Source organism: Nicotiana tomentosiformis, chromosome 3 (genome assembly GCF_000390325.3).
Source record: "Nicotiana tomentosiformis chromosome 3, ASM39032v3, whole genome shotgun sequence".
In the NCBI taxonomy this organism is placed as follows: Eukaryota; Viridiplantae; Streptophyta; class Magnoliopsida; order Solanales; family Solanaceae; genus Nicotiana; species Nicotiana tomentosiformis.
The window spans coordinates 80,994,826-81,066,914 of NC_090814.1; the positions used below are offsets into that span (position 1 = coordinate 80,994,826).

Genomic DNA, 72,089 nt, shown 5'->3' on the forward strand with positions numbered 1-72,089 from the left:
AAAAGAATTTACCCACTTTGATCACTTTTTATATGCACCTAGTTATTCATATATATAATCGAGGATATGAATTAGGACAATGTAACACCCCCAACTTTTATAAAATATTATATACATTATTTGGCAATATTTTTATTTAAAATAAAATAAAATAATAATAATTCATTCTCTTTGTTTAATTCATATGTATATGTGTAGACACTTTGATTTAGTGAGTTGTAGAGATTTCTAATAGCCAAATAAGAAGTTTGAAAAAATTATCTTGTGGTACTATTGTGTAATTAAGAGACTAATGACTATTCTTTGCACATTCTAGATAATTTGGGTTTATAGTGTAAATTTACAATATTCTTCTATCCTACCTTTTAGGTTTGACAACCTTTTCTTTTTCCCCAAAGCCTACCTTTTTTATTCTTTCCTCTAACTCTCCATTGAAGAAGCTCAATACCCGTACTCAGATTGTAGTGCTTCAAAATTCTGTAGAAAAATAAGACATAGACCTACAATTATTATGAATACCAAAATGTCCAGTTCTGCTGTCTACTATATCAAAAGAAGGCTAAAATACAGTGCAAGATTATTTTTATTAGAATAGTTGTAATCCATTTAATCCCCTTTTGATAATCATCATGATTTGCTTTAAACATCTTTAAATTTCAGACCTTAAGTGAGTGTTGATTACATGTTTAAGATACAAGAGACATTTGTTCAAGCTAAGCAGCACACCTTAGGAAAATAGCTCTTTTCTTGGCTTAGAAGATCTTAAATCCCTTATTGACGTTTGAGCTTTAGAAACACTAAAACTCAAAGGTTTGCACATAAACTTGAGTGTTCCTTTCAATTTAGTTTGTTGAGATATTGTGAGTGATTAAGGTTTGGTAAAATTTTATCTTATTTAAATTTGTTGTCATATTGACTTTGTCGCTACTTTAATAGTTTACTTGATTTGTTGCTTGAGAAAGAATATCTTGAGACACCTTGATATATTAGTTGTCATTGAGGGTATAATTTTGTAATTGAGTTATGAATATGTTAAAATCAAATGGGTGTCATATAAAGTAATTTTGAAAGATAATTTAACTCCCCCATATATACGGATTACTTGAGCATCATTGCATTCTTGTTGGAATTTTGTCCCTCTTATGATGGTGACGTTGTCACTTATATTGGCATGGATTTTGTTTGAATCTTGATCCATCTTGACTTTGGATTTACATTCCATCTTAATCATGGACTTTGTCCATTTTGAGTATGGATTGGAAAATCACTTTCAATATGGCCCTTGATTCTCTTGATAATTGGGTGACGACCCTGCTTGATCTAGGACTCCGGTCCTTCTTGTTACTTGATTATGCTTTGATTTAATTGCATGACATATGTGTTGGGTGAATCAACTAATCGGTGGACTTTCTTGGATTATATTTTGAAGTCTTCTTGACATTTAAGATTTTGAATAATGGTATCTTGAACTATTTTGTGATTTGATATTTAGCCCTCTTGAAATAATTGTACCTTCATTAAGTACTTGATGTTGATTTTGATAAGCTCATATCTAGAATTTATTCCATGTATTCATTACATAGTTTACCTTTCTTTTATTATGAAATGTTAGTTACGTTTATGTGCCACTAAGCTTTATGCTTAGCGATAGTTTGTTATTATTGTAGGCGATGTGCGGGGAGATGCTTGAGGATATTATTTGAAGCAGACTCTTTGAAAGATTAGATGAAGATCAAACTTGCATAAGCATATGTATTTTTTTTTGTTTTTGTAGACTTTTGGGGACTTGCACATGATCCACATGATACACTTAGATATGCATTCTTGAATGATTATTGGGTCATAAAACTATTATTTGGTAACTTATTCTTGGTGAGTGACTTGACTATTTTGGAGTGTTTATGCCCAAATCTTATAATTTATTAAATTTGGTATCTAAATTGAACTTGGAAATTTTTTGAAGACTTAACTAGCTTGTATTTGATTGAGAGTTGGACTTTTTGCTTGGTGTATAAAAAAGATATTCTTCTACTAAGTGTTTGATAAATTTTAAAGTATTGATTAACTTAACTAGATGTTGCTATTCATGGGCCATTTTTTTCCTAGTTTATTTTATTAAAAGAATATTTAAATTTATAAGTATTACATTAGTGTTTATTTGTGGCATCCTCCTGGGGGTTGCTACATGTAATCCCATAATTGACGATATATTGACTTTAAAGAGATTTATCTTTTGCCTACTCCCCTAGATTAACCACAATATCTAATCCTTGATCTTCGCATATTATAGATCATAAATGGGGATATTTAAATAAGAGGACGTGCGTTTTTCTTTTCTTTCTCCCTTTTATCTCTTTTTTTGATAACTAACTTAATTTTTTTAATCACTAAAGAAATATTTATATTTTCATAGCTAAGATCACACAGCTAGCCATCTCATTAAGTGATTACAGGATACTACATAGCCATTCAACTAAGTTTTAACCACTATCTACTAAAGAAATGCCAGAAAGACAAAACAGTCTATTCAAACTGAAGACTATGTAGATAGGTTCTGGATCCAGGTAGAACTCGTGCGTTGTATATATAAGCAACCTCCTTCACAATAATTTCCCATTGTTTGCTTCTCTGTTCAAATACGTTGAGGTTCCTTTCAATCCAAATCTGATACACAGCTTCTACAAATACTATCTTAAACACTTGTGCCTGCTGAGATTTGCCTTTAGAACATGTGATGATCCACTGGTTATGTTGTTGCCAATCTCTGGTTCTAGGGCATTGAAGTTGCATCCATTGAAGTAGTTTATTCCAAACACTTTTAGTGTACTCACACTTCATAAATAAGTGTTCTCTATTTTCCTCCTTCCTTTGACAAAACACACATTGTGTATCCACATCGAGTCCCCATTTACACAACCTATCAGAAGTTAATAGCTTTCCATGCATCATGATCTACATTGAGAATTTAGCTTTGGGTTACGCTGCATTGCTAAAAAATAAACTTTTCCATTCCAATCGACTGTAATCACCAAGCAGGGTCAAGTATATTTGCATGATTAAACTTTTCTTGTGTGACTGCATATACTGTTGATTCTCTAGAACTTTCTTGGCCTCAAAACTTTCCTAACCATCCAACAAGCTTGTTGTGGTGTTGTCCAATTGGTGAACTTCTTCCCCTTGATATAGTATGTGTGAATCCGTCGAATCCAGAGTTTATCCTGCTTATGTGCCAAATCCTAGTAAGTTTTGACTATTGCTGCACGATTCCAAATCCTTAGATCTGTATATTCCTTCAATTAACTTGACTACCTTGGTAGGTATCACAAATAACTGCGCGTAGAAAGCCTGAATTCCAAATAATACACTATGTACTAACTGCACCCTCCCTGTATAGGATAATGTCTTTGCAGTCCAAGAAGTGATCCTTGTAGTCAATTTTGTCTATAAGGGGTTGTCACTGCAGTATACTGAGTTTCTTTATAGAAAATGAAACTCCAAGATACTTAAAGGGTAATTCTCCAGCTGTGAATCCTAAGTGCTGAAAAATCTACTGCTTATGCTCTGCAGGAACTCCACCAAAATAGACTTTACTCTTGTTCATGTTTGCCTGCAGTCCAGATACCCGAGTGAATTGTAGAAATTTCTATTGCATTGCTTTTATAGAATTGATATCACCTCTGGTAAATAGTAGTAGGTCATCAACAAAGCTAAGGTGAGTTATTCCCAGCTTAGCACATCTAAGGTGATATTTGATCTCTCTAACTTCCTTAAGACAGTTATGATTCTGCTCAGGAACTCCATTGCAATCGCAAATAAGAAAGGTGACATTATATCACCTTGTCTTAATCCTTTAACAGCATTAAAGGGAGTTGTTGGCTCACCATTAACAATGATAAAGTAGTTGACAGTTTGAATTCATTCAATTATCGATGAGGTAAATAATTGAGGGATCCCCATCTCTTCCATGACTTGTCTTATATATGGCCATTCCACAGAATCATAAGCTTTTTGAAAGTCTATCTTGATCATGCATCGAGGTGAGATATGTTTTTAGAGTAGGCCTTCACTAGTTCATGAGCTAGGATTATACTGTCTACAATTCTTCTCCCTGGAATGAATCCAGCCTGAGCTTCATTGATAACAGTGGGAATGACAATTTGTAGTCGAGCTGCCAGAACCTTAGAGATGATCTTGTATAGCACAGTGCAACAAATAATTGGTCGAAACTCCTTTACAGTTTTAGGCCTGGCAGTCTTGGGCACTAATGTGATGGCAGTGCAGTTGATAGCTCTGTACATCCTGCTTGTAGCAAGGAAATTTAACACAACTTCTATGACTTCCTCTTTGATAACATGCCATGCCTTCTTGAAAAAAAACATGCATTGTAGCCATCTATTCTAGGTACTTTATCTTCTCCAATGGAGCATAGTCCTTCATAGATCTCTTCCTCAGTTACATCTTTACAAAGTTTCATTCTCTGTTGTTGTGAAAGCCTTGGTCCCTTTTGCATTACCAACTTGTCTATTGCAGGTAGTGAGTGAGCAGCAGTCTCCATTAGTGATTTATAGAAATCAACAATCTCTACTTTTATAGCTTCCGGATCAGTTAGTCTTTTAAGTGAATGTAGTTCCTGGATCTACTTCCTGTGGACCCTTTCCTTTATCACAAATGTAAAATACCTTGTATTAGAGTAACCTAATTTTATCCATTTAGCTCTAGTTTTTTGTCTTAAGGCTCCTTCTTATAGCATATTCTATTTTTTTAGGCTTTGGATAAGATTCTTCTCCTTCTCAGTCAGCTCATCAGTACAACTAGCATTAATGCTTTTTTAAACTATGAGAAGCTCAGTCATAGCAGTATCAATCTTTTGTTTGATGAATTTAAACTCTTCAATATTAAGTTTCCTGAGTAATGGTCTGAGTTTCTTCAATTTCACCCAGATGTCCTGCATTGTCCACCTGTACACTCTCTGGTTCCAAACTTGATGTACAATACTTAGGAAGGTTTCATGTTCAGCCCACACATTGAAGAACTTAAAAGAAATTCTCTTGTTGCCCTGGTCTACTGTGAGATTCAAGCTCATAGGAGCATGATCAGATATGAAAGGAACATCATATACAATAGTGATATGTCCATATTGCATTATCCATTCATTGTTGCCAAACAATCTATCGATTCTGCTCCAGATTCTATCCATTCCATCTTGTTTGTTAGGCCAAGTGTAGTAATCCCCTTCCCATGCCAATTCATTAATACCTAAATCTTGAACACACTTTGTGAAGTCATAAACCTCATACAAGTGTCCTGGATTTTCGTTGATCCTGTCTTGAAGCTGCAATACATAGTTGAAATTTCCTCTAAGGATCCATGGTTTGTTGGCCCCATGTCCAATCTTAATCAGGTTATCCCACAATTGTTTCCTTTGCTCAATAGTGTTGTATCCATAGACCACTGTAAGTAGACATTCCTGATCTCCTATGATTCCATTGACTAGGCAATGAACAACTTGTGCTTCTGAGATCCAATATTAGCCAAATTCTCCCATTAGTTGCACATGTGTAATTGTGCAAAATTTCCCAGTCTTGGACAATAAGGAAGCACACTTTCTTCATATTATGTTCCTTAACTCGAGTTTCTATGATACCAGCAAGCATTATGTTTTTAGCTTTTTGATAGTTCTTCAGCTCTTTCTACTTGTACCACTTATTGATGCCCCTGACATTCCCTATTAGCCAACTCATAGAGTCTTGTGAGTATCCCCACCTCTATCATGAGGTAGAGAGGAGCTCATACTGGTACTCGTAGAACCTTTATGGAGATTATTCCTATTTAATGGAGATGATAGTAAAGAAAAATTTTCTAAGTTCATCATTGGGCTTTCCACCCCTCTGCCTTTACCTGCTGATCTCATTCTTGTAGCCTCATGTCCAGAAATCTCATGACTCTTTCTAGTCTCATATGACAAGTTAGCTTCATGTGTCACCACTGCTAAGCTAACATGTTCTTGTTGTTGTGCTATGGGAGTTTTTATCGATTCACTTTGTTGGTAGTTTCAACCCCCACTGGTCCTTTATATCTCCATTCATATGTTACTTTCTTTTGTTCTCTTCTTCGTTTTGGCTTCTCATTCTTCTGCATTTTAGGCCCTTTCTGAGCAGGGCATATGTGCCCAATCATCTGGCATTTGTCACAATAGTTAGGTTTCCAATCATACGCCAACTGCTGTTGGAGTTTTCTGCCTCTAGGATCCATAACAGTTATCTCTGTAGGCAGGGTCTTTGTTATATTGACTTCTATCAGCATCCTCGCATAGGAGATTCTTGTTTGCTTGGTAGTGCATTCATCTGCAAATAAAAGTTTTCCAATTGCACTGGCGATCTTACTTAGAGATTCACTACCCCAGCAACTCATAGGTAGTTTAGGGAGTATAACCCATAGAGGGATATCAGCTAGGAATTCCTGGCTTAAATCAAAATCAGGTGTCCATATCTTTACAATTATTGGTCTATTGTTGATGGTGTGTGGACCATCATAGAACACTTTGTGCATATCCACCATTGATTGGAACTTAATCATATAATAACCCTCATCATGTAAGAACAAGTCAGGTTCAGTAATATCTAGCCAATGCAGTGCAATATATCTCTTCATTGTATTATAACCAGGATTTTCTCCAATTATATACGCAATCATCGCCACATTCCATTTCCCCTCTTCTTCCACCACATCCTGAAGTTCTAGTTGCACTACTGGTTGCCTATCAACAACTTGAGGAGGTATGTATCGAAGTGTCATACCATGTGTAGTTACTCGATTCTACTGAAACAAGTTCACCTAGGTTTTTGGCCCTTCTCTGCTATACGAGGGGATTGCTGCTGGAATTGTCTGTTCATGGAGTTTGAAGTAGCAATGTTTGGTACAGTGGCCTCGATTCTGTCGGTAGTATTAGTCTGCTCCTTAAGGATTTCAGTACCAATTTTAGGATATTTGGTCTCATTTCTATGTTTGTTAAGCTCCTTTGTATTTCCCCTTTCTTTGCTACATTACTGTTAGCATTACTCTATTTAGGGTTAGCCATGGCTACTGTTCCATTGGTTTTCTCCCCATATCTAGCTATAACAACATTATCAACTTGCCATATTATCTCCGCTGCACTAAGATTCAATTTCCTGCTCGCTCCAGTGGCAATTGAAGATGATCCTTCTTCACTCATAATCATCTGCGCCATTTGTTGCTCCGGTGGTATTGTCTCTTTTGCTTGGGGTGGAATTGATTTCCTAGGTTGATAACTAGTACTTACTGAGCTGCCAAAAGCAATAATAGGTGATTTCTTTGTCCTTCCTCGTCCGCGACCTCGGCCTCTCCCCATGGAAGTCGCGACCAGCGTACGTTAGCTAACGGGCGCCGAGAGCATGAGAGAGAAAGCCCTTTTACTCTATCAACCTGTTGCCTATCTGTAACAGCATTTCAGTAAAGCCAACATAAAATTTTTATCTCTCTTTCTCTTTCCTTATTTTGTTCTTTGTCTCCCCTTAACTTGTTACTTCTCCATCACTAAGATAAACTCTTTTTATTTTTTCCTCCTAATTTGTCTTGATAATAAAATTTTGATTAAATATGCACATGATACTATTCCATGTAAATATACACGGCCATTATATATATATATATATATATATATATATATTTGACGCATATCCATCTCACCTTTTACTTCTATACTCTCATCCTCTTAGTTATTAATGATTTTGCTCACAAAAACTTTTCCCCTTCCGTGTCAACTTTCTCATATTAATATATCTTGCATGATTCAAATGATAATATGAAACTAAGCATTAAAATACAAGTTAGCATGCTAGAGCTAGAGATCTATAAAAAAAAAAATTAATAAATAGAGATATTATAGATCTTAACAAATGTGAGAAGCATGTTAATTACAGTTGAGCTACATCCACACATCTGAAATAAGGCCTTTCTAAATTAAAGCTACAACGTCAAGAATTTCACTGTCCTAGCGCCCAAATATTAGGATGTAATTGTGGGGTCCATCCTCATAAATGAAAGAAAGAAAAAAAAAAAAGGAAAGGGGTCCATCCCTATAAATGAAAGAAGGAAAATAAGAAAAGGGGTCTATCCCCAAAAATGAAAGAAAGAAAAAGAAGGAAAAGTATGTGCAAATCGTCAAATATGGTAGGCTCCAGAGAGTGAGGCTTCGCCTATAAAAAGAGAGCCTTGTTTCGTAGTGAATTTATGGATTTGAATACTTCTAACACTGAATTCTCTTTTGTAAATTCAACTTGACTTGTACCTGGAACAGAGAAAAAGGGTATCCAATTGAAATCTAGATTTTTCTATTTTTCACTTAGATGTGCTCGGCAGATGCTAAAGCCAGAGCGTGATGGCAAGAATTGATCGAGCGAAGAATCACAGTTCTTAGCTATCACATTCAGAAAGACTACTGACCTAATTTCACTCAATTAACTAAACTATACCCTTACAAAACTTATTAGTACTCCTACACAGTTGTTCAATTTTAATGTCATTCTCAACTCTATTCCTAACTGGGTCTTTGATTTAAGGCCCTTTTGAGGAGGGTATCTTTTTGGTTAATATCAGCCCGGCTCGTATGGAATTCCGGTCTTTCTTAGTTGATAACTTTATTGCAATTTTCAGTACTCTAGTTACTCCTGCACAAGCAACAACAACTATGGATTTGATTGAGGAGCGCTGGGAAGAATGGATCGGGGAGATGCCCTTGAAGATCACTTACCCAACTTTGGAAGGGCATGAGTGGAAAATTGTCACTGATTTGATCCAAAATACACAGGGTGGAGTTACCTTATTGGTGAGTCTTGGCCGAGTTAGTGTTTAAGGAATAAAACCTTATTGTAGGTTCTTTATTATTTAAATAGTGCCAAATTCAAAAATAAAAGGAAAAAGATGCTTGTATGCTCATTAGATTTGCTAACTCAATTGATCTTATTGTGTCTAGATCAGGGTTCCCGAGATTCGGTTCTCATTTCTACACACCAACAAAGAGAAAGAAAGAGTGAGGTTTCACAGACAGGGTATAAGAAAATAATTTGTGAGAAAAATAAAAAGTGAGTGATATTGTAGTGAGTTGGAAATATCAAAAGAGGGTTATTTCTTTTGAGTGTTGTAGTGGTCTTTGGAGTATTTTACTCGGACCTACAAAGTATAAAATTCCTTGCTATAGTAATATCAATTGCTCCTCTCGGGGTCATGGTTTTTTTCCTTATTCAAAAGGGTTTTTCACGTAAAAATTATTGTGTTCTTGTTGTTCTTTTTATTTTTGTTGATTACCATATCTCGGTGCTACGATATTATTCCGCTTTTATTACTAACTCAACGGAAAAAAAATATCCGGAGTAAAGTACGAGGTAGAAAAATTCAACGAAGATAATGGTTTCTCAACATGGCAAAGAATGATGAGGGATCTGGTCATTCAACAAGGATTACACAAGGTACTAGATGTTGATGCCAAAAAACTTAATACTATGAAAGCTGAGGATTGGGCTGACTTGGATGAAAGGGATGCTAGTGCAATCAAGTTGCACTTATTAAATGATGTGGTAAATAACATCATTGATGAAGACACCGCACGTGGCATTTGGACAAGGTTGGAAAGCCTATACATGTCCAAAATGCTGATAAATAAATTGTACGTGAAGAAGCAATTATAGGCCCTACACATAGGTGAAGGTACAATTTTTATATCATATTTAAATGTGTTTAACGGACTAATCACATAGCTCACCAACCTCGGAGTGAAAATCGAGGAAGAAGATAAAGCCATATTGTTATTGAACTTGTTGCCATCATCGTACGATAATTTGGCAATACCCATCCTGCACGGTAAGACTACCATTGAGTTGAAAGACATCATATCGACTCTTCTATTTAATGAGAAGACGAGAAAAATGCTTGAAAATCAAGGACATGCTCTTATCACAGAAGGTAGATGCAGGGGTTATCAAAGGAGTTCGAGCAACTATGGTAGATTCGGAGCTCGTGGGAAGTCTAAGAACCGATCCAAATCAAAAGCCAGAAATTGCTACAATTGTGATCAACCAGGTCACTTCAAAAGAGATTTCCCAAATCCAAGGAAGGGCTAATGTAAAAGAGTGGCCAAAAGAACGACGACAACACAATTGCCATGGTCAAAACAATGATAATGTTGTTCTCTTTATAAATGAGGAAGAGAAATGCATACACTTGTTAGGTCCAAAGTCAGAATGGGTGGTTGATACAACAACATCTTACCATGCCACACCGGTAAGAGATCTTCTTTGTAGATATGTAGCAGGTGATTTCGGCACTGTGATAATGGGTAACACAAGTTAATCAAAGATTGCAGGGATTGGTGACATTTGTATCAAGACGAATGTCAGATGTATATTGGTTCTAAAGGACATGTGACATGTACCTGATTTGCGGATGAACTTGATCTCGGGAATTGGTTTAGACCGAGATGGATACGAGAACTATTTTGCAAATCAAAAGTGGAGACTCACCAAGAGATCATTGGTGATTGCAAAAGGAGTTGCTCGTGGCATGTTGTACAGGACAAATGCAGAAATATGCCAAGGTGAATTGAACGCAGCACAAGATGAGATTTCTGCAGATTTGTGGCACAAAAGAGTATGTCATATGAGTGAGAAGGGATTGCAGATTCTTGCCAAGAAATCACTCATTTTTTATGCCAAAGGTACAAAGGTAAAACCTTATGGCTACTGTTTATTTGGTAAGCAACATAGAGTCTCATTTCAGATATCGTCTGAAAGAAAATTAAATATACTTGATTTGGTATATTCTGATGTTTGTGGTCCAATGAAAACTGAATCGATGGGCGGTAAAAAATATTTTTTTACTTTTATTGATGATGTTTCACGAAAATTATGGGTTTGTATTTTGAAAACCAAAAATCAGGTGTTTCAAGTTTTCCAAAAGTTTCATGCCTTGGTGGAAAGGGAGACATGCCAAAAGCTAAAGCGTCTCCGAAGTGACAATGGAGGTGAGTACACTTCAAGAGAATTTGAAGTGTACTGTTTGAGCCATGGGATCAGACATGAAAAGAGAGTTCCTGGAACCCCACAACACAATGGCATAGTCGCGAGGATGAACCGCACCATTGTTGAGAAGGTGAGAAGCATGCTCAAAATAGCTAGACTAGACTGCCTAAGTCATTCTAGGGTGAAGCAGTTCAGACAACCTGTTACCTAAACAATAGGAGTCCATCAGTTCTATTCGAGTTTTACATCCCAGAGAGAGTTTGGACCAACAAGGAAGTGTCATACTCACATCTAAAGGTGTTCAGTTGTAGAGCTTTTACACATTTACCAAAGGAGCAGAGAACAAAGCTGGATGATAAATATTTTCCCTGCATATTCATCGGATATGGAGATGAAGAGTTCGGGTATAAATTGTGGGATCCTATAAAGAAGAAGTTCATCAGAAGTAGAGATGTAGTCTTCCGAGAAAGTAAAGTTGGAACTGTAGATGACCAGCCAGAGAAGACAACAAATGGTATAATCCCTAACCTTATTACCATTCCTTCTTCTTCTAACTATCCCACAAGTGCATAAAGTACGACCGACGAGGTTGCTGAGCAGGGGGAGCAACCTGGTGAGGTTATTGAGCAGGGGGAGAAACTTGATGATGATGTCGAGCAAGTGGAACACCCCACTCAGGGAGAAGAACAACCTCAACCTCTGAGGAGATCAGAAAATCCAAGGGTAGAGTTATGCAGGTACCCTTCTATAGAGTATGTCCTCATCAATGATGAGGGGGAGCCAGAAAATCTTAAAGAGGTGTTGTCCCATCCAGAAAGGAACCAGTGGATGAAAGCCATGCAAGAAGATATGGAATCTCTACAAAATAATGACACGTACAAGCTGGTTGAACTTCCAAAGGGTAAAAGTCACGCAAATGTAAGTGGGTCTTTAAACTCAAGAAAGATGGAAATGGCAAGCTGGTCAGATACAAAGCTCGATTGGTGGTTATAGGCTTCGAACAGAAGAAAGGTATCGATTTTGATGAAATTTTCTCACCTGTTGTCAAAATGACTTATATTCGAATAATTTTGAGCTTAACAGCTAGCCTAGATCTTGTAGTGGAGCAGTTAGACGTGAAAACTGCATTTCTTCATGGAGATTTGGAATGAGAGATTTATATGGAGCAGCCAGAAGGATTTGAAGTATATAGAAAGAAACACATGGTGTGCAAATTGACTAAGAGTTTTTATGGGTTGAAGCAATCACCAAACAGTGGTACAAGAAGTTTGACTCATTCATGAAAAGTCAAACTTACATAAAAGACATATTATGATCCATGTGTATATTTCAAAAGATTTTCTGATAATAATTTTATTATTTTGTTGTTGTATGTGGATGACATGTTAATTATAGGAAAAGACTAGGAGTTGATCGCAAAGTTGAAGGGAGATTTGTCCAAGTCATTTGATATGAAGGACTTGGGCCCATCACAATAAATTTTGGGTATGAAGATAGTTCGAGAGCGAACAAATAGAAAGTTGCGGCTATCTCAGGAGAAGTACATTGAACGTGTACTGGAACGCTTCAACATAAAGAATGCTAAGCCAGTCAACACACCTCTTGCTAGTCATATGAAGTTAAGCAAGAAGACGTGTCCTACAACAATGGAGAAAAAGGAAAGCATGACCAAAGTTCTTTATTCCTCTGCCGTCGGAAGTTTGATGTATTCAATGGTATGCACAAGACCTGATATTGCTCACGCGGTTGATATTGTCAGCAGGTTTCTTGAAAATCATAGAAGAGGACATTGGGAAGCAGTCAAGTGGATACTCGGGTACTTGAGAGGTACCGCGGGAGATTGTTTGTGCTTTGGAGGATCTGATCCAATCTTGAAGGGCTATACAGATGCTGATATGGCAGGTGACATTGATAATAGAAAATACACTACTGGATATTTGTTTACATTTTTAGGGGGAGCTATATCATGACAGTCGAGGTTGCAGAAGTATGTCGTACTCTCTACAACTGAAGTGGAGTATATTGCCGCTACTGAAGCTGGCAAGGAGATGATATGGTTGAAACCGTTCCTTCAAGAGCTTGGATTGCATCAGAAGGAGTATGTCATCTATTGTGACAGTCAAAGTGCAATAGACCTTAGCAAGAACTCCATGTACCATGCAAGGACCAAACACATCGACGTGAGATATCACTAGATTCGAGAAATGGTAGAGAATGAATCTCTAAAATTCTTGAAGATTTCTACAAGTGAGAATCCCGCTGATATGTTGATCAAGGTGGTACAAAGAGACAAGTTCGAAATGTGCAATGAACTTGTCGGCATGCACTCAAACTAGAAGTCTGGTGTTACCTCTTCCAGGTGAATGAGTGTGGAGTGGAGATTTGTGGGGTCCATCCCCATAAATAAAAGAAAGAAAAAGAAGAAAAGGGGTACATCCCCGTAAATGAAAGAAAGAAAAAGAAGGATGTGGCAAAATAGCAAGTACATTTTTAAAATATTAGTCAAAGTTTATTAATAATAATATTGGAAGGCGAAAAATGTTGAATACTCCAAAATAGATTAAATACGTCCTAGATTAATTACTTGGCCACTTATTGTTATTCCCGCCAATATTGCTGTATTTGTAAATAATAATTCTGCAAAATATAAGTTAACGTAATAAAACAATAATAAATTCGAGCCCACTAAATTCACAATGTTTCCTTAAGAAATTTAATCCCCTCCTAGTACCCAAGGTAATGGATTATTTTCTCCCAGGATAGAACGAATAACACACTGGTGTAGCAGTACTTCAAACCCAGTGTTTCAGCGAACACAAAGTTCGGTAGCAAATCACACTTACAGTTGCTTTGTTTGAAGTTAAAAACAATGCAGAACGAAGGAGTATAAACTCAGAAAATCGTATGGAAATGCTGAGAGGAAGGAGTGCAATGTATAGCCAATTTGTTGAGCGAATTGTGTGTTGTGTGTTGAGTGTTGAGTGTCTTTCTTCAACATCTGCTGCACATATATATAGCAGCCAGTGTTGAAGAAGACCAAACGTCCACCCTCCATGGTGGAGCAAGCATTAGCTTGTTTGTGGAGCAAGCACTTCATGTTTGTGGAGCAAGCACATTCATGGTGGGAAGAGCATTAGGCGGCTGCCAAATGGTCAATACACGGATTGGAAAATATCCGTTACAAATGCGGATAATCTTACGTTAATATTTACTATTAACAAATAAATTTGGTCCAAAAAATTAATCAATCAATCGATCATTTGACCAAATCCAAATCCAAATCCAAATCCGAAGCCGAAGCCGAAGCCGAAGCCGTAGCCGTAGCCGAAGCCGAGCCGAGCGAGCGACGACGACGACGGTGCGAGGCTTACTTTCTTCTTAACTCTTTAAGAGTTACAAGAAGAGCAATTATATATATACCCACCAAAAATTTCTTCCTCTTCCAATATGGGACAATATCTCATTGTCAAGAGGGGGAAACTTAAAATTTTACTCAAAATTTTATTTTCCCTCTATTTCCTATTCACCCTCATTTTAAGAATATTTCATCTTAAAAATAAAACCTCAACAATCCCCCACATGAATGGGGAATGGCTATATCACGGAAGTATGCATAAAAAAATTGTGTGATTTACAAGTAAGGATTAATCGCATCTGGATAAGTAAGTTTCCCTTTGAACTTTCCGTAGTAAACTTATGTCGGATATACTCGGTCAATCGGTAGATTTGATATCTTTGAACCATCGATCTTTAGTGTATACCTAGACAACCATAAGTTACACAATCAACCCTTAACCGTCTTTGGTTCTCATTGTTGTGTTCGTTTCAGCCATGAACACCGCCTGGTTTCATAAGTGCGTAGAGAACTGGCCTTACAAAGTTCTCCTTGAAGCGGCTAACACTTTACACTTACATAGGTGATTCCTAAATGTGTCATCCTGTAGATACACTATTTGATATACCCCGTATCAAATTTAGAAATCATTAAAAAGCCTTAATGCTTTATCCTTGGTACTGAACATTGTCTCATCACGAGAATGGACTAAAATTTTATTTGACAATGTTGAACCGTCATTAATGACTTTGTTTGATCTCCTTGAACCTAGATCTTGGGATCTCCAGTCTTCTAGGTAGAGTTACCGCCACAATGACTTGTTCTCGGCCATAGCCCCATTCCCCTTGATGATTTCTCAACTACCTCTCTAGTTAGGCCTTTTGTAAGTGGATCCGACACATTATCACTTGACTTTACATAGTCAATCGTGATAATTCCTCTAGAGAGTAATTGCCTAACGGTTTTATGTCTTCGTCGTATATGACGAGATTTACCGTTATACATAACGCTCCCAGCCCTTCCAATTGCCGCTTGACTATCACAATGTATGCATATTGGTGCCAACGGTTTGGGCCAAAATGGAATGTCTTCCAAGAAATTCCGGAGCCATTCAGCTTCTTCACCGGCTTTATCTAAGGCTATGAATTCAGCCTCCATTGTAGAGCGGGCAATACATGTTTGTTTGGACGACTTCCAAGATACCGCTCCTCCACCAATAGTGAATACATATCCACTTGTGGACTTAGAATCAGTTGAACCGGTGATCCAATTTGCATCACAGTATCCCTCAATCACCACAGGGAAATTACTGTAGTGCAATTCAAAGTTCTGGGTATGTTCTAAATATCCCAAAACTCGTTTCATTGCCATCCAATAAGATTGGCCTGGATTGCTCGTATATCGACTCAGTTTACTTATAGCACAAGCTATATCTGGTCGTGTACAATTCATGATATACATTAAGCATCCCAACACACGAGCATAATCCAATTGTGATATGCTTTGGCCTTTATTCTTTGCTAATGCAAGATTCACGTCAATTGGAGTCTTTGCAATTTTAAAGCCCAAGTGATTGAATTTTTCAAGTACTGTCTTAATATAATGAGATTGTGACAATGCCAGACCTTGAGGAGTCTTATGGATCTTAATTCTCAGAATTAAATCAGCAACTCCCAAGTCTTTCATATCAAACTTGCTATTGAGCATACGCTTAGTAGCATTTATGTTGGCAATGTCATTACTCATTATCAGCATATCATCCACATATAGGCAAACAATGACTATGTGATTTGGAACATTTTTAATGTACACACATTTATCACATTCATTTATTTTAAAACCATTTGACAACATTGTTTGGTCAAATTTCGCATGCCATTGTTTGGGTGCTTGTTTTAGTCCGTAAAGAGACTTAACAAGTCTACATACCTTCTTTTCTTTACCTGGAACCACAAACCCTTCAGGTTGTTCCATGTAAATTTCTTCCTCCAACTCTCCATTTAAGAAGGCCGTCTTAACATCCATTTGATGAATTTCAAGACCATACACTGCAGCTAATGTTACTAACATCCGTATGGACGTAATTCTTGTAACTGGAGAGTATGTATCAAAGTAGTTTAGACCTTCTCGTTGTCTATACCCTTTGACTACGAGCCTTACCTTGAATTTATCAATAGTGCCATCATCTTTGATTTTTCTTTTAAAAATCCATTTAGAACCCAAAGGTTTATTTTCAGGAGGAAGATCAACCAATTCCCATGTATGGTTGTTCAATATGGATTCTATTTCACTATTGACTGCCTCTTTCCAAAACAATGATTCCGAAGAAGTCATAGCTTCTTTAAATGTTTGAGGCTCATTCTCCAATAAGAAAGTCACAAAATCTGGTCCAAATGAAGTAGACGTCCTTTGACGTTTACTGCGTCTTGGATCCTCCTGATTATATGTACTTTCTTTTGTTTCTTCCCGAGATCGTTTAGATCCTTCACCAAACGACTCACATTCCTTTTTATACGGATATATATTTTCAAAGAACTCAGCATTATCTGATTCTATAACCGTATTATTATGAATGTCGGGATTTTCTGATTTATGAACCAGAAATCGATATGCTTTACTATTTGTCGCATATCCTATGAAAACACAATCAACGGTTTTCGGTCCTATCTTTACCCTTTTGGGTTTAGGAACTTGCACTTTTGCCAAACACCCCCACACTTTAAAGTAATTCAAGTTGGGCTTCCTTCCTTTCCATTTTTCATATGGAATGGATTGTGTTTTGCTATGGGGTACTCGATTTAATATTCGATTAGCCGTAAGAATGGCTTCCCCCACAAGTTCTGTGGCAAACCAGAACTTATCAACAACGCATTCATCATCTCCTTTAATGTGCGATTCTTTCTTTCCGCAATCTCATTAGATTGGGGCGTGTAAGGGGCTGTTGTTTGATGAATAATTCCATATTCTAAACATATTTCTTCAAAAGGAGATTCATATTCACCACCCCTATCACTTCTTATCATTTTTACTTTCTTGTTAAGTTGCGTTTCAACTTCATTTTTGTATTGCCTGAATGCGTCTATTGCTTCATCTTTACTATTCAGTAAGTAAACATAGCAATATCGAGTACCATCGTCAATAAAAGTTATGAAATACTTCTTTCCACCGCGAGATGGTATTGACTTCATGTCACAAATATCTGTGTGAATTAAGTCTAAAGGATTTGAATTCCTTTCAACTGACTTATAAGGATGTTTAACATACTTAGATTCCACACATGTTTGACATTTTGATTTTTCGCATTCAAACTTGGGCAGTACTTCCAAGTTAATCATTTTTCGCAAGGTTTTATAATTGACATGACCCAAACGTACATGCCATAAATCATTTGACTCAAGTAAGTAAGAAGAAGCTGAAATATTATTATTATTTTCAACAACCATTACATTTAGATTGAAAAGGCCCTCGGTGAGGTAACCTTTTCCTACAAATATTTCATTCTTACTAATGACAACTTTATTGGACACAAAAACGCACTTAAAACTGTGCTTAACAAGAAGTCCAGTAGAGACTAAATTCTTTCTCATTTCGGGAACATGAAGGACATTGTTCAAAGTCATGACCTTGCCAGAAGTCATTTTCAGAAATATCTTTCCATATCCTTCAACTTTTGCTGTTGAAGCATTTCCCATATAAACTGTCTCTCCGGGTTCAGCAAGAGCATAAGTAGCAAAAGCCTCTCTAACTGCACAAACATGGCGAGTGGCTCCTGAATCAAACCACCACAGTTTGGGATTTTCCACCAAGTTACATTCAGAAAGTATGGCACATAAGTTATCAACATCATCATGGTTTACTACCATGTTTGCTTGACCTCTTTTCTTGTCTTTCTTCGGAGCACGACACTCCGTAGACTTGTGTCCAGTTTTTTCACAGTTGTAGCAGTTTCCACTGAACCGCTTCTTGCTTGGGTTGTATTTCGGACCAGAAGCCTTCTTCCTCTTTTTGTTAGCTTCAACAATATTTGCTCCCATTATTGTTGAATTTCCACGGCCTCTCCTTTCAGCAGCTTTATTGTCCTCTTCGATTCTCAACCGAACAATGAGATCTTCAAGGGACATTTCCTTTCGTTTGTGTTTCAAATAATTTTTGAAGTCCTTCCACAACGGAGGCAACTTCTCAATCATTGCTGCTACTTGGAATGCTTCGTTGATGACAAGACCTTCAGCAAGTAGATCATGAATAATCACTTGCAATTCCTGGACTTGGGTAATAACAGACTTGCTATCTACCATTTTGTAGTCCAAAATTTTGCGGCAACAAATTTCTTCATCCCGGCATCTTCAGTTTTATATTTCTTTTCAAGCGCATTCCACAATTCTTTTGACGTCTCCATGCTACTGTATACATTATACAGATTATCATCCAGTCCGCTAAGAATATAATTCTTGCATAAAAAATCAGAATGCTTCCACGCTTCAATCACGAGAAAGCGTTCATTCTCTGGAGTTTTATCTGGCAGATCAGGAACATCTTCCTTGATGAACTTCTGTAGACATAACGTAGTTAGATAGAAGAACATCTTCTGCTGCCAGCGCTTGAAATCAATCCCGGAAAATTTTTCGGGTTTTTCTGCCGGTGCCAACGCCGGTGTTCGGCTTGTCGATGTGTTGGCAGTTACCATCGGAACAGCTTGGTTTTCGTTTTCAGTCATCATCTTTTCTGTAAAAGAATGACACAAACAAACGTTTAATACACGTTTTCAAACTGGAGTAAAAATCACGTAGATTTTAATATCCAACAAAACGCCACGAAGGCTTAACTCTCCAAAACGGGAGTACACAAACCACAAAGGTTTTAGTTTGCAGAATAATAAGAATAACACAAATACAGAAATAAATAATAAATTCCTTAAGATTGTTATTCCCGCCAATATTGTTGTATTTGTAAATAATAATTCTGCAAAATATAAGTTAACGTAATGAAACAATAATAAATTCGAGCCCACTGAATTCACAGCCGAAGCCGAAGCCGAGCGAGCGACGACGACGGCGCGAGGCTTGCTTTCTTCTTAACTCTTTAAGAGCTGCAAGAAGAGCAATTATATATATACCCACCAAAAATGTCTTCCTCTTCCAATATGGGACAATGTCTCATTGTCAAGAGGGGGAACTTAAAATTTTACTCAAAATTTTATTTTTCCTCCATTTCCCATTCACCCTCATTTTAAGAATATTTCATCTTAAAAACAAAACCTCAACACTTATTTCATTCAAATACAATGGCATGAAAATAACAAAGATTTTTGTTTCTCACTTGCCTAACCAAATATTTACAACGCTATTGTAAATTCGTACCTTCCAAATATTTGAGTACGAAACTACCGGTATATATCTCCTAACTAAATCCTAATTTAAGGAACCTCGAGCATTCTAATTGCATATTGACTATATATACTTATAGGGAAGATGATATAGATATATATAGATTGTTCGAAAGAGACAATATAACCAGAAGTATTTTAAATAGTATAACTCCATAGATGCATGTCAGCAGCTTCCACATAATCTCCAACTTCTACGAAGTGAGGTGGAGGCAGCATTAATCCTTCCGCCATACTCGCTAGAAATCCCGGCATACAAAAAAGAGCTTCCTCATCCATAAAAAACTTATCATTTTCTAGCGTTTCAGGAGTAGTGCCAGCACATGATTCTCCTGAAATTGTTTCTGACTCAGATGGCCGGAAAGCCTCGGCAGCCTCCGCCGCCGCTCTCTGAATATCCTTAGCGTCGGTAGAAGCTGGGATAGGCAACTTCCAAACAGAGTCTGCAAAGTTCAAGCAAGCAGAACGACTCCTCAATGCAATAGCTGCCACGTCATGAGCTCTGGCCGCCATTTCTGCAATGGGGTAAGTTCCAAGCCATATTCTTGATTTCTTATTTGGTAGTCTCATTTCACAAACCCATTTGTCTGAGTTCCTCTTCCTCACTCCCCTGTATACTGGGTGTCTAGTTTCGTGAAACTTCTTCCTCCCTGCTCGCTTCTTGGGGTTATTTGAAGCTAACAAAACTTCCTCATCAGAAAGATTAGCTCTATTACATGGGGAGCTGCTGTTATCAGAAAGTGATGAAGATTCAGTAAGTGAGTCGGAGTAATAACTTCGAAAGATATCCATTCTTGATCACTGATATATATATATTCAGAGAGTAAAGAGTACAGTCTAGTAGTGTTGGATGTTTGGTCAGTTGGAGGTTTTTTCTTTTCTGGTCAATATGAAAGGCGAGCGTCTATATATAGGGGAAGTAAGCTATGATAACTGAAACAATAATAAAGCTAAAAAAGGTTGATGACGCGGGCGAAAGAACACGGTAGGTAATTGGAGGGGACAGGCTGGATATTTTTAGAAATGTCCTAAGCCCAGCGTTTTTGGGACAAGTGGATTGGTTTGAGAGAAAAGTAAATTCCAAGTCTTAAGTGTGTCCAACTCCAGTGGGTTTTTGCTGATGTGGCAACTTCTCAATCTTTCTACTTTCTGCTTCTGTTCCTTCCTTCCTTCCTTTTTTGGAATAATATTGCTTATATAGAGTATTAGGATTACTTACGCTGCTACCGACAAATCTTTGACATTTGAAAATGATAAAACTGAAGTAATTGTTTGTTTAAAATAATTAGATTTAAATCATATGCACCTATAATATAAATTCTTTTTAGTATTATTAGTGAATTTTAACTTATTTTAGAATATTACTAGTTACTATATTTACCAAATTACTAATTAATGCTTTGAGATTTATAGATAATTATAGTAAATGACAATGATTCTGTAAATATTATTTTTAAACAATGATTCTCTAAATATTATTTTTAAAAGTGTGTAACCACACGCACTTTATCAAACTAAGCAAAGCAAATGTCACGTATATATAAGTTTAGTGAACGATCACATATATTTAAAATATTATTAGTTTTGAGTAGGTTCAAGTGTCTAGAAAAAACCGCTGGAAACCCAATCTCGAACTTCAAGTATCTATTTGTAAATCGGCCAAAGAAAAACTAACATTTCTTAGCCCAATTCATCATCTTCTTTTTTTTCCTTCTAATTGTGTATCCATTCCACGATAAAGTATACCAAATGAAGGTTTACTGAATGATAAATAATAGATCAAAAAGTATATACATCTTAATTAACCTACATGTGTAGAGTTTATTTTCTAGCTAAGGGCACATGCATGTTGAACTCCACTTGTCAAACACGTGTCGAATCAAAGTAAGATGCTCAATTATATATTGTATATAAACTAGTTGTAACTTGAAATATAATATGTTGTTATTTTGACATCGAAAAAGGGTCAAAAATGCTCCTTAAATAATGAAAATAGCTCAATTTTGCCCTCATTTCACCTATTGGGCCATAAATGTCCTTAACGTTAGTTTTTGGACTCAAAATTACATCTATATCTAACAGAAGGGCCAACAATACCCCTAACGTATTGAAAATGGCTCAAAAATATTCTCCGTTAACCTTTTGGTCCGCAAATGCCCCTAACATTTGTTTTTGGGCTCAATCTTACCCTTATATATAACAGAACTAACCTGGTCAATTTTTTGACTTTAACTTCGCCATGTGACAGTTTCTTAATCCGTCACGTATATTATTTGTATTAAATAAACCCAACTGTATCTTTTAAAATATTCAACGACCCTGACCCGCTCCTATATATATGGACGGTCGGCTAAAAATAATTACATTCGCTAGTTAAATATATAAAAAAATATACATTGATTATATATAAAAATATGTATATTATACATTAATATTTTAATATATATTTTACATGATATTATTTTTAGGAGAAATCATACGGTGTACTTTTTCCTATTAATTATGATCTATAACTCGAATTTATTAAGCAAATCTGACAATGGAACGACAATTTTTGCTAATATTTTAGCTCTATCGTTATATATTAAAACACTATTAGTTCTCATTGAAAAGATCATGTGAAGTCCATTAATGTGCTAAGCAGTTGGATATGTATATAATTAAAGGTTTTAAATAATTTTCTTTTCATATGTTTCTTTGTTTCTCCTTTAGAATCATATAAATAAAACATTATCATTTTTATGTTTGCAAATTAAAATTTATATTTGTTAAACTTATTAAGATTTGCAAAATTTGAAGGGAAAGCTACACCGTATAATTTCTCCTAAAAATAATATCATGCAAAATATATATTAAAATATTAATGTATAATATACATATTTTTATATATAATCACTGTATATTTTTTTATATATTTAACTAGCGAACGTAATTATTTTTATCCGACCGTCCAAATATATAGGAGCGGGTCAAGATCGTTGAATATTTTAAAAGATACATGTGAGTTTATTTAATAAAATAATACACGTGGCAGATTAAGAAAATGTCGCATAGCGAAGTTAAAGTCAAAAAATTGACCAGGTTAGTTCTGTTATATATATGGGTAAGTTTGAGCCCAAAAACAAACGTTAGGGACATTTGCGGACCAAAAGGTTAACGGAAGGTATTTCTGAGCCATTTTCAATACGTTAGGGGTATTGTTGGCCCTTCTGTTAGATATAGGGGTAAGTTTGAGTCCAAAAACTAATGTTAAGGGCATTTATGACCCAATAGGTGGAAGGAAGGCAAAATTGAGCCATTTTCAATACCTTAGGGACATTTTTGGTCCTTTTCCTCTTTGATATTGTGATAATAAATAGGAGGAAGTAATATTCGAAGTCAAGATCAAGAACGGACATGAGCTGAAAGCTACGTAAACATTCAAATTCTTCGAGAAGAAGATAGTAGAAGGTGAAGCATTAATTCCTTTTGGAGTTGTTTGGTAGGACTAAATGACAAATCTTAGTTGTATCCTAGGAGAGTCCGAATGTATTCATGTTTGAAGGTTAAAGTTAGAAAACTGACCTTTCAAATATTTGAAGCCATCTATGTTTACTGACCTACACCCAATCATTCACTCGCACTAACACACGGTTTTGACAGTTTATATCATTTGCAACTCCACCTTTGCAAGAAATGAAAGAAACGAGTGGACCACGTGTAACAGTTTTAGGAAATAGGAATCTTGTTGTTCCCCTCATTTTCTTCTACTGGACTAGGAAATAGGATATTAATATTATTGTACTAACCTACAAATTTGGATTCTTCCGTAAGCAAGAAAAAAAGCTAGTACCAACTTCGACCCAGAAGAAGAATGAAATGATAGTTGCTTTACCAGATCCATGATTTTATGGCCAAATATATGGGGTAAGTAAATTCATGATTTATTCGCCAAACTAGTTATTATATATATATATATATATATATATATAATTGGTCCAATATTATTTGTCGGAACCCATGCTTCAAAAAGACTAAATGGTGTACTTAGTTGAATGCTGAGTTATTTACCTAGAGGAGCAACGATCAAATTCCATTTAATACACTCCCAACAATCTCCCCTTGAACTAGGTTTCACATGACCCATCGCCGTTTATGGGCTAATTTGAAGATTAACTATGTGTCACCCACATGATCCGAGTATTTACGGTCACCGAAGTCCAATGAGAGATTGTGTATGCTTCTTTGAAGCTATGGGTAAAGGTAGTGAACCGGTCCATAAACGGGCAAAGACACTAAGCCGGGCCCTATGCCATATCCATACTCGTCTCGCGAAACCATTGGCTCTTATACTAGTTATTAGGCTAAAACGGTCCAAAAATACTTTTAACATGGTATGATATTATCTACTTTGGGCCAAGCCTGCACGGTTTTCCCCAAAAGGTCTCACACCATTAAGAGTATCCAACTTCTTATACATATCTTATTTTTCTTTTCTACTTTTTACGTGATACTTTGTTCATACACTCCCAACACTCAAAGGGGAGAACATAGATTGTCCGAAAGAAGCAATAATCAGAACTATTTATATAGTATAACTCCATAGAGTCATGTCGGCAACAACTTCCACATTATCTCCAACTTCTAAGTAATGAGGTGGAGATAACATTAGTCCTTTCGCCATACTCGCTAGCAATCCCGGCATGCAGAAGAGCGTTTCCTCATCCATAAAAAAACTTATTACTTTCTAGTATTTCAGCAGATTCTCCTGAAACTCTTTCTGACTGTTCAGATGTCTGAAAAGTCTCGGCTGTTGCTAGAAGCGGACCCAGAATTTATAGGTGGCGGGGCACCACTAAGGCAAAAAAAAAAGAAATGGGCAACTGGGTAGTAGCTGAATATGGGCCTTTGGGCTGACCATATTCTCCAACTAAAATATGGGTCATTGGGCTATCATATCAAATTGTCCAACTGAAAAACATAGTAAAAAAACATGGGAAGCAGAAATGTGTAGTAGCTGAGAATCGAACTCAGGTATTTGGCTTTAAAATAGCGACTCCTACCAGTGCCCCCAGAGTGCTTTTGTGTCTTAAGGGGTCCCAGAGAACTATATATCATATTTTTAAGGTATATATACATATATATAGATAATTTTTTCCAAAGTTACCGGGAGCCGGTTGATGGATTGTGTATAGGTGTTTGTAACATGCAGTGGAAGACAATAACAATCCTATGAAGATCTTTTCGTGTTTAAAATTTATTTACATGTCAAAAATCGGATCTAAGACGTACCTGGTGAAGAGAGCCTCGTTTCAGAATTTTCTTCGATAGTGTGAAGACTCTATGCGTATCCACACCGAGACCGATCCTTACTATCAATTCTTTGATCAATAAAACCGGCGAATGAAATTGAACAAAATATTGTGCTGAAATTTTTCTCAAAAATCTCAACTCAATAATAGAAGAACAAGAAACACTTTTCTTGTAATAATATTTTCTCTCTTGGCTTGTGTTGCACTCTTACTTTCATAAAGTGATTTTTCTTCTCAAAAATTGTTGCGGCCAATTTTCTCTCTCACCCTAATCTATAAAATCACCTATAAACCATTTTTTTATTTGGTTGAGGTAATGATTTACTCAGGGTAAAAGTCATTTCCAAAAATAACTTTTTTGGAATTTTTCTAAAGAAAAATCGGCAACCCATTCTTAATGGGTTTGAGTCTGCCGAATTCTACTTGGACTTTCCATGTAGTCCAACGTCAAAGTTGGTATTGTAATGATACCAAATCCATTTCAATTTTGGATTTTCTTATAAGTCATTAATTAATATTTTGCAAAGTTCAAATTCCATAACCAATGGATTTCATGTAGTCGGCGTCTCTTATGGGATATACAATCCAATTTCAAATTGGATACTTTATTAATATCTATATATAAATATCAATTATGACTATTAAATATATATCATATAAATATTTCAACCAAGAGATACTATTTAATTTTCTATTCTAAATAGAAAACTTCAATTCGTTCACAATATTAATCATATCCTCTGTGCTAACAAAGAATATAATAATATTTCATTTGGACTAATAACTAAATTTATTTAACTAATTAAATTCTTTAATTTAATTATCAAATAATAAAGTAATTAATCCTTTAGCAAAGATCAGAATACTCGTTAGTGTGCGACCCCATAGGTTCATTACTAAGCCGGTAGTAAATTAACCACATCAATATACTAATCGAGGGTGGCGTCTAGCAATACTCCTTAACGACCGGATAACATGAAGTATACAATTTACTCTCAAGAATCCGTAGAAGAATAATATAGTAATTCCTTCTGTCCTTATAGCTCTGGGTCACCCTAGGATATGGTTCAACTGTTAAATCCTAATAGGCGACCAACTATGTGTTCATGTCAAATATAATCGACTATTGAATGACCTAAGAAACTCTTTTCTTCTTTCACTCAATTGCCGTGGCCAAGATCTTAGTTTGGTCGTTTATAATTCATGACAACATGGAGCTTAAACTCATTACCAAGAATTTGACAGATTCCATCTTGACCAATCACTAATTCTACAAGTATTTAATCGTACCCAATATCATTTTAACTATTGTCCTAGAGCCATATGTATCTAGTATCAAAGCACAATAAATAGCTTGTCAATTACTATGACGATCTCAGGTCAAAGGAAACTCTTACATCACATTCTTCAAGAGAATATCCTATTGACAGTTTATGGTAATTCTAACAATTAGGAATTATCCAATGAGTCGGTTCAATAATCATATCTCTATATGCATCATCTATCTATGTGATTTAGTTAATGAGATCAACTAATCTTTATCCAATAAAGACGATCATATAAATATTGATCTAACCGGATTACTAATGTCCAAATTAATAATCCTATGATCAAGAACAAATTTAGATTAAATTATAAGAAATTTCACTCTCATTATCATGATCTCTATCACAATGTCAAGTTTCAAAATTTAATCAAGGACCTTATCAAGTTAATCAAACAATTAATAATAACTATGATAAAATAATATCATATGCCATATATTTTTATATCAAATAACGTTCACAAAAATATGTTCAAATCATCAAATATGAGATTGGATTTAAGGCATATCTACTATATCCCTAACACCGGTGATCCCTCCTCTCCATGTGGGTCCGCTTCTGGCCTCAGCCGCCGCTTTCTGAATATCCTTGGCATCGATTGAGCAGAGGCAGATTTACGTGGAGGGGGTGGGGTACATGCACTCATGCTCTCCTCCCTAGGCTATGTATAAACAGTACTAATTTTATAATTATCGATATAGATATGTTTGTGACTATCCATGCTCAATTGACTACCTTGGTTCATTGGTAAGTTGGTGTCCCTATGTACTCTGAGGTCAAGGGTTTGATCCTCTGTCCTTTTTGCTAAAAACATGGCCCACATTTTTAGGAGAAATTTGGGTATATACTAATATATCAAATCCATATTCCTAAAAGCAAACTTCACAGTCTAGTTTGTTTCCCTTTCCTTTTCTGTATTAAGTTTTGTTTTTTAAAGTTTCTTTTGGCTAAAAACATGGCCCACGTTTTTAGGAGGAATTTGGGTATATACTAATATATCAAATCCCTAATTCCTAAAAGCAAACTTCACAGTCTGTCTCCCTCTCAACTCTCTCTCTATCTATCGGCTCTAGCATCTGTAAATGAATTCTTCAAGAAGCAACATTTCTTCTCCATGACCACGTTCCTGTAAAATTCTCAGCCTCAGGTATCTAACTATTCTCTCCTTACTCTGTATTTTAATTCTCTCGCTGCAGCTTTATTGAATAACTTGCTCAAATCCAAACACAATTAAAGTGTCAAATATACATGTACAGAACTACAAATGCCTAATTTTTGTGCTATAACTTCTTCATCTGTTGACTGACATGCTTTAATATGATTGATTTAAATATAACAATTTATTTGAATTAAGATAGATTAAATAGAAGTATGAATATTTAATTTTGTAGGAACGATCCATAAAATTAAAATGAATAGATTTTTCACCAAGCCGAAAAATAATACACCCATATTCTTAAAATTCTGGATATTCCTCTGCGGTTGAGGCAGGAATAGGCAACTTCCGAGCAGAGTCTGCGAAGTTCAAGCAAACACAGAACGGCCCGTTAATGCAATAGCCGCCACGTCATGCGCTCTAGCCGCCATTTCTGCAGAAGGGAAAGTGCCAAGCCATATTCTTGATTTCTTGTTTGGTTCTCTGACTTCAGAAACCCATTTGTCTGAATTCCTCTCCCTCAGTCCCCTGTACACTGGGTGTCGAGTTTCTCGAAACTTCTTTCTCCCTGCTCGCTTCTTGGGGTTATTCGAAGCTAACATAACTTCTTCATCAGAAAGATCAGCTCTATTAATGCAGGAGCTGCTATTGTTAGACACTGGTGATGATTCGAGCACTTCTAAAGGCCACAAATCAGACTGATGATGCTGTAGGAAGTGGGTCAAAGTAATAGCTTTGAGAAACATTCATTTTATTTTTTGGTAAGAGGGAAACCCACAGCCGCTACAACCTCTGTCACAGCGGCTGCCCTTCGGGTGAGCACTTTGTGGTGAACACTTTGTTCGTATTGGGTAAATATACCCCTGTGTAATAACCTGCAAATCACACAAAAAATATAGACCGCACTAAGCAAGCCCCGTGCGACAGATTCAGACTCAGAGAGGCTTTGCGGTGGATAGATCCGGCGTTCCATGTGAAAGTGGCCAAACCCAACTGGGCTGTCCCTTCGAGACAAAAATATCCTTTTGCGATCAAGAAATATCCATTCTTGATCGCGCTGATATTGAGAGTTACTAATCCTAATATACTCCTAGTAGTGTTATATTATATGTTGTTTAGTTTGACGTTTTTGCTTTTTGGTGAATGTGAAAAGTTGGGTTCTAAATATATAGTGGAAGTAGGATACTAGGATTACGCTTCTATATATATAGACTAGTTTTTGGACGCTATGCCTTATAGAAATAAAAATTTAAAAGCACATAAATAATATCAATAAGTTGGTTTTAGTTTAGAATAAATAAATAAAAAACGATAATATTGATCCTATTTAAGCACAAAAAAGAAAATATTATTCCGCAAAATTATCCAGTGGGTTGTAAGTATTAATCGAAATATGAATAAGCAATGAACTGTTTACCTACTAAATGCATATTGGCAGGACTTCATATCCAAAAGAACGGTTATATTGAAGATGTCAATCCATTTATGATGTTAGACATTATACCAAAAAACTATATTTTGCTTTCTTTCGGCCAAACAAAATACTCAATAATATTTACAAAAATGAAATATGAAATAGTTATAACCTAATTTGTCTAATTTATGAAAACTGTAAGTACGACATCCATCCGCCATTATTACAAGTTTGATATATAAATCACATAGACAATTATAATTAATTCTTGGAAAAGAATGTCATTTATTAGAATGAATTAATAAGAGTTTAGTATTACCTAAAAATCAATCTAAACGTACATATGTTACTGCAAAATACGAATACTCTTTCTTTTATCACGCTAGCACCTACTTGGTGATTGCCTTTTAATCTTTCTGAATTATACTTCCATTTTAAAATCTTTTATGGCAACTATTCTTTGTTAAAAAACTTTAACCGACTGTTACATAGAATGATCAGTATTTTTTAGACATTCCAAAAAAGATAACAATAAATCAATATTTTTTTCTTCCCCTTTTTTCTCTTCTATATATTTCCTTTTTCATTTTCTAAATAAAGGACTGACATTCATTGAAATGACAAAAAAAGATACAGAAACCAAGGCTAAAGACTCTTTCTAGACCGAATGAGTAAAAGAAAGAAAAAAGCACAAAAGGTTAATATGTTATTAATTACCTGCTCTCGGTGATAACTGTTGCTCAACGCTATTGATCGATAGACAGGAAAGGAGAACTTAGCCACTTCTTCAGTCTTTGTTATCTAAAGTCCAAACATATAGTTGCAAAAAATTTAGGTCCTAACGTAACAACCAATAACAAATTTTGACAATGATGGAAATGAAATCCAACAAATTTAGCTATAAAAAAAAAAAAATATAATTCAATTTTAAATAAAAGAAAATCCCACCTTGAAATGGAACTACTTTATTTCGATGTAGTAAGATATTTCGAGCTTTCATATATAACATCAACTTTTTTCTCTTCAATTACGAATTACTTTGATTCAAGAATTCGTTCAAATGGTAGATATTTTTCTTTTTCTGAATTGTGCAACAAAAACAATGAAAACTGAAGGAAGCCGGCAAATAAGAATTTGTCACAATAATGAAATATGATATACACCTTATAACCCCATTAATTATCTATTTCTTACTTTTCACGTTTTGAGATCCTTATAGTTTTAATGTGTCATTAAATAGCAATGAAGAGTGACTATTCAAATAGACTTTTCATTCTGTAAATGAATCTGGTCTATAATTTATATTGAATACGTTAAAACACTTCAAATACATCAGTTTTGTACTAAGAGAAATTCTTTTTCTAATTTAATATTTATTGTTGTACATTTATATCTTTGTACGAAAATGTTATTGGATTAGTTTTTGATTGAGGGGCAAAAATATCATTCAACTTTATGGCACTTTGAATTTTCCCACTTATGATAAATCAATTATTTGCACACCAAATTAAATAAAAGAAAGTAAGACAAAAATAATGATTACATCTTAAACAAATGAATGAAAATTTGAAAAAAGTAAAATGATAGATAAATAATTACTTTAAAGAGGAACTCTTTTGGCTTTGTGAATCTGATTACTAAGGATGAGAAAAAGGTTAGATGGGATAATATCAAGACAAGAATTAAAACGCCCAATTTTTAACCTTTTAAAAGATAATTATGGAATCAATTTTGGTAAACTGTAATGATCATGGACACTTGCAAATCTTAAAGAGGTTTAAAACTCCATTCCCATAACTTTGCTTCCTGATCGACCTAGTCTTCTTCTCACCGTCCCTTTTTACGTCTTCCACTCCCAGTTCTCCGAGGCTCTGACCCATCTTATATTTCCTCTACTTGAAGCATAGAGTTACTAGCCTCTCTGTTTTATATATTTAGATGATAAGCAAACTGGTGTAGCTTTTGAGCTTCCAAGTTAAAAAATATTATTATTACTTAGTTGAAAAATAAAAATGATTTTATCTTAAGAATGATTATCCATTACTTAGCGTCTTTGAGATTTTAATAAGAGTTAAAGGTGGCTTTTAAAAGTTAATGATGCCACATCACCTTAATTAATACCACAATTATATATAATTATCGAATAAAGACGTAGATTAATGATAATTACCTTTTTATTTACTTTCAGATTTAAATTAATCAAACTTAGTGTGAAAATTCATGTTACTTCAAGGAGTTCAATAACAACGATAGTATTGAAGAGAGAGATGTATGTAGATTTGTCCAAAAATATTATTGGTATAGTATTTGCTTAAAAGGTATAAAGGTCATCTTGTTTTTAAAGATTACTTTAGCAAAATAACTTTACTTACAAGTATTCATGCTTATAATATAGTACTCCCTCCGTTTTAATTTATATGAACCTATTTGACTGGGAAAGGAGTTTAAAAAAAAAATGAAGACTTTTGAAATTTGTGGTCCTAAACATGCATGATGATATGTGATGCAAAGGGGCCAAGAGTATTTGTGTGGTTATAAAAGCTTCTCATTAAGGGTAGAATTGTAAGTTTAAGCAAAATTATTTCCAAATTTAAAAAGAGATCATTCTTTTTAGAACGGATCAAAAATAAAATAGGTTCAGATAAACTGAAATGAAAGGATTATATGATATATGATATGATGGTGACATGATGAATAAGTGAGGCGTTGTAGCTAAATATAGTCCGATAACACAATGGAACATAAGGGGAACAGGCTGGCTGGATGACATGGGTAAGTAAGCCGTAAGCGCAGCAGCTGTTTTATGGGACAAGTGGATTGGTTCCATAGAAGTTATTAAAGTCTAAAGTGTGTCTTAGCTCGTGTGGTTTTCTATTGGCTGATGCGGGCAACTTGCGAGTGTTTCTAGTTTCTGCCTCTTCTTTCTTCCCTCCTTCCTTTCTTAAATATATTTAGTCTAACCCGTTAGTTAAGCCAACTTTCAACTATTCAATTTTAATAATAATTATTAAAATAATTTAAGTAAATAAAGATCTTAATCTTATATATTCCCAATAACTGATAGTATAAATTATGAGTTTCTAAGAATAGAGTTTACAAAGCGAAAATAAAATAAATACATAGTCTGTTTGAATAGTACATAAACAGAATTTTTATAAATCTAAGGCTACCATGAACAAGAGGCAGCTACAACAGGAACACGGGTACATCTTCAAATCAGGCAACCATCGAGCACAGCAACAACAACAGCCAACATCTGCACGCAATGTGCAGAAGTATAGTATCAGTACAACCGACCACATGTACTGAGTAAGTAACAAACCTAGCTTTAGGTTGAAAGTAGTGACGAGCTTTTACCAAAGTCGGTTCCCAAACCAATAGTCCACAACAGTCCATAACAACGTAAAGCAAATAATACCAGAAGTAACTCAGAGATAAAAATGCTCAGCTAAATCATGATTTAAAAATAATAATAGTTCTTCCTTTCAAGTACATCAGTGAAAACCCAAATCGTTTACAGAAGTTTCCAAAAACATGAATAAGTTTGAAAGCAATAATTTTTCCAAAATCCTTTCAATAATAAATGAGATGTTTTATTTTTCTTTGCAGATAACCCGTGTAAAACAAATGCATCACTATACCCATCTGTCAACATGTGTGAGAAATCATGAATGATGTGACACTGTACAGGATGAGAAAAAATACGTCTCTATGCCTGTATGTCATGTGTGCATGTCAATGCGATGCAACTCAGTGATAAAATCATATGCATACTCTCAGAGTATCATTTCACTCAGTCCTCCCAATCGCTCAGCACTCGCACTCGGCACTCGCACTCAGTAGGTACTTGCGCTCACGGGAGGGGGGAGAGGGGGGAGGGAGGGGTTGTACAGAATCATGAGGGGCTCCTACAGCCCAAGCAATATAATCTGCACGGACAACTCATGTGCTGCACGACCAACTCACGTGCTATAATAATATCTGAATCCGCACGGACAATGCACATGCTGCACGAACAACTCATGTGCTATAATAATATTTGGATCCGCATGGACAACTCACGTGCTATAATAATATCTGAATCCGCACGGACAACTCACGTGCTATAATAAAGCCTATAAGGCCTGCTGCAGGCGGGCAGCCCCGATCTACATAATAATCCTCACAATCAGGCCCTCGGCCTCACTCACTCATCAATCTCTCCAGTCTCTCTCTCATGGGCTCACAATGTCATGAAAATAGCCCCAAAATGATGATATGATGTATCAATAAATAACAACAGAGACTGAGATATGATATGTAATGACATGAATATGACTGAGTATGAATTTTCAATTTAAAATAAATAATTTACAGCAATATAACCTCTATGGGTCCCCATAATACTGGCACATAACCTCAACATGATTTTTAATATGCTTTTCAACTCAATTTCTTTAACACATAGAACCGCATGGAAAATGCCAAGATTATTTAATTACAAAATTTCACAGAAATAATTATGTCATAATTTCTATAGTGCACGCCCACACGTCCGTCACCTAGCATGTGCGTCACCTCCCAACAATTCACATAATACATATATTCAGGGTTCATACCCTCAGCTCCAAGATTAGAAGAGTTACTTACCTCGAACAAGCCAAATCCAATGTCGAGCAAGCTAAGCAATGCTCCAGAAATTCCATTCTGCGCGTATCAACTTCCAAACGGCTCGAATCTAGTCACAATTAATTTGATTCAGCCCACAAAAATTATAGGAATTTATACCATATCAAAATACTAATATTTTCCACAAAATCCGAAATTACGCCCCAAAAATACCCGTGGGGACCGCGTCTTGAAATTTGACGAAACTCACAAAGTAAGACAACTCATCCAATTATAAGTTCAACCATACTAATTTCACTCAAATCCGACTTCGAATCGGTATTCAAACTCGAAAAATTCGTTTTGTGACATTATAGAAATTTCCTTCTATTTTTCTTGAAGATTCGATAATCTTACACCAAAAATGAAGATTAATTCATGAAATATAATCACAAGGGAGTCAAGAACACTTACCCAAGTTGTGTGAAAAAATTCCTCTCCAAAACCGCTCAAACCGAGCTCCAAAATTCAAAAATGGATGAAAAATGTCGAACCCTCGAATTTAAAGGTTCTGCCCAGTCAATCCGCATCTGCGGAGAGTATTTGCGCACCTGCGCCTCCGCTTGTGCGAGAAAAATATCGCATTTGCGGACTTCACTTGCCTGCCCAGTTTGCGCATCTGCGAGGAAACCATCGCATTTGTGAGGCCGCATCTGCGGGAAAGACATCGCAGATGCGAAAATCCTCAGCTTCTAGCCATCTCGCTTCTGCTTGTATCCTTCCGAATTTGCGGTCACGCAGGTGCTAAATTTTTCCTCGCACCTGCGATCAATGCCTCATAGCCCCCTGCCCGCATCTGCGCTTGCCAGGCTCGCTTCTGCGAGCTCGCACCTGCAATGGAATTTCCGCAGGTTCGATTGCATCAGATGGCAGAAACTTCAGCCTTTTCTTCTAAGTCCGAATTTGATCCGTTAACCATCCGAAACTCTTCCGAGCCCCTCGGGACCCCGTCCGAACATACCAACAAGTCGCATAACATAACACGGACCTACTAGAGGCCTCAAAACACACATAACAATATCAAAACGACGAATCACACCTCAATTCGAAATCATTGAACTTTGAAACTTCAAATTCTATATCTTGTGCCGAAACACATCAAATAAATCCGGAATGACTTTAAATTTTGCACACAAGTCACATTTCACATTACGGACCTATTTCAATTTCCAGAATCGGATTCCGACCCCGATATCAAAAAGTCAACCCACCTGTCAAGCTTCCCAAAAATTCAACTTTCAGCATTTCAAGCCAAATTCCACTGCGTACCTCCAAATAATTTTTCGGACAAGCTCTTAAGTCCAAAATTACCATACGGAGCTATTGAAATCATCAAAACTCTATTACGGGGTCGTTTACACATAAGTCGATATCTGATCACTATTTTAACTTAAGCTTTAAACCTTGGAACTAAGTGTTCCAATTCATTCCAAAACCTCACCGGACCCGAACCATTTACTCCGACAATTCACACGATAACTGTAAAGTATAATTTGAGCAGTTTATGGGGAAACAAGGTTGAAATACTCAAAACGACCGGCCGGATCGTTACAGTTTCCCTCCGTCCCAAATTATTTATCATTATTTAACTCGATACAAAATTTAAGAAAAAAAAGTAGATCTCTAAAATATGTGATTATAAATTATTTCATTAAGAATAAAGTAGGAAATTTAAAGTGAAATTATTTCTCAATAAAAATGTGTGACATTTTGTTTGGACATACTAAAAAGAAATAAAATATGATACATAAATTGGGATATCAAGAATATATTTTTTCTAGGGTACTGGGACTACTTAGGCTACCACTGACCAATCTTTGTCATTTGAAACAAATAAATTAAGAATATTTAATGTGTTGCATATAATTACTCCTATATTACACCACCAATTTTACTAGTAAATCTTTGGGGAATCAACGTACCGGTAGCTGTCAAGTCAAAGGTTAGCATACATACTCAGTACAATTATAATTCTTATTTACTCTCCCTATATATATATATATATATAAATTATGATTTAAAACGAACCATAAATATTTATATGACTATAAATCATCTCATTAAAGGTAAAATAAGAAGTTTAATAAGCTACGTAAAGGTAAGTAGGGACATAGTGAATATTTATTAGGTTACGTAAGAATTTCCAAAAGTTTTGCATAATATGAATTCCAAACATTCATGAACTAGATGTAAATGAGTTGAATAACTTAGCCATCAGTCTATTAGTGAACCATCTTTCCGGGGATTGTGAAAGATGTTCTACTAGAAATATTCTTGCTATTGCTTCGACTCAGATTCCCTAAAAAGTGGATCCCACTCTAATAACTCTCAATAAATTAAATCTGTGCATTAAGATACGAAGGCTTCTTCTTCCACAACAGCGAACGCACTTTTTCACTCTTTCATATACTGGGGGATTTCACTTGGAAAAGAACTGGGGTTGTAGTATGTTCCAAGGGTTGGGTTGTTCGCCCATTAAAGCGGTACATGAGCTGGGTTCAGAATGCCGTAAGACAATTCGGTCCATATCCGGTGTGGGCATTATAGCATTGAGAGGACCTTTCCCTAGTACGAGAGGACCGGGAAGGATGCACCTCTGATGTACTAGTTATCGATACAGCTCGACCGATTGAGACAGAGTAGATGCGACCGATGGAAGGGATCTAATTTGAAGAAGTAAGTCATTTGTGGACTGTTTCTGACCCTTTACGAGAAGACGCAAAACAGATCTGTTTATCATAAAGAGATTCGTCGTTCCTGACCCTGCTTTACCTTAATTGTTATTTGAATACGTAAAAGTTCTATCTTGGTACGAGTGAGGATAACATTTCTCTTTTGCATGTCCATGGAGTTTTGAAAAATCCAAACATCTCAGAGGTTGTCTTGTACAGTGAAAGAAATTGGGGTGAAGTCCAAATTTCAGCCCAATCAAATGATCGGTGGCTGCCAATATATCTCGTGGTAACAAAAATATATTGTTCTGGGGTATATCAAGGTTCAGTCTTCGGTTCATATTTTGTCGGCCAATCTTTCCTAATTCACATCTTTGTTGAAAGAATTTCTTTTGTAATTTCTTACATAAGGATTCAGAAAATACGTTGCCTTTCAAACAAGACCTAGAGAGGCAAGTAGAGAGGCAAGCCATAGAAGTACCACTAGGATGTGCATTGATTATAAGCAGTTGAACAAGGTCACAATCAAGAACAAGTATCCTTTGCCACGTATTGATGATCTGTTTGACCAGCTTCAGGGGGCGAGGGTGTTCTCTAAGATTGATTTGAGGTCAGGGTATCACCAGCTGAAGATTCGGAACTCAGATATTCTTAAGATAGATTTCAGGACCCGATATGGCCATTATGGGTTCCTTGTGATATCTTTTGGGCTGACCAACGCCCCAACAACGTTCATGCATCTGATGAAAAATATGTTTCAGCCTTATCTTGACTCGTTCGTGATTGTATTCATTGATGACATCCCGGTGTACTCTCGTAGCCAGGAGGAGCATGTCCAACATCTGAGGATTGTGTTACATCGGTTGAGGGAGGAGAAGCTTTATGCAAAGTTATCCAAGTATGAGTTTTGGCTCAGTTCAGTGGCGTTCTTGGGGTACGTGGTGTCCAGTGAGGGTATTCAGGTAGATCCGAAGAAGATAGAGGCGGTTCAGAGTTGGCCCAGACTGTCCTCGGCCACGGAGATTCAGAGTTTTCTCGGTTTGGCTAGTTATTACTATCATTTTGTGGAGGGTTTCTCATCTATTGCATCGCCCTTGACTAAATTGACCCAAAAGGGTGCTCCTTTCAGATGGTCGGATGAGTGCGAGGAGAGCTTTCAGAAGCTCAAGATTGCTTTGACCACGACTCAAGTTCTAGTTCTACCATCAGCTTCTAGTTCTTATACAGTGTATTGTGATGCTTCTTAGATCGATATTGGGTATGTTTTGATGTAGGAGGGTAGAGTGATTACTTATGCTTTGTGCCAGTTGATGCCCCATGAGAAGAATTATCCTATCCACGACCTTGAGTTAGCAGCTATTGTTTATGCCTTGAAGATTTGGCGGCACTATTTGTACGGGATCCATTATGATATTTACACTGATCATCGGAGTTTGCAGCATCTGTTCAAACAGAAGGATCTTAACTTACGTCAGCGGAGGTGGTTGGAGGTTCTTAAGGACTATGATATCACCATTTTGTACCATCCCGGGAAGGCCAATGTGGTGGCCGATGCTTTGAGTCGTCGGGCGGAGAGTTTGGGGAGCTTAGCATATCTTCCAGCAGTAGAGAGGCCATTAGCGTTGGATGTTCAGGCCTTGGCTAGCCAGTTTGTTAGATTGGATATTTCTGAGCCAAATCGAGTATTGGCTTGTGTGGTCTCTCGGTCTTCTCTTTATGATCGTATCCGGGAGCGTCAGTATGATGACCCCCATATGCTTATCCTTAAGGACACGGTCTAACATGGTAATGCTAAAAAGGTCACCATTGGGTATGATGGTGTATTGAGGATACATGGCAAGCTATGTGTGCCCAATGTAGATGGTTTGCATGATTTGATTCTCCAGGAGGCTCACAGTTCGCGGTATTCTATTCATTTGGGTGCCGCAAAGATGTATCAGGACTTGAGACAACATTACTGGTGGAGGAGAATGATTAAGGACATAGTTGAGTATGTAACTTAGTGCCTAAATTGCCAACAGGTGAAGCATGAGCATCAACGACCAGGTGGGTTGCTTCAGAAGCTAGAGATTCCGGAGTGGAATTGGGAGCGGATCACTATGGATTTCATTGTTGGACTCCCACAGACTCAGCGGAGGTTTGATGCAGTTTGGGTGATTATGGATAGGCTGACTAAGTCAACTCATTTCATTCATGTGACGACTACCTATTCTTCCGAGTAGCTGGCTCGAGTGTATATCTGCGAGATCGTAAGGCTTTATGGCGTACCGGTATCTATCATCTCTGACCGGGGTACGTAATTTACATTACGGTTCTGGAGGGCCATACAACATGGGTTGGGTACTCGAGTGGAGTTGAGTACAATATTTCACCCTCAGACGGACGGACAATCTGAGCGCACTATTCAGATATTAGAGGATATGCTCTGTGCGTGTGTGATAGAGTTTGGGGGTTCGTGGGATCAGTTTTTGCCTCTAGCGGAGTTTTCTTACAACAACAGTTATCAGTCGAGCATCCAGATGGCACCGTATGAGGCTCTGTATGGTAGGTGATGTAGGTCTCCAGTGGGTTGGTTCGAGCCGGGTGAGGCTAGATTATTGGGTACAGACTTGGTTCAGGATGCTCTGGAGAAGGTTAAGGCGATTCAGGATAGACTACGCACAGCCCAGTCCAGACAGAAGAGTTATGCGGATTGGAAGGTTCGTGATGTTGCATTCATGGTTGGAGAGCAGGTCTTGCTCTAGGTTTTGCCTATGAAGGGCGTTATGAGATTCGGGAAGAAGGGCAAGCTGAGCCCAAGGTTCATTGTTCCCTTTGAGGTGTTGCGGCAAGTTTGGGAGGTTGCTTATGAGATTGCTTTACCTCCCAGTCTAGCAGGAGTTCACCTAGTATTCTATGTTTCTATGCTTCGAAAGTATCACGGGGATCCATCTCACGTGTTGGATTTCAGCTCAGTCTAGTTAGATAAGGATCTATCTTATGTTGAGGAGCCAATGGCTATTTTGGACAGGAAGGTTCGGAAGCTGAGGCCTAAGAATATTGCTTCTGTGAAGGTTCAGTGGAGGGGTCAGCCGGTCGAGGAGGCGACTTGGGAGACCGAGCAGGATATGCGCAGCAGTTATCCTCATCTTTTCACCACTTCAGGTATGTCTCTATACTCGTTCGAGGACAAATATTTGTTTTAATAGGTGGAGGAGGGGGATGTGAAGACCCGGCCGGTCGTCTCGAGAGTTGTAGCCCCGTTTCCCCATTTCTTTGCTTCTATTATTCTACATCTGTTAGATGATTTACCGGGTTGGTTGGTTCGGGTCCGGAGTGATGTCGGAGTGAATTGAGACACTTAGTCTCTTAATTGGAAGCTTAAGTTGAAAAAGCCGACCGGATGTTGACATATGTGTAAACGACCTCAGATTTGAATTATGATAGTTCCGTTAGCCCCATTAGGTGATTTTAGACTTAGGAGCACGTCCGGAGTATGATTTGGAGGTCCGTAGTAGAATTAGGCTTGAATTGGCGAACGTTGGATTTTTGGCAAATTTGACCGTGAGTGAAAATTTTGATATCGGGGTCAGATTGGATTTTCGGGAATTGGAGTAGGTTCGTGGTGTAATTTATGACTGATGTGCAAAATTTGAGGTCAATCGGACGTGGTTTGATAGGTTTCGGCGTTGTTTGTGGAATTTGAAAGTTTAGAAGTTCATTAGGCTTGAATCCGGGTGTAATCCGTATTTTTATGTGATTTGGAGTGATTTGAGGGTTCGACTAAGTTCGTATTGGGTTATAAGACTTGCTGGTATGGTTGGTTGAGGTCCCGGGGGGGCTCAGGTTGATTTCGGGTGGCTAACGGATCAAAGTTTGATATTGAAGGATAGCTGAAGTGTTGTTTCTGCTGGTGTAATCGCACCTGCGAGTGGGGAACTGCAGGTGTGAGCTCGCATAGGCAGAGAGGGCAGCGCTGGTGCAGAGCTTGAGGCGAGGCAGCAGATGGCCGCAGGTGCGATGCTTTTCCCGCACCCGCGTGACCGCATATGCGGCAGTAGGACCACAAAAGCGGAAGTGGACTGTGGGCTGGGCTTCGCAGAAGCGGATATTCCCTCGCAGGAGCGAGCCTGCAAGAGCGGAATTTTGGCCCGCAAGAGCGGAATGCTTCGCAGAAGCGGGTGACTTGTTCGCACCTGCGAAGCCGCAAATGCGGATAAATGGCCGCAGGTGCGGAAGGCCTGGGCAGAACCTATATAAGCGAGGTTTCGAGATTTTTCACCATTTTCACTATTTTGAACTCGAATTTTGGAGGATTATAAGATGGATTTTGAAGTAATTACTGAGGTAAGCTCCTTGTGTCCATTTATCTTCAATAATGATTTTTCCCAACTGATTTTTCACCTAATTGGTGAGTTTTTGAGGTGAAATTTAGGGGTCTAGGGCTAGGAAAATTGGAGAGTGAATTTTGGGAATTTGGATGCCTAAATGGTGTCGGATTTTGATAAACTTGGTATGGTTAGGCTTGTGAGTGAATGGGCTTTCGGGTTTTGTGACTTTCGTTGGATTTCGATACGTGGGCTCGGGGGCCGGGTTGAGCCTATTTCGGATTTTGGCTTATAATATCGTGTTTTTCTTGTGAAATTGATTCCTTTAGCCTATATTAATTATATCGTACTGCTTCTGGCTAGATTTTGGGCATTTTGGAGACTGATTCTAGGGGCAATGGCATTTCGGAGTAGGATTTTACACGGTTTGAGGTAAGTAACAGTCTTAAATATGGTCCTGAGGGTATGAAATCCCGAATTTTGGTATGATGTGATTATTTTAAAGGTGACACACATGCTAGGTGACGGGCGTGTGGGAGTTCACCGTGGGAGATTGTGACTTGGTCCGTCTCATGAGACTGTAAAGTCGAATAGCTTATTGTTAATTATATGTTCCCTCAGACTTCTAGAAAGTTGACTGCCATTCATGTTAGAAACCATTCTTAGGCCATATAATATAACGATTAGGACCCACAACGATTGGGTACTTATTGAATTAGCTGCGGTTTGCTGTTTTCTACTCAGTCACAGTTTTACTTGAGTGTCATATCTCCATTTCCTCTTGTTTTCTTGTTGATACTTGTTATCATCTCTTTTGGGATGATTTGTATGATTTCTGAGAGACGAGAGGCTGGAGAGGTTAGTGACTGAGATAGGGCCTGAGTGCTGAGTAGTGAGCTATGTGAGGTATATGGGTTGGGTTGCACGCCGCAACAAGCCTGAGGGCTGAATGTATATGGATCGGGTTGCATGCCGCAACGAGCCTTATGGCTATATATGGATTGTGGATTGCGTTGCATACCGCAACGAGCCTTATGACTACTTATATGATTAGATCGGGCTGCACGCCGCAACGATATACCGCTTGGGCTGAAGGAGCCCCTCCAGAGTCTGTACACCCCTAGTGAGCGCAGGTACCTATTGAGTGTGATTACTGAGGGCTGAGAGCCGAGTGTTTGAGCTACTGAGAGCTTGAGTGATTGTTACCCTGAGAGGTTGCAATTATTTCCTTTGTTGCTGCACTTAGCTAAATTATGTCATTGTTCTGAACTTTTGTAAAATATTGTAACCGGTTTATCTGAACTTAGTAAATGTACAACTGACTTAACTTATATTGATGAAATTGAATCATGTCTAGTTTCATTGCTGAAATACTGAAGTGAATGGTAATTGTATAGCTCGTCACTACTTCTCAGTTCCTTATTTATTTTTGTTACTTACTAAGTTGGTTGTACTCACGCTACACCCTTTACGTCATATGCAAATCCAGGTGTATCCGGTCACGGAGGACGTTGATCTCGTGCGTGGTTGAGTATCGGGGATTCACGAGGTAGCTGCCGGTATTCGTAGTCTTTGTCTCTCCTTTCTTGTTATATTTTTTTTTTCTGTATTGGTATTTAAACACAGAACCTTGTAGATACTGTTTCGTAGACTGGTTGTTTAGATGCTCGTGACTTGGTGACACCCCAATGTTTGGGGCTATGTTTTCGCGTTGTATTTTGATTTTAACTCCTGTTTTTATGAAAACTCTGTCATATCAAGCTTTTGGTTTATTTTGTGAAACATTTGAAGTATTTTGAAAAAAATCAGCTTGCCTAGTACCATCGATAGGCGCCATCACAACAAGTTAGGGTTTTAGGTCGTGACAATTAAGAGAAGTTTATTTCTAGGGATGTTTTATCAATATCTTTCCATTTGTATATGCTAAAAATTCCAATAAATTCCAATTCAATTAAATTTAAGTAGAAAATTCTCTTTCTTCCTCCGTTCAAATGTATTTCATACATTCCAGATATGGAGTATCCGGTAAAATTTCCTGGCTGAACTTTGTACGACATAAATCAAAGGGTCGTTCATTAGCCCTACTAGTCAAATACAAGAAAAATAGGGATGAATTTAGACCTTGCTTTTTTAGGTCTTAGGCTTAGCTCATCAAACAAGTGCACCACAAGTGGGAGATGGTTTCATATTATCTTATAAGAGAGGCACGCCTGCTTTTAACTCATAGTTTCACTCTTGTAGGGCGAGTCGTTCTGTTAGGGTAGGGTCACGCCCTAGAAAGGTCTGAGGCAACGAGATCAACTGTTGACCCAAGAAGGTAGGGAAGAGACGAGGAAGGGCTAATCCCCGAGTCAGGGGCATCTATCTTTATTTATGCAAAGCAAAGCTATTTATCGATGTCGATTTAGATCCATCAGCTTTTTGTTGACTTTATAGACACACTTGTTGCCTACTATTGATTTTCCTAGAGGAAGAGAGACTCAATCCCAAGTAGTAAACCATTGTAGTGATACGATCTCTTTCTGTATAGAGATGCCAACAGGGTTGAGATATGGCCTCTGCAAAGGTATCAGGTTAAAAAAGATGGATGAAATTGCAAAAAAGACTCGTTGGAAGCTTGACCTTTCGGCACTAGGCATGCGTCAGCCCCCATACATGGTCTTACGACTATGCAGATACATGTGTTTTGGTAAACAGTTGCTCGGGCTCTTCAACTGAGATAATGAAAAATTATTTCACCTTTTTAGTTCTTTTTAGTTGCAACTTTAGGCGACACTTTCCTTTGCTACTAGGAAAATAAATAACTTCTATTAGCGCCGGACCTTGAGTCGAATTGATCGTGTCATGTTCAATGTCCATCAATGATGGTTCATTAATGTCCATTGATTAGACTCCTCCCCCCTTCTCATCGTAGAAAATATCGAGAGGGGCCCGAAAACCCCCAAAGAATGAAAATGGAATTTGATTCATTCCCATTCTCTCTTAAATAAATAAAGCTCGCCTACTTCTCCTCCTCCTTCCCTTACTTGCTTTGAGGAGGTTATATAAAAGTAACATAAGGAGACATGTATAGAATAAAATTCCGCCCAAGTCACTAAACCTAGCTGACCAAGCCTTAAGAGCTTTTTCTTTAAGTGACAAGGGGTGAGGTAAGGAGTAGTATAAGAGTGGTTCGGTCATCGATAAGCGGCGCAAGAGCGCTCGATCAATGAGCTATTACACACTCTTTCAAGGGTGGCTACTTCTAGGCAAACCTCCTTGCTGTCTCTGCACGCCTACTATCACGACCCCAAAATCCAACTAGTCGTGATGGCACCTAACCTACCTAACTCAACCCGTTAGGTAAGCCAATTAACAACTATTCAATTTAATGAGATTGACTAAGAGAAGAAATGATAATACAACTACTTTATACAAGAATTTCCCAAGGACTGGTAGTACAAATTATGAGCTTCTAAGATTTAGATTTTACAAGACTCAATTGAAATAATTACAACATCTTTTTGAAATGTAAATGAACAGAATTCGAATCTAATGCTACCAAGGATAAGTGATAGCCATAACTGGAACGCATGTATATCTTCAGATCCAACTCCCGCCCTACGCAGCAACATCAACATCCAACATCTGAACGCAAGGTGCAAAAGTGTAGTATGAGTACAACCGACCCCATGTACTCAATAAGTAACAAACCTAAACTTAGGTTGAAAGTAGTGACGAGCTGGGACAAGGGTCAGAGTCCAACTCTAATAACCAACAACAGTTCATAACAATCATAATAAAAATAGTGCAAGAAAAACAACCCAAAGGTATGATGCTCAACTCGTTCACAGTTACGGAAAAATAGGCATGTTTTTCAAATAAAACAGTAAAACCCAAATCTTTTACCAAAAGCATAAAAATATGAGTAAGTTTGTAAAACCGTGATTTCCTTCCCAAACCTTTTAAACAGGTAAATGTTTCATTATCAAATGGCATGTGGAAAGTACATATCTTTGCCTACATGTCAACGTGTATGAGAAGTCATGAATGACGTGACACCGTACAGCATGAGGAAAACGCATCTTTATGCATGTATGTCAAGTGTGCATGTCGAATGCAATACAACATAGTGAATAAACCATATGCATACTCGCAGAGTATCAATTCACCCAGTCCTCACATTTACTCAGTCCTCACAGTCACTTAGTCCTCACAGTCATTCGGTCCTCACAGTCACTCAGTCCTCCCAATCACTCAGCATTCGCACTCGCACTCAGTAGGTAATTGCGCTCACTGTGGATGTGCAGTCTCCGGAGGGGCAATTCCAGCCCAAGCGCTATAATACGCCAATCATGGCATGAATCAAATAAACATGTTGCCGCGTGTAGCCGGATCCCATAAATATCCTCACAATCAGGCTCTCGGCCTCACTCAGTTATCAATCTCTTCAGTCTCTCGGGCTCACAAAAATCTTGATAATCAGCCCAAACAATGATAATATGATGTATAAATAAAGGACAATAGAGACTGAGATATGATATGCAATAATAGCTGTGACTGAGTATAAATTTCAAATTAAGCAATTAATTCAACATGTAACACGACCTCAGTGGGTCCAAACAGTGCCAGCATGTGGCCTAAACATGATTTCTAACATGGATCACAGCCCAATTACTCTAGCACGTAGAGATTTCATGGTTACAAATAAGATTAGGTAACTACATAGTACCACAGAAATAACTGAGTCACAATTCACGCGGTGCACGCCCACATGCCCGTTACCTGGCATGTGCGTCACCTCAACACAAAACACATATCACGCATATTCAGGGGTTCATACCCTCAGCACTAAGTTTAGAAGTGTTACTTACCTCGAGCAAGCCAAATCCAATATTGAGCAAGCCAAACGATCCTCCAAAAATGCCATCACACGTGTATCGAACTCCGAACGGCTCAAAACTAGCCAAAAGCAACTCAAATACATCAAATAAAGCCTAAGGAAACAATTCCAAATGATAAAGGTCGAATCTTTAATCTAAAGCCCAAAGTCAACTAAAATGTCAAACACGGGCTCGCGCCTCAAAACCCGATGAAACTCACAAAATACGATAATCCATTTAATTACGAGTCTAACCATACTAGTTTCACTCAAAACCGACTCCGAATCGATGTTCAAAACTCAAAAATTCTCTCTATGAAACTTTAGACAAAACCTCCCAATTTCTCTCTCGAAATCATCAACCAAATGCCAAAAACGAGGATAGATTCATGAAATATATTCAAAAGCGAGTCAAGAATGCTTACCCCAATTCACATGGTGAAATTCCTCTTCCAAGTCGCCCAAACCGAGCTCCAAAATCTGAAAATGGTGAAAAACCACCAACTCCCCGAAATATATGTTCTGCCCAGGCATGTTCGCGTTTGCGAATAGATTTGCGCTTCTGCGGCGTCACTTGTGCGACCAAACTTGCGCTTATACAGACAATTACTGTAATTCGCCAATCGCACATGCAGAACAAATTCCATTGCTGCGCATACACAAGTGCGACTACTACTTCAGCTACTGCGATGAACCACGCTTCTGCGACCTATCCCTCCACTTCTGTGATGTCGCGGGTGCGGAACAAATCCCACTTCTGCGGCCTTCACGCCTAGCTGACCTTCCCGCTTCTGTGAAGGAAAAACCCACATCTGCGAAGTCTCTTCTGCGACCAATTGACTGCAGATGCGGCCACATCAGAACCAGCAACCTTAGCCAATTGCAACATGCGACGAAATGGTCCGAACCTCGTCCGAAACTCACCCGGGCCCCTCAATACCCCGTCTGAATATACTAACAAGTCTCATAACATAATACAGGACTACTCGAGACCTCAAATCATATATAACAACATCGAAATGACAAATTGCACCTCAAATCAAAATTAATGAACTTTGAACTTTTCCACTTTCAAAATTCGTGTCGAAACATAACAAATCAACCGGGAATGAGCTCAAATTTTGCACACAAGTACCAAATGATATAACGAAGCTATTCAAATTCTCCGAACCACAATCCGAACCCGATATCATCAAAATCAACTCCCCGGTTAAACTTATGAACTTTTCAAATCTTTAAATTTTCCAACTTTCGCCAAATAGCGCCGAAACCTTCTAGAAATATCCAAATGTAAATCCGGGCATACGCCCAAGTCCGAAATATCCATCCGTACCTAACGGAACCAAGAAAACTCCATTCCGGGGTCAAATATACAAAAGTCAAACTTGATCAGCTCTTCCAACTTAAAGCTTCAAACATGAAATTCATTCTTCCAAATCACTTCCGAATAACCTGAAAACCAAGACCGATGATTCACACAAGTCATAATATATCATACGGAGCTACTCATGCCCTCAATCTATCGAGCGAAGTACAAATGCTTAAAAGGACCGGTCAGGTCATTACACCTACTGAGCGAAGTGCAAATGTTCACGGCCCGGCTGTCCTGCCAGCGGTAGTGGGAATTCTCCCGTTCCCTGGTCAAAGACTTGGTTGGATGCGGGATCTACTTCACGATGAGCGATGCAGATGTAGATAAAAATTTTGGTAGATAGGGATCCTGTAAAAACTTCATTCGAGGAATGGTCCAGACCGGGTCATTTCTCAAGAACAATAGTTAAAGGGCCTGATACTACCACTTGGATCTGGAACCTACATGCTAATGCTCACGATTTCGATAGCCATACTAGTAATTTGGAGGATAGCTCTCGAAAAGTATTTAGTGTACATTTCGGTCAACTCTCCATCATCTTTCTTTTGCTGAGCGACATGTATTTCTACGGTGCTCGTTTCTCTAATTATGAAGCGTGACTCTTCCGTGTAATTTCCTTCGGATTGAGCCGACATCCGTTACAGTCGTCATTCAATTGAAAGAATCTTCGTTCCAAAAATGTACGTGAGATTTTCACTTCATACGACTCCTCCCTTTTGTGCATAATGAGAATAATATATAGAATCAAAAAAGATTCAACGATGAAAATATTCTTATTATGAAGTCATCGGGGCTTGTGTTTTTACAAGAAACCACAATTACGAAAAGCAAATTTCTATATTTCGCATCTACTCAAATTGTGTGAATATGAGAATCTCTTTCGTTGAATTGAAACATATTTTCTATTGAATGGAAGATGATTTTATATTAACAAGTAAAGGAAAAAGGATGCCCAATACTCCATAGATAGTTCGAACTGTATAAGAGCAATAATCAATTTTCGCTCGAATCGTTTGTAGGGGAACCCTTTTTTTTTATATTTGGAAAATGGGCATTGCGTTCGGTTCGAAAGGCATGGTTTTCAATATGTCTCCAGACCTGATCCATGCATACTATCATAAAAAATGGATACAAATTTTTGACTGCTACTTAGTATTGGCAATAGGTCTGAGAAAGAGTGATCTCGACTTAGTGAGTATGATGAATTGTTGACACGAGTCCTACATTTTGTTTCTATGAACCGAGGAGAAAATTTAGGCGAGAGGGAGGCTATGAGTCACTTGGGTTACGCCACCAAGAACGTTTTCTAAAACTCTTTGACCCCGACTTGAAAGAGTGCATAATAACTCACTCATCGAGCGCTCTTGCGCCGAAGATGAACCGGGCTAAGCAATTTGTGAAAGTTGTGGGATGTAAAAATTACATCGGTAGGGGAGCGTTCCGCCTTAGAGAGAAGCCTCCACGCATACTTCTAAGATTGAAAATTATATCTTACGTATCCACTAGTTATAATTAATATTTTTCACTTAACTAATATCAATTTATTGTCTACTTGATCTTTTAGAGGATAGTAATGGATGCAGGGGTAGCTTAAGCATATATATGGCCTAAAACCAAAATTTAATATGAGGCCTAAATTTTTATATATCTAAAAAATTTCTTACTTTTTATATGAAAAAATCTACTTTTGTGCTAAAAGTATTAAATATTTTTATTTAAGTTACATATAAACCTGTTATTTCTAAAAAAAAAAAATGGAACCCTCAAATTTGAGGCCTAAGACACAAGCCTTATCTATAGTATTAGAGCCGCCCCTGAATGGATGTCAGAGAACTTTTGTGTCCGTTCTAAACTGGGCACTTGGCTTTCATTCTAGCACATTCATTTATTTGAGATATAAAAGAAGTATATTCTAAACAAACATTAATACGTAACTTAAACTATTCAGTTTCTTTATAGGAAAAAAGAATAGCGAAAGGTGAATGGAGAGTTGCCTTTAGAGTCGTAGGACAAAAATAGCCGGCCCCAACTCCTACCCAGCTTAATCTCCTGGAGGGTCCAAATGTAATATTTCTGTTGAAGGGTAAAGTTAAGAAAATGACCTTTTATATCACTTATTTGCATTCACTTGCACTAACCCACGGTTTGGACAGTTATTATCATTACTGCCCTTTGCAAGAAATGAAAGAAAGAAAGAAAGAAACGCGTGGACCACGTGCAATATTTCCAGCTTCAGGAATTTCATTGTGTTTCCCCCTTCGGATTTTCTTCTACTGGACTAGCAATCTTGGATTATTACTTTTCTATTAGCCTACTACTAGAAGGCGAGACATGTTGCCACTCCAATGAAAATGTGCGGATTATTGACTTCTTAAAGATCATTGATGATTGGCTTTAATTTATATGATGTGTTTCTTCATTTTGGAAAGTTCCATCTTTGTTAACGTTATTAATAAGTTGGTTCATACTCTCATTGTTTTATTTGATTATGGAACCTTTACCTTTTAAGCGTCAGATCGAGTCAAGAAGTTCTTTCATTTATTGTAATTTTCATGTGTATAATTTATGTATACCGAGTATGAAAAGTAAACAGTAAATTCAGTCAACTAATTTTATAAGATTTCTTTATTTTAATTATAAAAAATTATGACTTTTTACCATTTGTATGTTATATATATACAAATGATTTTTTATCATTTTATCTATATATATAATTGTTTAGAGCTTTCGAAGGCACTAATAACAATATTAAGAAGTAAAAAGATAAAGTGCTATTGAGCTTTGAATAATATATATCATAAGTGTTGTCAGAAAATTCGTGTCCATACAATAGTTGTTGCAATCCTTATTTATAGTGGTACCTAGGGAACAAGGTCCTATGATCAAGCCCCTCTTAAATGATAATTATGGAGGTCATTGAAGAATGTGTAGCGGCAGGCTATGAATGCCATATTCTCTATAACGGATTATGTATTTAATACTACAAAATATTCTTCATTGAATGCTATCGGGTGATAGGCATTTACCTGTCTTCGTGAGCAATATTCCCTTCGCGGGCTTCCCGGTGCCAACCGAGACTGCTGCCCTCGGTTTTGTCTTCCACCTGTCTTGCTTTCCATCTATTTCTGGTTCCACATGTCATTCTATTATATGAGTATTTAATAGGAACCGATTTTACCCTATACAAATAGTCCCCCTGCTTTCCGGTGGCACATCCTTGTGTCTTCGGGAAGTTGGTAAAGATACCTTTATTGCCGGGAAATTTACTGACTCCCTCTGAAAAGTTTTTGACGCTTGATTAAATACATGTCTCTCCACATTTAATGCCCCGACCACGCGTCATCCCACGATTCAGCAATACTTTCGCCGGTTCTCGAGGTAATCATGAACATGATTTTAGCACCTATTCCTTTACTTATACGCTTCCATCTTCTTCTTTTACACTTCATAATTTCCCAAAACTCTCTTAAATTCTCATTATTCAACTTACACTTGTTTTCAACTTCCTTTAATCTTCTTCTTCAGAAAAAAAAACTCTTCCTTTTGATGATTAAGGCCTCTTCTTCCAAAAATTCCAGTTCTTCAAAGAACAAAGACAACACTGATGATGATGCTCTTCCTACAATTAGCACCGTTATCCCCAAAAGGCTTACTACAACTAAGGACTTCGAAGAGAAGTACCCTACTGCTAATCCCCGTACATAGGCTGTAGGCGTATATCCTTCATTCATCCTTCCTTCCAGCATCCCTACTCTGAAGGAAGACTGTGGTTGTCAAGATTTGAACACCATCTCTCCTGACCTAGCGGAGCGGGTTATCTTCTCCAAGAAGGGTTTTTCGTACGTTTACACAAACCCTTTCACTCTGGGCCCGTTCTCATTAATCGGGGGGCTTGATTCTGTTATCTTGGAGTTTTGCATCCATTACCAAGTCTGCTTGGCACAGGTGAGCCCTTCTGTGTGGCGGACGGTTGCTTGTCTTCGGTGTTTATGCTAGGAGACGGGGAAAGATCTCTCCCTGGCTCGACTGAGGAATCTTTATTCCCCAAGATCTTCCGTGGGGGGATGATAAACTTCAGCAAGCGTGGTCACCATGCTTTGCTCAACACCATGCTTTGCTCAACACCATGGATGATGACAACGACTATGGATGGATGGAGTTGTTCATTGTAATTACCACCAGGGACATCATCCCGACCACAACTCTATCCTATTGTAAATCATGGAACCGTACTCGTAAGTTCAACGTTTGTCTTTCCATTTTATTAAAGGTTATCCCATGCTACTACTGATCCTTCTTCTTTTATTATTTCAGCAACCCGGTGGACACCACCAAAGTTTGAAGGCTTGGACCAGTGGGTCCAGAAAATTTTGGACATCACTACGCCTGAAACCCGCCAGTGGAAAGAACTGGCCCTTAAATACGGGTGGAAGGCCAAAAACCATGGTAGGTTGAACTTATCTTGTTTTTACTTTACGTAAGGAAAACTGGCTAACTTTTCTCCCTTGTTGAATTCAGGTCTTCCACAGGGTTTTGTTACCGTTGCCGTGGAGGACGTTTTGGCTGATACTAGTGATGCGGTGAGGTTGCTGTATGAGGCTTTCACTCGAATGGGTGTCATCAGGTCTGCCTCTGAGGCAAGTGCTTCCTCTCGCAGTTCCCGGCCGGTGAACAAGCAACAAAAAAGGCGACGTTCCTTTGCGGCCGAGGTTAAAAAAAAAGGCGAAAGGTGCCACGCCCGAGCCAGTCGTAGACACTGTGGTGATCGATGATGATGGAGAAGCCAGTGATGAGGGGGCTTCTCTAAATAGAAGACGACGACCTTCATCAGCTCAACAGAACGCTCAATCTGTTGAGCTAGTTACACCAACTGAGGATGATGTCCAGGCGCTCTGGGGAAATGTGATATAGTGGAAGATGCCAACTCTCACCTCTGAGTCCCAGTTGCTGTTCCCGAGGCCGTGAGGCTAGGTACCTAATCTCTTCCATCTTTGGTTGATGAGCAACTAACAACCAGTGCTGCTCTTGCCGTAACTTCTTCTTAATCTACAATGCCATCAGCTTCATCACCTTCTTTGCCAACTTTGCCTTTGCTACCAGCAACTTCTACATCATCTCCACTAGCCACAGTCGTTCGAGAGGAGGATGTCCCCCTTCTCCAGTCCCTAGTTCATGGAAATTTAGGACATAACTATTCGGCCCCCTTCGATGATCTCCAAATGAGGAGGAGTATTTCCCTCTCAGTTTCAACAGGATGCCATCTACTGTCCCGGCCAGTGGAACTTGCTAATTATCTGAAGCCCCTAGCTTCAGAAAAGGACATAAATAAAATACAGTCTCTCTCGGAAGAGTGTTTGATGAACAATGCCATGCATATCGCAGCGGCGGTACGATTTTTGTTCCCTCTGTTGTTCCTTCTATCTTTGTTATGGCAGGATTTTTAATTTGTACATTTGTTTTGCAGGCTAACTTCCTTGCTTTCGAAGGCCTTTAGAGGTTGATCCTCGACAAATACCTTCGAGCAGGATCAATTGTTGGCCGAGCGGGATCAAATTACTGCCCACCTCTCAGAACTGGAAGCATAAGCTGCCGAGCCCGTTGAGTTAGATGCTCGGTTGCAGCAAATCGAGCAAGAGGTAGTGACCCTTAGCCAAGAGGCCGCCCTGTTAAGGGTATAATTTGAATAAGCTAAGGCAAAGTGGGTTGAGGTCCAAAATGCCATTATTCTTGCTGCCGATCGCGAGGCTGCCTCTACTCAAAGACTGAATAATTTGGAGGCAACCTTGAACTCCAAAGCTGAAGAAGCTACTGCTGCCGTGGAAAAGCATGCACGGTTGGAAGAGAGGCATAAGAGGATCATAGATCATAACAAAGTTTTTAACTCCACTATCTATGACCTTGATGTTATCCTCCAAGCCGCTAGATCTGAGCGAAATAACCTTTCGACCGAGGTTGAACATCTTAAGGAAGAACTTCATTGTGGAGCGACTTCCCTCATGAGGAGAAAAACCTTGGAGGAGGCCAAAACGGGCGTCATTGACTTTGATGCCAAAATCTCTAAGGCCCACGAGGTGGGGTCAACTGCCCGAAGAGGTATTCCGGTCCAACCTAGTGCTACTGACTCTTCTGGTTCCGGTTTTGAGTTCTCAGGAACAGAAGAAGAACCTGAAGGGCAGGATGGTAAAGGCCAAGATCTTGAGTCGGCGGAAGATCCGCCTTCTTCTCCTGGGGGTGTAGATGCTTCTCTTTCCCCGGATTCCGGGGATGTAATAGCTTAGATTTTTGCTTTCTTTCCACTTTGGTTTTCCTTTCCATATTTTTGTACTTGTCCTGCTTGGCACGTTTGTTATGTATAATAGTGTTTTTTCATTTAAGTATTGCGCAAATTTTTCTCTTTGCGTCGAATTATTCAAGGCTTCGGGTGTATTTTCCCCTATAGCTTTTGGATTCTGGGCATAAGTTCTTCCAGAATCAATCCTTTACTGTGAGGGTTTGATAAGAGATGACCCTCTTATATTTACGGTGCTCTTGAAGAGGACGTCTCCTGTTCATTATGGTACTAGCATTTGAAGTACTTGTTTAACTTTCAAATGATAAAATTAATTCATCGTTTAGACAAGAAAACAAGATAAAAATAAAAGGACTTTTCTTTATTCCTTTCATTTTCAAAAGTACATAAGCATTCGTTGTGCTAAAAAGAAATTGCCATTACTTGTGGCTAACTTGTATAACTTGTTTCTACGGGGCTGACCGCATAAGCCCCAGTCCTGATGATAAAACTTTGTTCTCGGATTTCGTAGTCCCTGTATTCTCATATCACCCCCAGTGTTCGAATGCGAAGAATGCAAATTTGAACACTAGACGTCTTTCTCCTTTGAAGATTCCATTAGTGAATGGTTGGATAATCTTTGTTTCGATAGCAATCTTCACTTCCCATTAGGAACTTTGTTATAGAGCCAAAGACCATCTAACCCCCCTAGTGGCTTGCACTCGTGAACGGTCGGATAATGTTAGGCTTGATAGCAAACTTTACTTCCCATTAGGAACTTTGCTACAGAGCAAAAGATTACCTAACCATCCCCCAGTGACTTGCACTCGTGAATGGTCGGGTAACCTTTGGCTCGATAGCAAGCTTTGTTTTACGGTGGAAACTTTGCTATCGAGCAAAAGACTATCTAACTGCCCTGTAGCGGCTCATTGAGTTCATGCCTTGTCATTTAAAGGTCTTACTTCTGCTAACAAAGCTTCCTTCATAGTATGCTTTTCGTTGTTACCTCGTTAAAAATCTTGCCAGAAAAAACTGATTGGGACAAAACTGGATGAAGGGAAAAAGAGTGCAACATATACTTGACGAGAGCAAAGCACAACAAGAAATTGATGCTCGCTAATCAAAGATAGTATAGTAAATATCGTATCCATAGGGATTAGATTTAAATAATGTTCGGGTAATTTCTGGCTTAATTGCTATTTAGGAGGATCAACACTTGAGTTAAATGATTACAAATTATGATTAAATACTAAAGTAAACCAATTGACAATTGACTGCAAAGAATTAGAGATTCGCAGAGTGGGTATATTATCAATGTGAGAAATAAGAATTTTGACAGGATAGGTGCAAGATAGCTATTTGGGATCTAACTCTAGTTTAAATCACTCTATTGTTCTACTGATTCTCATGAATTCACTCGATAATTAATTTAAACGTGTAGTCAAGACTTCTCTCTTGATTAAATCTTAACTCTACAAGGTGAAGTAATATAAGCACTCTAAAAATATGCAAGCATGCGTTAATGGATTAGTCTTTAGGAAAACGTCTCTCAAATATTCTCCTAACTTGGTTTAATCCGCAATTCAACAAGCTCTTTCGATTACTTAAGAGAATCACTTAATTAAACCAAACAAAGTAATGCAAAGATAATCACCAAAATATTCCTCTTTCGATTAAATAAACCGGTGAATAAAGTTGTAACAATTCAAAACTCCATAAATGAATTCAAGCAAGAACTAGAGTTAAAATCCACAAATATTTATTAAAATACCATATCCATCAAAAAATACTCCATAATCATGAAGGAAGTCAACACAATTATAATTAAAGAGTAAAAGTTTCAATATAACGCTACAAACCTAACTCATGTATTGAATTGATGGAAAGATGATGAAATTCTGTGTCTTGTAGCCTCTAATGCTCTCCCCAAAGCTTTTAAGGTCAAAAAGGTCCCTTCAAAAATGTCTTTTTGGTGTATTTATACCATGTAGGAGTGGGCATGGACAAATCTACCCTTTCCAAACCGAAACAGAAAAATACTCTGAGAAATTTTTACAGGCGCGTCGCACCATGCGCCACCCCATGCGGGGCGCTAGTGAGAAAGTTCAGAGAGCAGTTTCTGACAGACAGCAGCACACAACACTGCTGCGCCGCCTCATACACCTCCCCATGCGGCGTGCAATTTTTGCAGAGTGAACTTGTTTCTTCGATTTTGATATCCAAACTCGGTCCTCAACCCTCAAACGCGATCCCGGTTTAATTCCTCTGGCTTTTACTTAGTCTTCAAAGCTCCAACTTGTTCGATATAGCTCCCGATTATCTTTTTAACTCGGAATCACTTCCTGCAAGGTATAAAACACATAATAAGTGCAATTCACTATCATTTAAGCTCAAATACAAGTAAACTACAGTAATTAGAGTGTAAACTATGACCAAAATACGAGATTTTAGCCTACCATAAATACCCCACAATTAAACCATTGCTCGTCCTTGAGCAATCAAATTGCACTTCACATCGAGACGACCTTCTTATCAGACAACTTCCCTAACTCATCATGCCAAGAATATTTAAAATAGACTAAGCACCATATGATAACATCCTAGCCTCAAGACTCGACTCAAAAGCACCACGCATTTTTCACAACCTGCTCACTTACTCAAACACAGAGGTCAAAGACTTTACCTTATCATAAATCATGTGCCCTCACACAAACAATAGAGAGTAGTTCCATACACAATACTATCACACCTCTTTTTCTTACGGGGGAAAGGAGTTTTTTCCAATTTAAGTGACATTATTGAAATGGAATTAATTTTATTTAATTTTGAAGAGTCGCCACTTGGAATAATTTATTATGGTGTCCCAAGTCACCGGTTTAATTTAAATCCCAATTTAAGGAAATTTGACTCTGTTTAAGTTTGCGAAATACAGAAGACCGGGTAAGGAATTTTGTTAACCCGGGAGAAGGTGTGAGGTACTCTCGGATTCCGTGGTTCTAGCACGGTCGCTTAACAATCACACTTGGCTTAATTATCGGATTATTACATATTTTAAAACATACGTATATTTTACCTTTTATCACTTTTAAATTACTTGTTTATTACAATTATGGAATTTTCTTTGAAACGAATCATGTGTATGTATTCGCTTTTGTTTATTGTGTCAAAATCATGTCACGCGTATGTGTGCACAACTAATAACACTTTATTATTATTAAGATTTTTTCGCCCAAAGTTGCGCGAACGCATACCTTGATTTTAATTTTGGGAATCGTAATTATGTCGCGCAAACGTATACATAATCACGATGATTCAACTAATTAAGAGCGCGCCTAAAGTATTCTAGCGCATTCATGCTTTGTTTCTTTCTTAATTTTGAGATTATTGTGAGGTCTAGAGTTATGGATATGAAATTATTTGAAGTATAAAGTATTTTTGAGGAGGCTAATTTTACCAATATTTTTAGAGCATTTATAGGTAGTTCTTAATTGTGTGAGAAGCGGGCTAACATATTTATCCTTAAAGAGTCAAATTACCAGGGCCACTAATTTATTTCTTGTGTTAGTAAGCCCAAACAGAAGGTATGCCCACTCGTGGTCCATATATGCCCAAGTTTCTTTATTGTAAACAAGTAATACTACAAATTCATTAATTTAATGTTTATCTCCCAAAAGATTTCAATCTAAGACTCATTAAAAATTCATGACTTATTGCTTAAAAGAATCAGATGCAAAATCTTATAAACTAAACCAAACTTTAACGACACAAACAAACACGACATAAACTAAACCAAAAGGATTTCCACGGTAAAACAGTGAGCATTCTTCTTTCTTGCATTTTAGGATTCAAAATAAAAATTAAGCACTTACTTTATTAAGAACAAAGTTAAGACAACAAAAATATTTCACCATACAAGGCAACAAAATTTACTAACATAGAAAACCGAGCAAAACAGTAAAGAAAAAAAAGGATGAAACTTTAAAGTCTTTCAATATTAAAAAAAACTCCAAGCAAGTTACCTAACATGAAAAATGGACACAACTTATGGACTATATATCTTAAGCACGTAATCTTTCTTTGGCACATAATTTTTCTTTTCCTTTCTTTTTTAAAAAGAAAATATTCCTACTCAATTAACACTTGAAAGTTTTCAGCTTTCATGGCCAAGTAATTAACAATTGTAAACGTATACTCAGAGAAGAAAAACTTTTCTTTATATAAAAGAAATTTACTACAATCTAATAAAAAAAAGATTTATTATAGTTCATGGCCTATTCACAAGAATGATTAGAAAAAGTTAACCCATTTATGACTTATGAATATTATAGCATAATTTTGTCCAAGCTTAACAGGCTAAGGAAACTAGACCCAAAACTTTCATATATATATATATATATATATATATATATATATATATATATATATATATATATATCTTCATTATCATTTTTAACCTTAATGCCATATAAGTTTTTTATTCTTAGAAATCTTTCATTGAACAAACTCAAAGATAGTAACGATAACTCAAAGACACATGCACAGAAAGAAAAACAGTAGATTAAGGCAAAAAAAAACTAATAAAGGAAACCATATCATCATACTCTGAATTTATGAAAGAAATATAAGACATAACAATAAAGGAGGATAGAATTGGGACCTTAGTAAAAGAGCTCCAGTAATACAAGAAAGAAAATCCGCTACAGTTCAAATCCAATATCGCTAAATGTGATCGGACAAAGTAACAACAACCTCGAACCAAAATCCACGAACGGAAAACTCCTTTTCTTAATCTCACCAGAATTTTCTTTTTAAAACAATCTTTTCCCTTTCTTTTGAAAAGTCTTTTCTTTCCTCTTCTTTCAACGTTCGTTTTTTTTCCAAAGATCTCCTCCCTCCCCTTTATAAAGAAGAGCAATGGTAATTATCTAGTCTTGTGCCAAGGAGTTGAAGTGGGGAACGTGGGATTGAGGTCAAGTAGAAAAATTGGGACGTGAGCGTGTGTTGGTGTAGAGTGACGTGAGAGGAGTGGGAATCACGAGTGAGTGAAATTTCTTTTGGGATGAAACTAGTTGCTAATTTTTGTGGAGAAGTGGCATAAATTTAATTGCCTCTTCTTTCTTCCTTTTTTTTTTATAAGTAGACAAGAATATTAATCAACTAACTTTAATATAATAAATCTAATTATTTACATATAAGACTGCATCTTTTGACATTCCGTTGTACTGGAAAGTGTTCATGATTTCTTCAAAATCCATCAAGTGAGTGTTAGGATCTTCATTCACCTTCTCTCTGAAGGACATAATTGTTATGGATAGTTTGAAGTAAACCTTACTTCAACTTGAAATTATTTACTGCTACAGATGGAGTCCTGACACTGGACAGTCCCTGATTGTAGACTGGTCTGGCATACTCACCCAATGCTCTACTAGGTCTGGGTACCACATTCTCTAACTAGTCTTCATCCAAGGGTCGATTTAGATTGAATCTTCGACTCCCATCATCTTCGATGGTCTCATCAGCAGCTCTACGGGCTGCCTCAGCTGTTATCCGTACAGCTTCTTCTCTATGCTAAGCTGCCTCTCTTGTAGCTAAATCTACTCCGTCATCACCGTTATTAGCCATGTGTTCTGGGGTTGAATATTGCTCAAAGAACTTTCTAGTGAGTTCTTTCTCTTTCCTCAATTGTTGCAGACCCTTTTCCACCTCTAGATTGTATGGGATCAATTCTTTTAAAGAAGATCGAGTCATACACCAGAGAAGTCAACCTGTTGCCTACACATAGAAGAGAAAACCCGTGAAGAATAAAATAAAATAGGTTCCTGAATTAGTACCAAAACTAGTTTGAACACTATTGATTGTCAATCTCCGGCAACGATGCCAAAATTTGACGAGCGCAAAACACAACACGAAATTGATGCTCGCTAATCAGAGATAGTATAGTAAAATATCTTCTCCACAAGGATTAAATTTAAACAATGTTCGAGTAATCTTTTGCTTAATTGCTATTCAGGAGGATCAAAACTTGAGTTAAATGATTACGAACTACGATTAACTACTAAAGTAAAGCAATTGATAATTGACTGCAAGGAATTAGAGATTCCCAGTGTTGGTTTATTATCAATGTGAGAAATAAGGGTTTTGACAAGATAGGTGCAAGATAGCTATTTGGGATCTAACTCTAGTTTAATTTACTCTAATATTCTAATGATTCTCACGAATTCACTCGATAATTAATTCAAACGTGTAGTCAAGACTCCTCTCTCAATTAAATCTTAACTCTACGAGGTGAACTAATATAAGCATTGTAAAAATATGCAAGCATGCGTTAATGGATTAGTCTTCAGGAAAATGTCTCTAGAGTATTCTCCTAAGTTTAACAAGCTCTTTCAATTACTTAAGAGAATCACTTAATTAAACTAAATAAAGTAATGCAAAGATAATCACCAAAATATTCTTCTTTCGATTAAATAAACCAGTGAATAAAGTTGCAACAATTCAAAACTCCATAAACGAATTCAAGCAAGAACTAGAGTTAAAATCTACAAATATTTATCAAAATACCATATCCGTCAAACCCTAAAATAAACTACTCCATAATCATGAAGGAAGTCATCACAATTATAATTAAAGAGTAGCATCAATCTAACGTTACAATCCAAACTCCCGTATTGGATTGATGGAAAAATGATGATATTATGTGTCTTGTAGCCTCTAATGCTCTCCCTAAAGCTTCCAAGGTAAAAAAAAAGTCCCTTCAAAAATATCTTTTTGGTGTATTTATACCACGTAGGAGTGGGCCCGGATGAATCTACCGTTTCCAAGCCGAAACAGAAAAGTACTATAAGAAATTTGTACAGGCGCACCGCACCATGCGTTGCCCCATGCAGGGCGCTAGTGGGAAAGTTCATAGAGCAGTTTCTGACAGACAGCAGCACACAACACTATCGCATGGCCCCATGCGCAGCCCCTTGCACCGCGACTGTGTAATTTTTATAGAGTAAACTTGTTTCTTCGATTTTTGATATCCAGAATCGGTTCTTGACCCCCGAACACGATCCCAATTTAATCCCTTGGGCTTTTACTCAGAATTTAAAGCTCCAACTTGTTTGATTTAGCTCCCGATTATCCTTTTAACTCGAAATGACTTCCTGCAAGGCATAAAACACATAATAAGTGCAATTCACTATCATTTAAGCTCAAACACAAGTAAAATATAGTAATTAGAGTGCAAACTATGACCAAAATATGGGATTCTAGCGTATCATCAATACTTTCAGTATAGGTGATGTTCATCAATAATAGTATCTTTTGAGGTGTGCTACATTCCAATTACTCGGTAACTTTACTCCGTCTTAATTTTCCAATTCATATAACCCTTTTCCGGTGACAGCTGAAACCCGGTAGGGGCCTTCCCATGTCGGACCTAGCTTTCCTACGTTGAGCTCCCGGGTGTTTTGAGTCACTTTCCTTAAAACCAAGTCTCCCATTTTGAAATAACAGAGGTTGGCTCTTCGATTGTAATATCTTTTCATTATCCCTTTTGGGCTACCATCCTTATATGCGCCAAATCCCTATGTTCGTTGAGCAGCTCTAATTTCATCAGTAATGCTTCGTTATTTATTTCTTCATTCGCCCGGAAGTATCTCAGGGTAGGTTCTCCTACTTCCACCGAGATCAAGGCTTCTGCTTCGTATACGAGAGATAAAAGAGTCTCACCATGCTTGATTTTTCCATTGTTCGATATGCTCATAATACTTCCGACAGCTCTTCGGGCCATTTGTCTTTGGGTGCTTCTAGTCTCTTTTTGAGATTTTAGATAATCACCTTGTTTGTTAATTCTACTTGACCGTTTGCACTCGGGGTGATAAGGTGATGATGTGATTCTTTTGTTTTTCAGGTCTTCAAGGAATTTTTTGAACTTAGCGTCTATAAATTGTGGCCCGTTGTCGCAGGCTATCTCTTTTGGTATCCTGAATCTACAAATTATATTCTCCCATAGGAAATCTACAACTTCACGCTCGCCAATTTTCTAGTAAGGACCTGATTCAACCCACTTAGAAAAGTAGTCAGTCAAAATTAAAAGATATCTTACCTTATTGGGGGCTGGCGGCAGCGGACACACTATATCCTTCTCCCATTTCATGAATGGCCAGGGAGCTAAAACCGAGTGCAGTAGCTCTGCCGGTTGATGTACTAGCGGTGCGTGGTGTTGACACTTGTCGCATTTCTGAACATAAGCCATAGCGTTTTGTTCCATCCGTGGCCAGTAGTATCCTGCCCTAATTAGCTTTAATACTAAGGAATCCGTGCCCGAGTGATTTTTGCAAATCCCTTCGTGGACTTCCCTCATGACATAGTTAGCTTCGGAGGCTCCCAAACATCGGGCCAACGGGCCTTGGAAAGATCTTCTGTACAACTAACCTCCGATCCCTTGAGGTTGTATCGAACTGCCTTAGTACACAGCGCTAGAGATGCCTTCGGATCTTCATGTAGCTTCACGTGCCTGAGATAGTCAATGATCTCATTTCTCCAGTCCCAGGCCAAATTGGTTACTTCGTAGTAGCCGCCTACGTCCAATACCGAATGCATTATCTGCACGACCATACAGGAGTCTGTTCCCTTCATTTCCGTGGACGATCCCAGATTGGCTAACGCGTATGTTTTCGCATTTTTTTTCCTTGGGATATGTGTAATTGACCATTCCCTGAACCGTGCAAGCTGAGCCTGGACTTTCACTACATATTGTTGTATGCGTTTCTCTTTGGCTTCGACAAAACATAAGACCTGACATTACATTTTCAGTGCAGCCCCTTAGTCAATTTCTCCAAGCTCCTCAAGTTCCTCACATGCTTGCTGTTATTCATGTTCTGAAGTACTTTTCTGCTGCACCTGCTTTGGGGGTTCTTCTTTCACATGGTGCTGATTTTTCTCTCAGAGCTTACTCTGATTCAGACTGGGCAATATGTGCTATGTCCAGAAAGTCTGTTTCTCGTTATTTTATCACATTTGGAGGTTGCCCTATTTCTTGGAAGAGTAAAAAGCAACAAGTAGTTCCCCTCTCCTCTGCTGAGGCTGAATATAGAGCCCTTCGTCAAGTGGTTATTGAAGTTTCATGGTTAACCAGACTACTTGCTGATTTTGGTATATCGATCTCTAATCCTGTTCATGTTTTTTTTGTGACAACCAGGTTGCCCTTCACATTGCTAAGAATCCAGTATTTCATGAGCGCACCAAACACATCGAGATTGATTGTCATTATGTGCGCGACAGCCTCATTTCTGGTTTGATTTCCCTTCATTATGTTCCCAGTGCTGAACAACTTGCTGATATCATGACCAAGCCCCTTACAGGATTTTCTCACCATCATTTGCTGAGCAAGCTTGGAGTGTTATCATCCCAAGCTTTGGGGGAGGGGGGGGGGGGGTTGAGCACATTGGGCCTCACCTTTACACTCCTTCAGATCAGACCCCATCCTCCACTAGCGGCCCAAATACTAATACACAAATATAGCATGTAGTTCTTATTTTCTTAGCCAGTTTATCTTTGTAAGTGTAGCCACATTGTAATACAACTATAAATACTTGTACTATCCGGAAATAAGAGGCTAGAAGGTTCATTTTCATTTCCAGATATTTTGTCCGATTCCTTCTCTTCCCCCCCTTTCTCTTTATCGCAAAGTTAGGGTTTCCACCATTGAAATCCTACTGCATGAGCTCAGCTTGAACTTCTAACAGATAAGGAGACAGGCTGGATTTTAAAATATGGTAAGCCCTTCTGTTTTATGGGGCAACTGGCTTGGATTCAGAAAAGTAAGTTCCAAATCTTTAGTGTGTATAACTCGTGTGGGTTTTTGCTGATGCGGCAACTTGTGAGCCTTTTCCAGTTTCTTCCTTCCTTCCTTTATATATAATCTACAATACTGGGACTACTGAGTAGACCAGTCTTTGACATTTGAAAATGACAACATAAATTAAGTATTCGTATCGCATCTAGTTTATACTTTATACCGCCGGTTTAATTATCTACTGACCATTTGGGTATTCAATGTACCGGTAGCTGTCAAGTGAAAGTTCAGCATGAATATTATATTGAAGACACCTAATCTTGTTAATTAGTCATTAGGCTACGTAAGAATATCCAAAAGCTAATACTCCACTAATTATAATATTGAAAATCATATCTTAGTGAATCCACTTGTTAGAATCTATTTTTAATATCATTTTTATGTTCACTTCATCTTTTAGAACACATTAATGGATGCTAGATAACGTTTGCATCCGTTTTAATTAGGATATTCATCTTTTTCTTTTCTTGCAAGTTCATTTATTTGATGCATTTTTTATTAATTGGAGAGTTTGTTATCTAGCTAGATCTTGGATAAGTGATTGGATGAGTATTCTGGTTGAAATTGAAGTTGAAAAACAGTGCGTGGAAATAAACTTCCCAAGGAAACGGTTGTTTTTCTATTCCAAAATGACTTATGCTATTGTACAATTGGTAGTTCTTTGAATATTGCATAGCACTAGATGAAAAAGTACATACATCTTGTTGATCCCGAACGCACACACAAGTATATGTGATCGTACAAGTAATATAGGATTGTAAGTCCACATATTGTACCCACATGGATTTGTGAATTTGTAAGGCCCCGTAAAATATTTCCTAAAAACCGGGGTTCTATGATGCCGGGGTAGGCATAGAGGTTAATAATAGTAGAAATTCTTCGGACTTTTCCTAAAAATCGGGATTCAGACCTTTTGGATTGAACAACGCACTGGGGAGTTGAAGGAAAATATTTTGCAGAGATAGGCATTTCTGCGGCCCAATATGCGGCCGCATAATAACTCTGCGGGCCGCAGAGTGAAGCAACTACTTGAGCCATTTTTATGTCAATTTCGCGGCCAGTTATGCGACCGCACAACCATTTCGCGGGTCGCACTTTTGTCGCACAATCAACCTTAGAATTTTTGCGGACGGAGGTTCTGCGGCGTATTATGCGACCGCTGAACAGGTTTGCGGGCCGCATAACGGCCCCAGAGTGAAGCAGGCCAGCCTAGTTCCGAAGGCCATTTTTCGCGGTTATTTCGCGGACCGCATAATCATTATGTGGTCACATATGCGACCGCAGATCCTGTCCCGGGACTTCATTTTTGGGTTTTTATAACCCGACCCTACTTCGATAAAACATATGCCATAGTCAAATTTGAGCAAATTTCTGATACTTTTAGAGTGAGAAAGAGTGCTTAGTGTGGGGGAGTAACCTTCAACCTATTATCCATCAATTCTTGCTCAATTATTGAGGATTAACAAAGAAAGTCTTCATCCTAAAGGTAAGAATCTATGTCCTACCTCTCAATTTCAAAAATTTACAAAAAATGGGATAATTAGAAAGACAATTCTTGGGTGTGGGGGTTGTTATCTTGCATGCATGTATTATCAAAGAATGTAGGAGGGTTGTGAGCTAAATCTGGTAGAGAATGGGTTGGGGAATGATGGAATCTTTCACAAAAGGGCCTTAAAAATATTAGTACACACCTAGTGTTTGATAATGTGCTCAAATGAGCTAGAATCATGACCATCTTCCTAATTTTGGTCCAACTTGTTATATTTCTAAAATAGATCGAAGTTGCTAAGAATTCCGGAATGTTTTAAAGTTTAAAGGAAGCTCAATTGAGGTATGTTGGCTAAACCCCCTTATTCTTAGAATCGAATCCCACGGTGTTCATGTAATTGGTGTAAGTCCCAAGTTGATCATAATAGAATTGGCTATTCTGAATGTGCTTGTGTTGAAGGATATATCCTCAATATGTATTGTAAATGCTTCATCATATCACCTTATCATTGAGGATGTGTTCAAAATATGGAATATGTGTTAAAAATGTTAAGATTTCAAGTTAAGATCGAAATAAAGGTTGTTATGCCAAATTGTATGAAAAGCCTCTATGTGTCTAAGATTCCCAAATTACTCATATGTGAATTTAATGTATTGAATGGGAAGCCTTATTGTTGTTGATAATGATAATGATGTTTCAATGTGGAAAGGGGAATTGAAATTATGAAATACGGCCAAGTGCCAAGAATGACTTTATAATTGTGGCCACTAGTACCAATGAATTGAAAGGATGTGAAAGAAGTATGATATGAGATGATTGACTAAAAAAGGTAATGTCTCGGGTGAGACGGCCTATCTGATCGGGCCGTGATCGGATGCCATGTCGCACACATGGTGGTGACTGTGCTGGAAATTATAATAAAATTGTGGTTATGGTTGATGTCTCAAATGAGACGACCTAGCCGATCGGGTCGTGATCGGACTCCGTGTAAGAATACGGTGGTATTGTGAATTATGGTATATCGGCACTAAAGATCACCCAACCTAATAACATGGAAATTGACTTGAAAACTTATGTGATCCTTAACTTGATGTTTTAGTAATATTTGAAGCTCTTATTGAATTCTTGACTGTTCCCCCTTGTATTATTATTCATTCTATTAAGATGGTGTTTAGTTTTACGTACTAGTACTATTCGACAGTACTAACGTTCCTTTGGCCGGAGGCGCTGCATCTTTAAATGGATGCAGGTGATTTCATAGCAAGTATTGTTGATCAGCGATAGTGGTACATCGTCTTCCCAGCAGACTTAGTGAGCCCCACTTCATCCCAGTATCATGTATTGTATCTTTTGTTCATATTATTATCACGTTTTGAGGTATAGCCGGAGCTTTATTGCCGGCACTATCATAACATTCTTTTGTATCTTTTAGAGGCTCCGTAGACACTATTTGGGTTGTACGTGAGTGCTAGAAAAGTCAAACAAGTTATATTGTGTTTTGATCACTTGTTCCACTCAAACTATAAGAATATGTATATTTTGAGACTTAAAAGTGAAGTAACTAATGAAATGATTTAGTATTGTATACATGATCTCCCTACTGTCTAATTAACGAAATTATGTCTTCTCTTGATCATGGGTGCGCTGGGTAGAAAGCGTCTAACATGCTTGCTTGACCGGGTTCACTCGGTTGGGCACCAGTCGCGCTTTCCGAGTTGGGGCATGACTAAATTAACTATTTACTAAATTAAACTAATATAATTAATCTATCCAAGCAAATTTCTGACTATGAATATTTAAGTAAAACTAATCTAGAGTAACAAACTAAGAGATTAAAGAAAACAAGTTGGCAAAATTAGACGCGAATTCAATGAGAGCCGATATTCTAGAGCTATGGGTTAGCTAACAATCCCGTTAAGTCTTCCACTTAAATTGTCTAATTAATTTATCTGGTTTATTGATTGACAGGGTTAATATTACTCGTAGCCTTCTCCCGAAATACTACTCACCTATTCAAGTTAATCTAACACCTATATTCCTATGAAATTAGGATTAACAAGAACGTATTAATAATTTCCGTATAATAACCGAGAAAGGTGATTAGGTATATCCCTATCCTAACCACAAATCCGTTCCCGATACTCAGGTTCAAGATCTTGCTCTACTCAATCTTATATGCAATCTAGAATTTCCTCTCACGAGTTCAATCCTAGATTCGTAGATAGTATTTAATTGGTGATCAAGCAATCAAATAATTAAGCGTAGATTGAATAAATAAACCAATATGATAAAATAATAAGAATAATTCAAGCTTCAACTACAACGTTCATGTAGCACTCACAGCTGTAGAACTGATAAATTATGAAATTAAGGGAACAAAAGAGAAGACAAACGAGTTAGAAGCCTCCTACAAGCGTGGTGTGTGTTCCCTGCCTCCAAAATATGTTAATCCTATCCAAATTAGGCTTAAAAGCCCTTTTATATGAATTGGGACCGTGTAGGGCCGAAATAATCTTATCCCGGACGAAATAGAAAAAATGGCCCATCACAGCGTCCCAACCAGCCCGAGGCGCTGGCCTGGCGCTAAATTCAGTGAGTTTTGCGATTTCCCTCTTGAATCCTACAGATGCCAGGTACGTTTTTTTGCCTTCTTTCACTATTTGTATTTCTCATTTCTTCTTGTCTTCATCTTCGGGGCAAGGGTGTCCCCCCCTCCTTTTTATTCTTTTAATTTTCTTTCTTTTTCTTTCGCGTTTTATTCAATTTTGCTTCAAATCTCTTTATTTTTACACCGTTTTATTTTTACACAGTTAAAATATAATATTAAGCACAAAGTAATGTAATTAATACTCAAAAGATGATTAAGAGTGCTATAATGTGAGACAATAATAGTTAAATATATGTATTTTTGACGGAACCTCAACACTCCACACTTTGCTTTTTTGGTCAAAATAAAATTTTTATTCAACCAAGTAAAGATTTATACAAAGCTAACTCTTTTGGACTCAAGAGTTAGTTCTCTAGGAAGATTAAAACTACACTATAATCTAACTATGTAGGGTAACAATTCAATCTATCTAATATCCTCTTCCATTTACAATTTCTCTGCCCTTTAACATGTAACTGTATAACTATTTCCTTCACCCTCTGCATAGCCTCTTGCTTCCTTTGTTGAAATCTTCTTGCATTTCTCTCCGCCCAGATATGATAGACAATTGTTGAAAGAGAAATACTAGAATATGAGCCCTTGGTCTGTTGTTGATCCTGCTTGCTATCCAAGTGACTTCCTCCTGCCAAGCGTCAGTGTTCCTTCTTATTCCCAACCAGCCTAGGATAGAATTCCACACCTGATGTGAATAAGGACAATCAAATAGGATATGCTCCAAGGTTTCCTCCATGCCAGATTCACACAATACACACTCTTTTCCAATCTGTATTCCCCATCTCTCTAACCTGTCAACAGTAGATAGCTTGTGATGGATTCCTAACTAGAGAATGAATTAGTGCCTGAGAATAGTACTTAGCACCAAAACTATTTTCTTCCAATCTACTTTCTGAAACTGGGGAGTGAAGAATTGATATACTTTTTTAATGCTGAACTTTCCCTGCATCTCAAATCTTTTTAACAATACCTCAGGGTCACCATGATTCACTAGCCAGCTCTTTGCTTCCAATATCTTCCTAACTAGCCAACAAGCTTGGTTAGGAATAGGAATTTGCATTAGATCTCTCTGCTTTATATAGAAGCAATGAATCCATTTTACCCATAGACTATCTTTTTTTTGAGTAACAGCCCATAAAAGCTCACAGATAGCTGATTTGTTCCATCTATATAATTCCAAAATATTTAATCCTCCAACAGACCTAGGCATGCACAGTTTTTCCCAAGCTACTAGAGTTTTTCTGAAAACCTCATTTGTACATGTCCATAGGAATGTTCTGCATACATTTGTTACCATACTGATGATCTTTTTTGGCAGTAGAAAGATTTGAGCCCAGTAAGTCTGCATCTCAAATAATACACTTTTAATCAGTTGCAGTCTCCCACTGTAAGAAAGAAATTTAGTAGACCAGCATCTAATCTTTGCAATCATCTTTTCCACAAGTGGTAAACATTGGTGAATTGTGAGTTTCCTGGAGGATAGTGGTACTCCTTAGTATCTAAATGGAATTTTCCCAGCAGAAAAGCCCATCTCCTGAATGATCTGGTTCTTGAATTCACTGGACACCCCTGCTACATAGAGTGAACTTTTATCCATTGGATTTGAGCCTAAAAACTTCAGAGAAGTGATTAAATACCTATAACATTAACTGGATGGAGATCCTATCTGCCCTGCAATACAGTAACAAATCATCCGCAAAGCAAATGTGTACTAGATCCAACTTTGAGCATGTGATGGTAATTGAAATCAGGGTTTAGTTTCAAGTTCTTCAGGGATCTATTCAAATACTCCATAGCCAAGACAAATAGTTAATGGGGCATTGGATCCCCTTGCCTTAGTCCCTTTTTGCATGAAACATTGTGGTCAATCCACCATTAATCAATAGAGAATAGCTGACAGTTAAAACACAAGCCATGATCTAGTTGACCATCTTCAAAGGGAAACAAAATACAAGCAACACCATCTATAGGAATACTCACTCCACTGAGCCCAAAAACTTCAGAGAAGTGATTAAATGCATGTAACATTATCTGGATGGAGATCCTATTTGCCCTGCAACACAGTAACAAATCATCCGCAAAGCAAATGTGTACTAGATCCAACTTTGAGCATCTGGGATGGTAATTGAAATCAGGGTTTTGTTTTAATTTCTTCAGGGATCTATTCAAATACTCCATATTCAAGACAAATAGTTAAGGGGGCATTGGATCCCCTTGCCTTAGTCCTTTTTTGCCTGAAACCTTGTGGTAAATCCACTATTGATCAATAGAGAATAGCTGACAGTTGAAACACAAACCATGATCTAGTTGACCATCTTCAAAGGGAAGCCAAATTCAAGCAACACCATCTGTAGGAATCCCCACTCCACTGAGTCATAAGCCTTCTTCATGTCTATTTTGACAATACACTTAGGTGTAACCCCTTTCCTAGAGTATCCTTTGACCAATTCATGGGTTGCTATCACATTGTCCAAAATACTTCTCCCCTCAATAAAGGCTGATTGAGATGGGCCTACAATGAGATCCACTACTGTCTTCAATTTAGTTGTCAAGATTTTTGCAATTAGCTTGTATAGAGTTGAACAACAAGCTATTGGTCTAAATTCTTTGACCATAGTAGGAGCTGAAACTTTAGGTACCTGTGTCACAGTGGTACAATTTATCTCTTTTAGAAGCTGCCCATTTTCAAAAAACTTTAGTATTGCTGTTATTACCTCTTCTCCAATAGTATCCCAGTATGCTTTGAAAAATTCTGCTAGGAAGCCATCTATGCCTGGAGCTTTGTCATTTGGTAGTTCCTTGAGAGCCTGTGTCACATCCTCCCTAGTCACAGGTTTGACCAGGTCCTATTGCTTAGCTGCAAATAAACAAGATCCATTTCTTGCTAAAACTATGTCAATACAAGGTAACACTGCTGCAAAGGTGCCTAGTAAACTCTTGAAGAAAGTGATGAATTCCTGTTGGACTAACTTTGGATCAGTGATTAAAACTCCCTGCTCATTCTGAATTGAAGAAATTTTGTTTCTGGCTTGTCTAGCTTTCATGTGAGCATGAAAGAATTTGGTATTTGAGTCACCAGAAGAGATCCATGTAGACTTGGATTTCTGTCTGAGGACTCTTTCATGAATGACATCCCATTTTTCCATCTCTATCAATGTCTCATTTTCCTCATTTATAAGCATGCTATTGAATAGGTCATCTGTAAGATTGTCTTGGATATCACCTAGATTTTGTTTCAGATTAAGTAATCTGCACTCTAATGATGAGTATTCTTTATTCAAATGCTTAGCTTCTAACTCCACCAATTTCAGCTTCTGCCATACTACATATATACAATGTCCTCTGATATTTGGCTGTCACATATTTTGGACAATTATCTTAAGTGCTTTCTGTTGTAGTAGAACATTGAGAAGTCTGAAGGGGCTTCTCAGGTATTGTCTAGCAACTACAGTATTGATCACTATAGGAGAATGATCTGAGCAATCAAGATTGAGATAATTGGCTTCAATACTATTGTATGTCTGAAACCACTCAGCATTACCAAACACCCAATCAATATGGATGTATATTCTATCAGGGGCATCTCGTTTATTACACCAAGAGAATTGCCAGCCTTTCCTAGTAATCTGTCCTACCCCCAAATCTGTAATGCAATTTTGGAAGTCAATTGTTTCAGTAAGATGAACTGGTATCCCATTGACTCTATCATCACTATGCAGAAGAGTATTGAAATCTCCTAATATGATCCAAGGGCCATTTATAGTTCCTTTTAGGCTCCTTAACTGTTCCAACAATGGTTTACTTTCAGTGATAGTATTATGCCCATAGATATATGTTAAATCACAATTAAACTAAGACAACCTATCCTCAATATGACAGTGTATCAACTGGACAGATCTAAAGAGGATAGTCACTTCAACTGATGCTCTTCTCAAGCCAATCCAAATCCGTTCATTAGGTGCATGAGCATAATCAGTATAGAAGTCCCATTCCATCCCAAATATCCTAGTAACTTTTGTAACTTTATGTTGTTTAACTCTAGTCTCAAGGCAACCTATTAAGTCAATCTTATTTTTAAGCAAAAAGGCCTTGAGTTCTTTTTGCTTATGGGCCTTATTCAGCCCTCTAATGTTCCAAGAGTAGAAAATCATGGGAGCTGTCTTTTAGCAATTCTCTGACTTACTCTCTTTTCATGTTCTTCTTCATATATTCTCAGAGTTGAGTACTGATTTGGCCTCAAGGAGTCATCTGAATCACTTTCCAAGTCTGACTCATGGTGATTCCGAGCTTCATGTTGATTACTCTATCTATTCCCTTGAAACACTTCTATATATTTGCCACTTTGCTGCAACTGCACCTTAGTGGGAGCATTATGATCTTCCTTAGCTTTTGATGGTTCATTTTGTTTTCCAATGGGCATTGGGATATCTTGTTTAACCTTCCATTCCTTCTTATACTGCATTGGCTTCTTATGCACCTTTTTCTGAACTCTTGGTGGTTGCATTTGCTCAGGTTGATTCTCTTTTCCACAGTCTTCGGTATTATGCCCAAATTTGACACAATTCTGACAGAACTTAGGCACTCTTATTCAATGTCTTGATTCCAAATGTTGTCATCAGAGCTTTCAATGGTCACCTTGTCTGGCAGTGGTTGAGTTATGTCCATCTCAAAGAGAATTCTGCCATATGAGATTCTATCACCTTTGGCAGTCAATTTATTAGTACATATTAGTCGACCCAAATAGCTAGCAAGTCGATCCAAGTTCTCTTCAGTCCAGCATTGTAAAGGCAATTTAGGGAATGACACCCATAGAGGGACAAATCTCAGAGGCTCCTTGTTCAATTTGAAATCCGGTACCCATTCCTTTAGTATCATCAGTCTGTTGTTGAAGGTGTAAGGCCCATTTTGAAGTAAGATATGTTTATCCTCCTCCGAGTCAAACTTGAAGATGAAGTACCCATCATCATGAAGGAATACTCTCAGAGTTGAAACAAAATGTGACACTTCATAGACAAACTATAACATCTCCTT

General features: G+C 37.6%; 3 protein-coding genes and 1 pseudogene across 3 annotated transcripts; all 4 read right to left on the minus strand.

The window, feature by feature from the left end:
* Nucleotides 1–4,828: 4,828 nt before the first annotated feature.
* Nucleotides 4,829–5,911, minus strand: LOC138908077 (uncharacterized). Its single transcript, XM_070198716.1, has 2 exons — nucleotides 5,899–5,911; nucleotides 4,829–5,514 (listed from the first exon to the last, which is right to left on the minus strand). The coding sequence occupies exons 1-2, from the start codon at nucleotides 5,909–5,911 to the stop codon at nucleotides 4,829–4,831; spliced, it is 699 nt and encodes a 232-aa protein (XP_070054817.1).
* A 116-nt stretch (nucleotides 5,912–6,027) lies between these two features.
* LOC117273815 (uncharacterized) lies at nucleotides 6,028–6,795 on the minus strand. The gene has a single exon (XM_033653009.1). It carries the CDS (start codon nucleotides 6,793–6,795, stop codon nucleotides 6,028–6,030), a length of 768 nt encoding a protein of 255 aa, XP_033508900.1.
* Nucleotides 6,796–19,602: 12,807 nt separating this feature from the next.
* On the minus strand, nucleotides 19,603–20,619 carry LOC104103290 (dehydration-responsive element-binding protein 1D-like). The gene has a single exon (XM_009611187.4). It carries the CDS (start codon nucleotides 20,540–20,542, stop codon nucleotides 19,889–19,891), a length of 654 nt encoding a protein of 217 aa, XP_009609482.1. The 5' UTR covers nucleotides 20,543–20,619; the 3' UTR covers nucleotides 19,603–19,888.
* A 3,666-nt stretch (nucleotides 20,620–24,285) lies between these two features.
* Nucleotides 24,286–28,714, minus strand: LOC104103291 (dehydration-responsive element-binding protein 1D-like; annotated as a pseudogene).
* Between the last annotated feature and the right edge of the window lie 43,375 nt (nucleotides 28,715–72,089).

What these genes read in the sequence shown, in the direction of transcription:
- LOC117273815 (XM_033653009.1), bottom strand. Translation starts at nt 6,795, where the DNA reads ATGACACTTCGATACATACCTCCTCAAGTTGTTGATAGGCAACCAGTA.
- LOC104103290 (XM_009611187.4), bottom strand. Translation starts at nt 20,542, where the DNA reads ATGGATATCTTTCGAAGTTATTACTCCGACTCACTTACTGAATCTTCA.